The sequence below is a fragment of the Papaver somniferum genome, chromosome 4, assembly GCF_003573695.1.
Source record: "Papaver somniferum cultivar HN1 chromosome 4, ASM357369v1, whole genome shotgun sequence".
In the NCBI taxonomy this organism is placed as follows: Eukaryota; Viridiplantae; Streptophyta; class Magnoliopsida; order Ranunculales; family Papaveraceae; genus Papaver; species Papaver somniferum.
In genome coordinates, this window is record NC_039361.1 from 43,511,565 (window position 1) to 43,583,653 (window position 72,089).

At 37.4% G+C, this 72,089-nt stretch overlaps 4 protein-coding genes, 2 long non-coding RNA genes and 1 pseudogene across 7 annotated transcripts; 6 read left to right on the plus strand and 1 right to left on the minus strand.

Moving 5' to 3' along the window:
- Nucleotides 1-25,959: 25,959 nt before the first annotated feature.
- On the plus strand, nucleotides 25,960-26,499 carry LOC113272426. Its single transcript, XM_026522261.1, has one exon. The coding sequence runs from the start codon at nucleotides 25,960-25,962 to the stop codon at nucleotides 26,497-26,499; it is 540 nt and encodes a 179-aa protein (XP_026378046.1).
- LOC113272427 lies at nucleotides 26,499-27,440 on the plus strand. The gene is made up of 2 exons (XM_026522262.1): nucleotides 26,499-26,792; nucleotides 26,880-27,440. Exons 1-2 carry the CDS (start codon nucleotides 26,499-26,501, stop codon nucleotides 27,438-27,440), a joined length of 855 nt encoding a protein of 284 aa, XP_026378047.1.
- A 5,612-nt stretch (nucleotides 27,441-33,052) lies between these two features.
- On the plus strand, nucleotides 33,053-34,899 carry LOC113275288 (pentatricopeptide repeat-containing protein At5g43790-like). Its single transcript, XM_026524772.1, has one exon. It carries the CDS (start codon nucleotides 33,098-33,100, stop codon nucleotides 34,886-34,888), a length of 1,791 nt encoding a protein of 596 aa, XP_026380557.1. The 5' UTR covers nucleotides 33,053-33,097; the 3' UTR covers nucleotides 34,889-34,899.
- Nucleotides 34,900-35,108: 209 nt separating this feature from the next.
- On the plus strand, nucleotides 35,109-35,890 carry LOC113275289 (annotated as a pseudogene).
- Nucleotides 35,891-36,453: 563 nt separating this feature from the next.
- On the plus strand, nucleotides 36,454-39,980 carry LOC113275290 (titin homolog). Of its 2 annotated transcripts, XM_026524774.1 has the most exons (9): nucleotides 36,454-36,707; nucleotides 36,818-36,907; nucleotides 37,122-37,181; nucleotides 37,277-37,316; nucleotides 37,435-37,528; nucleotides 38,333-38,392; nucleotides 38,493-38,584; nucleotides 38,676-38,812; nucleotides 39,643-39,980. In XM_026524774.1, the coding sequence occupies exons 1-8, from the start codon at nucleotides 36,592-36,594 to the stop codon at nucleotides 38,766-38,768; spliced, it is 645 nt and encodes a 214-aa protein (XP_026380559.1). In that variant the 5' UTR covers nucleotides 36,454-36,591; the 3' UTR covers nucleotides 38,769-38,812; nucleotides 39,643-39,980. The 2 variants fall into 2 exon arrangements, with proteins under 2 accessions (XP_026380559.1, XP_026380558.1); XM_026524773.1 differs by lacking the exon at nucleotides 39,643-39,980 and having other exon boundaries at nucleotides 38,676-38,980.
- Nucleotides 39,981-46,745: 6,765 nt separating this feature from the next.
- Nucleotides 46,746-50,078, plus strand: LOC113275291. Its single transcript, XR_003323523.1, has 3 exons — nucleotides 46,746-47,039; nucleotides 47,516-47,907; nucleotides 49,176-50,078. It is a non-coding gene; the product is annotated as an uncharacterized LOC113275291 (long non-coding RNA).
- Nucleotides 50,079-54,714: 4,636 nt separating this feature from the next.
- LOC113273799 lies at nucleotides 54,715-55,987 on the minus strand. The gene is made up of 3 exons (XR_003322614.1): nucleotides 55,853-55,987; nucleotides 55,497-55,700; nucleotides 54,715-55,230 (listed from the first exon to the last, which is right to left on the minus strand). It is a non-coding gene; the product is annotated as an uncharacterized LOC113273799 (long non-coding RNA).
- Nucleotides 55,988-72,089: the final 16,102 nt, after the last annotated feature.

Below are 72,089 nucleotides of genomic sequence, written 5' to 3' on the forward strand. Positions count from 1 at the left end.
ATAAGGTCTTTAAATGTGTTTGTCTGCTCTGATACCAATTGAAAAAGTGGGGGTCTAACAACCTCACCCAATATTTCGTTTAGCAATCTGTATGGACTAACTCCAATATACTTTTAAAAAGAATCAACTAGATAGTTAGACTCAATCTTAATAAAAAGTATGTCAAGGAGTTATATCTCAATTTCTCAGTTCAATACTTACTCAAAAAAATATCAATCTGCGAGTCTAATTGAATACAAGAGAAATTAACATGAACGGTACCAAAGACCAATGTTCAAGTATCAATCAATTTCAACCAACAACCAAAGGTTGGATTTACCAATTGATCGATTCAACGCACAACTTGTGATATTTCAATTATATAAAAACATATAATGCGGAAAAGAAATAACACAGACACCAGAAGTTTTGTTAACGAGGAAATCGCAAATGCAGAAAAACCCCGGTACCTAGTCCAGATTGAACGCACACTATATTAAGCCGCTACAGACACTAACCTACTACAAACTAACTTTGATCTGGACTGTAGTTGAACCCCAATCAATCTCACACTGATCCAAGGTACAGTTGATCTCTTTACATCTCTGATCCCAGCAGGATACTACGCACTTGATTCCCTTAGCTGATCTCACCCACAACTAAGAGTTGCTACGACCCAAAGTCGAAGACTTTAATAAACAAATATGTATCATACTGAAAAGTCTATAGGAATAGATAAATCTGTCTCCCACAGAAATACCTACGAGTTCTTTTTCGTATTTTGCTAAATCAAGGTGAACATGAACCAATCGACAACCCGGACTTATATTCCCGAAGAACAGCCTAGAATTATCAATCACCTCACAATAATCTTCATCGACTAGCGAAACAAGATATTGCGGAATCACAAACTATGATACAAAGATGTTTGTGACTACTTTTCTATCTTGCCTATCAGGGAAATTAATCTCGATCCGATTTTACAATTGTACTCAATACGATAGAAACAGCAAGATCAGATCACGCAACTACGGAGAAAATAATTGGGTCTGGCTTCACAATCCCAATGAAGTCTTCAGGTCGTTAACCTACAGGGTCTCGATAGAAACCTAAGGTTAAAGGAGAATCGACTCTAGGTTATACAACTAGTATTACACAAGAGGTGTGGGGATTAGGTTTCCCAGTTGCTAGAGTTCTCCTTTATATAGTCTTCAAATCAGGGTTTGTAATCAATGCTACCTTGGTAACAAAGCATTCAATATTCATCGTTAGATAAAAACCTAATTAGATTCAAGCTAATATCTTTCAACCGTTAGATCGAATCTTATCTTGTTATACGCAAATGAAATGCGCGTTCATTTAGGTTTGTGTAACCGTACCTAAACGTGTACGCCTAGTTGGTTCAACAGTAGTTAACCAAATGGTTAGCTATACGAGCACTTTCATATCAACCATATTCATCTTCACCATAACTAGTTCAAATGACTCAAAATAACTAGTTAGAGAGTTGTTCAATTTCTTAGATCTTATAGAAGTATACAAGACACAATCGAAGCAAAATCGGTTTTGATTCACTCGAATCGATTCATGAACATTATAGCCACGGTTTCCAAATTACATTTCTTATTATATAAATGTTTTAGTTCATGAATAAACCAATTGTAGAAAGCCACACACTTAAGTATGCGTACTTAAGTAACCGGATTTGAGTTTGTTTTGGTTTTCAAACTCAGCAAAAATTCACGGACGTGAACGTTCCTCCATTATGTGTACCGGTACGCATACTTAGGTAACCGGATTGAGTTGGTTTTGATTTCCAAACTCAGCAGAAATTCACGGTCGTGAACTTCCGCCAGTATGCGTACGGGTACGCATACTTACCCAGTCTCCATCAACCATTATTACACACACAAGTATGCATATATTTGGTTCCCGGTTTTGGACTTATGCACTAATTTGCGAACACACTATATGCTTATATCCAAATATGGTTACATATTCTAAACTTTCATTCAATCTTTGAAACATTCTTAGAGGATGTTAAATAGAGGTTATTCACACACTATTTTTCATCAAAGCAATTTTCAAGATATTGAAATAATCAACATGACTTTCGTTACTTGTAAAGATGAACTTGCCAAAGCGAAAGCTTACCAACACATATTTCGAGAAATAGATACGTGAGATAAACTGGGCTCGAAATAGCAAATGTGTATGATTGAATTTCATATAACAATACGACTTTTGTCTCAATATAGGAGATAGAGTATATAGACTTTTGAGTGATAGATAAGTTCAAGTCTCCATATACCTTTTAGTCGATGAATTTCCACCAGTTCCTTGAGTAGTTCTTCGTCTTTGTATGATGAACGCCGTCGAGTCCAGAGCTCAACTACACTTTCCATCCTAGTCCGAGACTTAGCTATAAGTAGACTAGAAATCAAGAATTATAATTTTGGCAACTAAACTTGACAAACAAGCTTGAGGTAGCAACGCTTGCTAGTTCGACCGAGCAGTGATCTAACACCTTTTCAACATGACTTCTACTTAAGACACGCTCCTCAAATTGATAAAGGGTAACACCAAAAAAAAAACATAAAAGAAAAATCTTACTTTTATTAGACAAAGAAACAACTAACAACAAAAAGAAACAACTCAACATTAGTAAGAAGAGATAGGGAAGATGTGGGAGCTTCATCAACAAAAAGACCCAACAAATTACAGACCCTTGGTAAAGAGATCAATCACTTGTACATCAGACCTGATATTAAGTATTTTAAGAAAAATATTGTCCATAAGTTTCCGTATGATATGAAAATGCATTTACACCGTATTTGTCATGGCATGATAAACAAGGTTAGAAGCAAGACTAATAGAAATTGTGTTATTATAAAATAACTTAATAGAATGCTTCACAACAATATTGGACTCAGTAGAAAATGCACTGAAGTTCTGAAGCTGTAGAAGACGGACACTTGAATTCAACTTCACAAGAAGACCTAGACACAATTAGTTGTTTCTTGGAAGACTAAGAGATTAGACCACAGCTCATAAACACAACATAACCATAAGTAGGCCTTCTTGTATCATGGAAACCATCCCAATCAGAATATGAATAAGCTTCTACAGAATGAATACCACCACCACTTAAAGTAATACATGAACTAATTATACCCTTCAAGTATATCAGAATGGCCTCTTAACTAAAAGAAAATGCACATGAGTTGGTGCACGCATAAATTTTGAAACATAGTTCACACCGTAACACAAATTAAGTCTTTTAAGAATCAAATATTCAAACCACGGACTAACGTATAATCTTCTGGATTTGGAGGTAAAGTACCATTATGAATAGAAGCTCCTGATCAGTTTTAACTGCCGATGTATCACAGGTCTTACATTCCAGCATATTAGCATTAACAAGTAACTTAAAACATATATTTTCTGGGTCAAGACCAGAGAATCAGATTTCCTAACTTCTTTTATACCCAAGAAGTAATGAAGATCACATAAAATCTTCATTGCAAATTCAGAACTTAAAGTATGAATAAGTGTAGTCAGCAAATAATCAGAACTACTGATTAGGATGATGTCATCCATATAACAACAACAAGACATCTCAAAGTTAGTAGTGTAAGTAAAATTAGAACAATCTCATGATGATCCATGACAAATCCAAAAGAGAGAAGAAATTCTCTTATAGAAAACCAGGCTCTAGGAGCCTGTTTTAAAACATACAAATTCATCTTCAAGTGACAAACATGATTAGGAACCGCAAAACTAACAAACCCTTGAGGTTGTGACATATAAATATTTTAGGGTGTTAGCAGTTTGAAGTTTGAATTAAATCTAAACCTAATAGTCTTTAGGGAATCTACAATTTATATTTTAAATGTGAGTTATTCATATAGTTAGGGTATTTATTTTTTGTAAGCCAACATAAAAGCCGTTTAGTTACTAATAAAATAATGAAAAAAAATCTTAAGCATTATTCTCACAAGTACTTTTTTTTCTTACAGTGATGATTTGAATTTGTTGACCAACTTATATTTATTTGAAAAACATGCAAAATGGTGTAAAACCACCTTGCAATTATACGACTAAAGAACACCATTGTTATGTTTTTAGCATATGATATAAACTTTTCTGTTATTTTGCAAGCTTTCCAGGATAATATTAACCTCAACAATTATCAAGTTTAACAAGTATTGAATTACCAAGAGGAATGATGCCGAGTATGTATTTTTGGGTGCTTTAATCAAATATAATAAATTATAATCACCTTGTAAGTATTTGAAAACTTATAAACTGATTATGAGATGTTATATTATTTTGAGTAATTTGATTAGGGAACATTAAACATGTTATCCTTCTGGAGAAGTTATTCTTCCATATTGTTACCATAACCCATTGCCTTGTTCATTACCAGGTTTTGAGAAATGTGGAAATGTAATAGCAATAACTGGACGATCTTGTTAAACACATGTTGTGCATCAAGTACGAAGATCAAGAAAATTTTATTTTGGTAGTGATGAAGGTAATTTATCGTATGATGTCAAAGGATAATGAAAATGGCGGCGTTTATCAATGAAATCAAGCGCGTATATGAAAAATAAACACAAAGTTAATGAAGATGATATATATGATTATCAAGAATGGTATCAAGAAGATATGAAAGGTGCAACAAAGCATGTGAATTGAATGATGAGATGTCAAAATTTATTAAATTATATTCAACCTTTAGTTATATTGTGTTATGTAACCAGTTTTTTTTTAGTTTCATATCACTATTGTAATCTTGCAAAAAAAATAGAAAAATGTATATACTTAGATTTTCACAAGTATTTCAAACTTGATAATTATGTCCTCGTAATCTCCTTTTGTTGTCGGAGATGTTTATAACAAAACAAGATTTTGATATTTCTTAATCAACTCATGAAAACTTAGTTGATTTGTTACAGAAACAACAAATAAGATGTTCGATATCACCATTATAACCATCAATACTAATAATGTAATATCGTGAACAAGGCCAACAATCACACTAATGGACGAAGTGCTGAAAAGTGTCGTTTTACATACACATTTTTAATTAGTAAGTTCTTGCTATTTAATCGTATCCATAAATTTTGTTATTTTTTTTCAAAAAAATCTCACATGTATGAGATTTGGGCGCAGTCTGGTCAGCGCATCTGTTTTGTGTACAGAGGGACATAGTTCGAATCCTGTCACCTTGACTGTAGATCCTCTCCTTTCAGTAGAGTTATGATAAACCTTCTAAAAAATTTAAAAAACTTTAATAATCTCTGAAGAATTCATTGATTCTTCATCCAGTTTTTTGCGTTTTCTGTTATTTTCACATACTTGTATTATGTGTTTAATCAGGTCTTGTTCATCAATATCCTCTTCTACATTATTTCCTTCTTAAAAGTAAAACTTCAAAGTGTCATCGGATTTGGATTTGAGTCTTTTACCTTTTAATAACATATTAAGGGTTTATTCATCACGTAATACTTTTCTTTTTTTGTTTGTTTTCGAGTGGAGGCATAAATAATCTTGATGATGATTTTCTGAGTAATAAAGTGTTTAGAAAAGGAGTTTTTAGTAGGTTGAAAAGACCCACAAACATTGTTCAGATGTTGAATTCTGCTCAGTTGGGGACTCGACGAGTATTTCCCACCCGCAGTAACTATCATGTGCATGGTGCAATTTTTCGAGAAAATGAAGATGCGGATGACGATGAAAACATGCGTGTTGAGGCGTACAAACCTATCTTGGACATTACAGTGGATAATTGTTCTAGTGAGCCAGATAAATCACTGCCTCATAAATCGTTGATGTTGATGTTCATCGACTACAAACAAGTTCGAATCAAGGATGTTACAGATATCAGCATTAGTGCGGGAGTTGGGAAAGTTAATCTCGGTAAGTAAATGAACCCAATTTTGATAGTATCATGGTAATTCATCGTAGGAAAAGTCAACCAATGGCGATGACTATTAGCTCCTACTGGTAAAACTTCGCAAATCGTCTTATCTACTGTGATAACCTTTATGAACCTTTTAAATAAATAAAAAAAATTAAATCTAAGGACTATTCATTTGCTTGAGAATCTTCAGTTAGTCGGTAACTTAGTATTATTAGATGTTAGAGTTGAGTTTATAATATCATGCAAACCTTGTACTACAATCCATTAAATGATGAATCTTTGATTATTAATGACAGTCAAACACATGACACATCATGATACAAGGAAATTAGGATACATGTAGCTTTATCCGTGCATCATCATATAATAATTTCTGGGTTTCGACTAACAATGATTGACTTTCCATGGAGAACCATTGAAGGTATGGGTGGCTAGAGAAACTGTACTACCATTGATCAATTAGAGGTAACGGGAGCTGAGGTGACTTTTTAGTGGGAAATTGAAATGTGTAGCTACCATATCATCGTCCAAAACGATTTGTATCCCACTCTCATGATGATAATAGGAGTATATGTCAAAGCTAGAGAAAGAGGATCCCAACAAAGCTCTTACTTTCAGAATAATTCGTAGTTTGATATCAATTTTAAAGTTATGGATTTTGTATTACCAACTAGATAGAATATCATTCGGGAAGAAAACCTATCGGTTTTTTGTAGTAGATTTTCTATCCAGATTAACTGGAGATAGGAGAGTCTGCTAGCCATAACAAACTGCCTAAACATAGAAAACTAGAATGTTACAAGTTACAAACACAAACGACTTCATTGGAAGGCGTTTGTTATGTCTTTATGCTTGAGGTTTCATCCTATTTTATGGAAAAAAATATTTGCTGATATTTTTCACACCTAAAAAACACTATATTCTAATTTGGGTAACAAAATTTTCTTTTGAAAATAGTGAGTCACGCTTTATGTCACTTATTATTTGATGAGGGAGGATCCCCTCAAACTCCTATTTTCACAATATCTCACACTCTGGACACTAATTTGTTTTTATAAAAACTAAACATTAGCAGTGTATTTGAAGCTAATGTTTTTGAAGATATGTTTGTTTTACAAATCTCTACATACCCACAAAAAATTAGCATATCCCGATAACTCCACCATCCACTACTTTGAAAATCAACCATCGAAAATCAATGACTTTTCAACCGTTAAAATTAAGATTGAATGGTGAAATTTGGTATTTAGTAATATCCTCATTTTTTGGGAGTGTGTAAAGCAATATAAGAAGAGAATATCCCCAAGTTATTAGCTTCAAATACGCTACCGTTTAAGTTTTATTAAAAAAAAATGTCTCCCAATATAAGATAGTGTGAGGGATAATCCCTCTTATTTGCGCCATATCACCGAAACTTAGAACGTTTTTGGGAACCTGAATAACCCAACCTACGTTGAGTTATCCTTATAAATACGGTTATTTTGTGTTTGTTTCCTACATATTCCAACCGTGGACTGGGATATCAAAACCTTCTGTGATTTTCGAACTCTAAGAAAAAAAATGTTATGGTATTCTCTTATAAACTTGTTCTCCCCATTTTCCAACCAGGATTAGTGCAATAGACTCCACTACTAAACCCACAAAGGTTTTATAAATACGTTCCTTTCTACATACTTCTTCAAGCTTCATATTTCTTTCTCCGTAGAAATCTCATGTACCAAAATTAAAATATAGATTGTTATGATTAATAAGCTTTTCACCCATAACCACTTTCACATGGATTGTATAAATGATTTGTTTCTTGATGATGGAAGTGTTGTAATCGTACAAGAAACCGATCATGATATACCGGAAGACAGTAACAAAGGTTTTAGACTCGCGAGAAATAGAGAGCGATATTTAGCTTCATAATTTCATACTCCAATGGATAAGACAATGTGGAATAATTTACATCGTCACTGTACCATCTAGCTTTTTTTTTATTAATTTTATCGAACTCTTATTTTGATATTTATTTATCGATTTCTTATTTGATATTTCGTTTTTAAGATTTTTTTTGTCATTTTAATATTTTTTATTTTACATTGTCTGACGTTGGTGTATACGTATTGCATATTAAACTTTTATTTTTCTTTTTTGTAAGTTAGATTTGATTAGAAAACTAAGAAGAGGCCGGAGCCGTGATTACATCTGAAGTAGAGCCATCTAATATTAGGATATTCACACTCTCGATATTTTATTTATCTTCTTGGAGTTTAAGATTAATACATAAGGGGGAATTAATCTCACTCAATAATATTTTCAGAATGCTTTGCTTCTTTAGTTAGAGTATCTGCTACTGCATTTTCGGATTTAGGAACAAAATAAAAATCTAGAAAATTTGCACAATTAGAAGTTTTTTTATTTGCTTCCTCCAAAATAGCCTTGTTGGTATAAGAGATGCCTGTTGAACAGCCATTTAAACTTCTGATTAAAACTTTGCAGTCACTTTTGATGTTGAAATCTGATAGATGTTCTCTTCTGCCCAAGCTGCTGCCTGCAAAAGTCCCACTGCTTCTGCATCTTGTTGATCTGAACAAGCTGATGGTCTGCTCTTCCTCCTTCAAAAGTTCATGTATCACCTCTTAAGATTAAAGCAAAACTGGATGGAATAATTTCAGATATCCAAGAAGCATCCACATTAATCTTTTTTGTATTTTTATCTGGGGGAGTCCATGGGATGTTATTTTTCTTATTCTTCTTTCCGTTTAAGATACTTGTAGGTCTCTCCTTTCTTGTCCAGAAGTCTACATGTCTTTGAATTTCTTTTGCTAATTGTTGAGAGGTCTATGTATTTCTTTGGAAAGTTTTATTGCATGTTGCTTTCCAAATAAACCATATTTTCATAGACAACAGTTTTACGGGTATCACTAAATTGGGTGTTTGAAACAAATCATTACAGATGTCAATTATTTTCGTAGAAGCATTAAAGTTTATATGGAACAACGTTTGGTTCTCACTCCCAAACTTCCTTTGCAAAAGGACAATACAACAAAATGTGTTCTATAGTCTCTTCCTGTTCACCGCAAAAATTGCATTTGGGTTAATGTCTCTAATGATACCTTTTATTTTTGAGTTTGTTGACATAGCATTATGTAAACATTTCCACAAAAAAAGCTAGATTCTAGTTGAAACTCCTAATTAAGTTCCATAGAGCTTTATAGAAAGGGAAAATTAGGCGCAAGCCCAAAAAAAATAATATTCTCATTGTCAGGCCCACAATTAATTTTAGGTACCGTGACACCCATAATTATTTTCGTGACACCCATAATTATATGAAATTATTAAAAATGTCTGCATGACGGATTATGCATCAGGGGTATAATTGGCAACGCAACTTGGATATAACATATCCAAAAATCCGCGCCTTGGAATTTTACAAATTTTATATCGTTGGAAATCTTTTTAAGAGAGCTACGCAACGAGTACAAACAAGAATATCAAATTTTTGTTTTTCATGAAAAAATAGGAGGTGATCATCATTTTAGGCAAAATTTTCCAAAACTTGATACATAACTATTATGCAGCCACCAAAAAAGATGCATAACACATTCTACAGACGCATAAAGAATTATGCAACCATTTTCTCCACTGCATAACAAATTATGCATTTGGATAACAAAGTTATGCATCAATAACAAGTTATGTAACCACTGTTTTGGTTGACTTTAGTGCGTACATAAAAAAATTGATGCATAATGCACTATGCATCCATATTTACGGATGCATATCAGGTTATGCATCTATTTTCTCGATGCATAAAAGATTGTGCAACAATTTTCTCGATGCATTATGCAGTCATATTTTCGGATGCATAACATGTTATGCATCCATTTTCACGACTGCATAACATGTTATGTAGATATTATTGTAGGTGCATGACAAGTTATGCAGCCTTATTTTTTGTTGGTTTCAATACTAAGAAAAAAGTAGCTGCATAACGTGTTATGCAACCGTTTTCTGGACTGCATAACGAGTTATGCAACAAAAAAAAGCTGCAGAACGTGTTATGCAACCAATTTCACTGCTTTCTCATCCAAACCAGATTAGATTTTTAACACTCCTTGTATGCAGTCGAATACATCTGAAACACCCACCAGATATCATGGCTAACCATCAGTAATGAAGCCTAAATCTCTTATGTTCATCTGCAACATCGATGGAAATAACGGACTTGTCTAGCTGAATTCAAGCCTAAGAAACTTGTACAAAACTGTGACCAACTCGAACCCCTGACTCATTTCCTTCCTGCATTCGAAATTCTTTCTTGACCCTTCGCAAATACCCATCAGTACCATGGATAGAACCTAGGTAGCGCAAAGATAGGTGATGTGAATTGATTGGTACAAGACAGACCTGTGGTTCAAGCATTTCGTCAAATAGTTGTAGTGCGTCTGGAAAACTGGTAATGGTTGGATAACGGCTGCACTGTGGAAGCCGCACAAATCAGTTCTTCCCTGCAATTTCATTCAGATTCGCACAAAACCCATTGCTCTACACATACACACACACAAACATTTTCAATCTTCAACAATTTACTACCAAAATCAATGGCAGTTCATCAACCCATCTTCTCTGTATTTCCTCGGTAAAAGCCTAACTCTTATGACAAACAACGATCCTTACTATCCAAAATCATTTAACATAACCTAAAATATTGAATTTATTGATGATGGCTGAGAAGGAGAAAGAGATGGTGGAGGTGGATGTGGGACCGAGGAACCATAGATTGAGAAAAAGGATATACTTCATATCTTAAATTACAACTTGGTCTAAAAACCTTCCGCCTTGTTTCCCACTACAATAATTGGGTAATTTAGAGATAGCTCCATTGGAGACATCGATTGCAACTGCTTGAAGATATATCAACACTGCATTGTGCTAACCCATATACTCTTTGGAAATCATTAAAACTCATATCCCCAGTAGCAAAATTTAAAGAACGCTTCGTTGAATCACCTAAAGTTGGATTAACCTAACCTCCCTAATACCACAAAAACTCCAAATCACATTGAATCTTCTCGAAAAATCACAGTATGATCCTCGAATGTTCTCCTTGTTCTCTCGGGAAAAGGAAATCAGAAAAGAAAAAAAAAAAAAAGAAAAAAAAAACGAATACGAATACAAAGGAAGAACAGGAAGCGAAAACTAATTTTTATAAATATGGGTTTGTGGAAAAAATTTCCCCAAATAATGGGTGTGCGCGTGAAGTTTTCCGACCGTGGGTTAACCCAAGATATGATAGGGTGGAAAAAAATGAAAAATGGGCGTGGCAGTAGTTTTCACTTATAGAAATTGTCATGTTAAAGGATTTTATACAATTCTCACTTGGGAGTTTGAAACAAACATCATTTATATTAACTTTCAGTTGGATAGCATGTCGAACAAACACAATTTGAGTTAACCCAAGATATGATAGAATTTCAGACAAACATCACTAAAGTTATCATAAATAAATTTAATTAAGATAACCTATCTTAGGATACGTTATCTCGAATTATGAGCTACAACAATTCAAAAAATCGGTTTCTCAAATCAAACTTTTTCCGCCATTCTAATGATCTAATCGTTCTCTGGTTTAGTTATTTTAATCTTTATGCTTGATATTTTGTTAATATTTTTCAATATTTTCTAATCTTTTTATATACTCATAGAGATTACCAATATTTTCTTTTGGTTTTATTTTTCTCAGAATCATATTTTCTCATCTATCATCTATCTAAAAAAAAATCATAGATTTTAAATCTTGTTGCAGGTGTCCTGACATAGCGACTGTGAGGTATCCAGTGGTTGCATTCAGAATGTTACATGCTTCTGGATATAGAACAGTGGTGTTACAGATGTAACCATCTTTATATTTATGATGGTCCATATAGTAGATTAACAGTAGAATTTCCATCCATTATGAATCTTCCTCGGCGGGAAAGATTATATTGCTATTACATAAAGATCCAACATAAACTTCATGATCATCAAAACCCTAAACTTAGATCCAATCAGAAATTTAAATTTCAAATTCCTTGCCTCCTAAACTGATGTAGTTTACAAGCCGTGCTAATAGCCTAGTCTTCAGTTATATGCATTTTTCAAACTTGTCTGGTACTTCTCAAAAGATTATCTTTCCTTTTCAACCTCTGACCAAAAATATCTCTCTGGTATGTGTACTCTAGTTTTAAGGAAAGACGGTTAAAGATATATATTTTATTTTATACTACTCGGCTAAACCCTAATAGTCCAAACCTTTATATTCTTGGTTTAAGTTGTTTGCAAACACAAGAGAAACAATCTTTGTTATCAAGTTCTAGCTCTAGCATCATGGCATCATACTCAGAAAACTGAATCAATCAACTTTGAAGACAACTAAGGAATGTTGTGCTTGACATTCCTACAAATTATAGAAGAGCAGTAGAAACTGCTCAGACTATCAATCAAGCTTCCTAAGAGTGGTCTCACGGATTGTTGGGTAAACTTATGGTGAAAGGAAAAATAAAAATGAGTCAAATCAGAGAAGACATCAACTCTTTATGGGGGAAATACAGAAACAAGGAGATTTGCATAATGGGTCACAATCTCATGTTAGTAAAACTGAATAGTGAAGAAGAACGGAATTAAGTAATCAAGGATGAACCATGGATTGTTGGTGGAGCTCTGTTCGTTGTGCAGAAATACTACTCAAACATCCCTTTAAAGGATTATGTTTTTTCTTACCAGGAGTTCACACTCTTTTTTAAGTATTTGAAGCTTGAGCACATCAATGCAGTAGTTGTGAGTGAAGCCATTCAGTTTATGGGGAAGAAATTTTTTACAGAACCTAAAAAGTGTAGACCCGAAATATAGAAATATTGTAAAAGCAAGGATTGAAATAGATCTGAAGAAACCTTTGCATCTTGGAGGATGGTGGAAGACAATATCTGGAGATGACGTGTGGATCATATATAATTGGGGATTACAACCAAAACACATATGTGACAAATGCTTTTTTATTGATCACAATGATGAGACTTTCTTGTACACGTCACATCTCTTGTATTTTGATAGCTTGTCTCATGCAGAGTATGAGGCATATATGAGATAAGAAGTCGATGTTAATGAAGGAAATGATGAAAGAAGCTTGAGTAATTCTATTATAGAGGAAATGGAAGATGAAGATATTGTTGGGGATATAAGAAATAATAAGAGAATGAGAAATTCGCTCTTAACCAAGAACCAGCTATGAACCTGCATAACATCCATTTCAGACACCTAATACCCATGGAAATTTTGGTTCTACTAGTGTGGAAATGCATACTAATGCAAGGATGAACTTAAGTGCATCAGAAGCAAGCATTTATAACTCCGCAATCGTTTGTCATGGAGATCCTGCTCAAGTATATTTCAAATCTCTTCTTTTAAATTATTTGTCTTTCGGGTTTCGAATACTGTTGATGGGGCAAAACGATTTTCTAGTTTTTTAGGAAAGTGAAGAGACCACCGTGCGGACGGGGACTCCTCGATCGAGAAAATTGCTTAAACCTTCTGCTAACAGATGCATCGCACGAGAGTTCTTTGAGTTCGAGAGATCAATCTGTAGGACTCCGGCCTAAACCAAGACAATGGTCGTTCCAGAGTCAATTCGGTCACAAAGAGGGAAGAGGGTTGATCTGTAGGAGAGCAGCTGAGAAGTGTGTATGAGATCAATGATGATCAAGGATTGTGAATGTATGATGATTTCTGCAAGTTTTCAGTGAACTGTTGAGTTCGACTAAGTTCTGGTTGATTGATTGAATTCTTGAGAGTCATTGCTCGGATATTGTTGTTTAATCGTGGATTCAGAAACTTATTTATATTACAAGAATAGTAGACACATTGATCCCAGTAAGTGTGACGGTTGCTCGAGTGAAAGAGTGGGAAAGTGGGAAATTGCGGTCAAACCAATTCCATGTCGTGCAGAGACTTGGTTGATTTTCCATCCACTACTTTGCTAAATTCCTCAACCGCTTGCACGACTTACTTACATTTCTCATCGTGGGTGAATACACGTGAGTAGGCTGCCAGACCAAAACCCTAGTTATTATCCCCCCATGTGACATGATTGGTGTCTCATGACTGTGGAGTCTACAATGAAGACGTGTATTTAATTAGTCAGTTGTTGACTTGACTAGACAATGAGTCTTAGCCTTGATGAGTCGACCATAATGAACAAATGTGGTATGCTCTGGGACTCACGGATTGAGCGTGAGATGTTTGCTGAGACATACTCAGACATTGAGTCTCGATGAATTATGATATATCATTTTACCAGTCGATATAATAATGATGTTTGGGAATTTGGATGATCGTCCGATGAGGTTGCTCGATCAAGGACTTATTTTGATGTTCGATAGGAAATAAAGATATTGTTGAATTGTGCAGAATGCTCATTTCTGAGCTAATATATCATGAATGATCGAATGACATATTGGGAATCAGAAATATATTAGATGGTCGTCCGTTAGAACCATGTTGCTCAGTCGAGCAAAAATGTTGGTAGCAGGACCCAACATTAAATTAGAATATTGATTGCTGGATCAATGGACTCTCGAATGTTGATATTTGAATCAACATGAGGACTATTGCTCGGTCGAGCAGTTGATAGTTGAATCAATGAGTTCTGAATCAGAGCAAAATAAATATTGCGAGTTTAAGCAAATATTGCTCGATTCATGAATTATTGGTAGCGGAATCAAAATAAAATATTAATTAAAATATGGTAGCTGGACCGAATATTATTAATTAAAATGTTGATTACTAGATCAACATAAAATTATTAGGGTTTGAACGTGGTCAAAATTATGTTTTGCGGAGCATTTGATTTGAAACCCAAATTTTGGTCGATTGTTGATCAATTGACGATTTGCTGAAAATAAACCAATGAGCGAGAGAGGGACCGGCTACATGGGATGACAGCCGACCATGTAGCCCAAGTGATTGAATGAGCGTTCGCCAAATTCATTTGTAGACCAGTTGGTGAAAGAAGATTAAATGCTCGTTTAATCATTATTAAAATAGTGCTCGTCTGAGCATTAGGTGATAAAATATAATTATGGAGAGATGAGGACCGGCCAAGGGGTATGAGACCGTCCCTTAGTGGTTGTGGGACCGTCTGGTGGTCAATTGATCAAGTTCCAAGTTAGTTGGAAAGAGTTTGAACCCAATATCAACTATAAAAGATTAATTAGGTCAAAATCGTTAATAGGATGTGGGACTGGCTTATGCAAGCCTAAGGGCTGACCTTGGTCGGTCAAGGTTACATGCCCGTGTCACCACATTGTCCGTGACACAATCCTGAGAATTTTGGTATTTTCTGGTGCGCGCTTGAGCAATATTTTGGATTTTCAGAAGAGTTTGATCTTGACTGAAACTCTCGATTTTGCTTGAGTGAGCAAGAAAAATTTTCCCGCACGACCAATATTTTAAGTATATTAAAATAAATGAAATTTTAATATTTTTCATGGAAAGCCTGGAAGGACATAGGAGATAGATAAAAAAAATGGGATTGGTTCTTTGGTGGATTGAAATTTCTTGAATCGGTGGACTAAAACTTCACAAACTGGTGGACTATGTCATTTTTTTCTTTGGGATTTAAAGGTAGATGCACTATCATGTTCTGATTTTGGCGGGAAAAGAGGGGGCTAGAGCCAGGTCTATCCCACCTTTGGCTTCGCCACTGATTAAGAGAGAATGTAATAAGCCTGCAGATAGATTAGCAAGGCACTCAAAAAAAAATTAGGTTTCGAAATGGTGGATTAACATCTCCAAGTTTTATTGCTACTCCAGTATCGGGGGAGGCAAACATTGTCGGTTGTTTGCTTGAGTAATACTACCTCCGTTTCTGAAAAAGATGTACTTTCATTTTTTCATTTTAGCCTAAAAATACGCAAATTGAAAAAGTAAAAATAACTCTTTTCCAGAAACGGAGGGAGTATTATGCTTTCTTAGCATAAAAAAATAAAATTAAAAATGTTATCCTATTTCCCGGTTCCCAAACGGACCCTAGTGCTGACTGCCACCCATTTCCCACTGGCCCGACTGATTTGTAGCGGTTGCACTTGGATTACCTAAGTACCTAACCCCTCTAGGGGGAATAGATGTGGATGGAGCTGTTAAATCTGAATGGAATCTCCATTTTTTATTAGGCTAGTCACTCTCTATTGATATACTGTCTCTGTCCTCTTTCCAAGCTCCAGTGATAATCTGAGGCGGCAAATTACCTGCCGCCCTAGGATTATTGCTTTTTGATTGCATCGTGACAGACTAGGCACGAGCCTCTGGGTGTGGTTGTCAAATATTAATACCGAAATTCTCGTTAGGTTCTACCCGTACTAGTGTACCAAGATGACCTCACTTTTCTTAGAATAGTATGCGAGAGAGTTATCCTTCTATTGTACCTTGTCCTTCTTTTTATAGACTTTCCAACAGCCCCTTCCCTTTACGACATCGTGCCATGTGTCCTAAACTTCTTTAATTGCTATTTATGGCATTCCTTCTCTAATAAAACCTTCTTCTTTCTTGTTAATTTCTCCACTATCCCTTCCACCTTGTGGATACTTTTTTAGTGGACTTGGGCCTTAGTCCCCATAACCCATATGTGACCTTTCCCTTCTTTAGGGCTCCTTGACCTAGTTAAGGGGAGTTTATTTTTCATGTATCCACATTAGTCCCCTGACTATGAGATTAGTCGTAAGACAACCTTATAGTCATTATCCGAACTTTCGCGCCCTTTTCGTCAGTTGGGAGACGCTACGACTTCTTATAGCAGAGCTTCTTCAGTTTTCCTTTTGGTAATCGTGTCCACTTGTATAACTACCGCCTTTTGTTCCCAGATTTCCTATATATACGAGTCTCCTAATTTACCTTTCCTTTTCACTTCTTTAACCGTCTCTTTATTTTCACACATTACCCTCATACACGCGTCATTTCTAGTGGTTCTTCTGATGATCATTCTTCTAGTGGTTCGGACGAGTCAAAGGAAACAATGAGCAACGGCTCGGAGGAGAGTAAATACTCGGGAGAGCCAGAGCTCCATCTACCTCCCCCTGACGACGGTAAATCTTATAGACTTGCGGAGTTCACCAGGACTCCTGTGTTGAAGCGCGGGATACGGATGAAAGGGTTTTGAAGGGGGAGATGTGTGATGCCCCTTGATGATAATCTCGTCTCCCGTTTCCTGAACCCTCTCATATTGCCTTACCCGAATTCCCCTGGGTGGCTTATGTACCCCAACCGGATGACATGGCTACTTATCCGTTCAAAAGAGTTCCCTGTATGGCCATCCATCGTGGTGATTATGAGCTCCCTGATATCGACACCTGTTCTGTGTCGAAAACCCCCACTATATGGTCGTATTGGGTGACTTACATTCGTGATAATCCCGACCACGCGGACATATTGTGTAAAGCCGGGATCAATGAGGTCATAGACTCTTCCCTCCATCGGGAGGTAGAGAGATGCAGACGCGACGCGACGCGACTATTCTGCCGTTGGATTCCCCCTGTCCATACTCTACTTACGGCCTGGGTCGAGTCCACCGTTTATGAAGCGTTGACCCCTGACGATAGGACATTGAAGGCTTACCTGTTAGACTGCAAGGACACTTCTCGTATTGAATTAGTGCGGAGGGATAATTAAGCGGCCGCAAAAGATGAAACGCGGAAAGTCGTCACCGCCGGGGGAAAGACTATTAGCAACAACAAAGAAAAGTCCTCGGGTGTTGTTAAAGGGAAGGCTAAGCTTATTGAGGATAAAAAGATAAAGAAAACTCCGGCTCCCTCGAGGGAACGCCTCCTTAGTAGTTCTATCCGTGCTTACGAGTCGATTTGTGGTCCCAATTTCTCGGCTGTTGATGCTGACTCTGAATGGCTTCACAAGGATCATAAACGCGCGAAGTTTCCTCTTTGGCTTCGATTTTGGGCTCCACGACTCGTGGAGGGAAAGGTGCTTCCCCCGGAGCGGCGGGAGACGAACACCCGGGCAGAATTAGATGCCTTCATTATGCTTTGGGTCTGTCGCAACATGTTTGAGTACAGTCCGCAGGATACAATAAAGAATGAGCTAATTCCTATGGCGGTACTACTATCCCGCGGGGTCTCCTTTCCTCTTGCCCCTATGTTCCTCGGTGGATTATACCGTCATTTGGACTTGTTCTGCCAAGATATACATATGGTGGGGTTGACGCATAAAACTAAGACCTTTATCCCCGCCTCTTTCATGCTTGCGTGGTCTTGGGAACACATTCTCCATACGCCCCTGATCCCCATGTCTTGGAGGTTCGCCGTGAAGAGGACGTTACTCAGGCCAATGGTTCGGTGAAGAAGGTCCCCTTCGAGTATAGTAATCCTCGCATGGCCCTCTAGCGCAAGAAAGGGAAGGTGCCGAAAAGAGACATAGCAAAGTTCTTAGACGTGACAAAGGATTTCAAGCCATGACCCTATCACGATGGCCGGTCTGGTCCGTCCCACTATGATTTCTCAGTGCCTTTCGACGCGGACTTAGACTCGACGCAGCTCCTGTCTGAATCGGATTTTGACGCAGTGATGGCGGTATTGCGTGGCTATCTTCCTGGCTTTCATGCGGGTAAATTTATAGCCATGTCTTACAAACCTGATCGTGCGGCTCGCCAAGTCGGTTTTGACCAAGGGGTCTCCATTAGATTTCCTCCCCCAGAAAGTTTAGATACCTTGGACATTATTGCTAGTTTTAATTGTTTCGTTTTTAAAGGTCCAGTGCGCTTGGCTGATCAAGGAGTTAATTTTTTGTTTAAACATCCCCTTGCGGGTCGGCCTTCGGCGGTTACCGAAGGTGCTCATAACTATCAGCTCTTGACACGGTGCTGCGCCTTGAATTTCTTCTTACGGGATCCGGCCCCTGCCCGAGATTTGTCGCACGCGGATCTAAAGGCATTTCATGCTTCTGGGAGGGTCAAACTTGATGATGCCATAGCCATGGAACACCGTCTCTCCTCAGATACCAAAGGTTGTCCTTTAGAACCAATTGTGACTTCGTGGGACCCTCCCGAGGGTTGTGATCCCATCCGTCCGAAGAAGGAGACTAAGTTTTCCGGTCGCAAGTCCCCTCGTTTGAACGTTCCTTACTCATCTCCAAGCCCTTTGATAGTTTAGGTAGTCATATATATACATATATATATATTTACGTGTGTTATATCATTAACATATATTTTTTTTCTACTCCTGCGTCCTCTCTTGCTTTTCCCCTCTTTTTTTTTGAAACCAAACCGATCGCCATTGGCTCAACTGTCTCAGGGTGCTCCGTCTTCCACTTTTGTGGGGTGTAAGGCCCCTTCTTATGTAATTGAGGAGTATTTAAACATGCCTGAGCGCGACTGGACCGAGAAGAGTCTTGCTAAAAAGGCTAAACGTGAAGCGGCCAAGTTCTCAGATCTACCTATGCGCCCTTATTCCTCCGTTGGCGTTTTTCCTTTACGATTTGGGCAGTCTCATCAGGGAGGCGTATCGCGGTCTCTCCATGGTGGCGCCGAAAATTCGACTCCTTCTTTTGCCGACCAAATACATAATCTCGGAGTAAGTTTGTTCGAGGGTGGTAGATGGGTTTCTTCGCGTCTGAAGGTATTGTCAGTCGACCCTCCTCGGGCGCAGACTATTCGTGTTCGAGGTGAAGTGACTATATCTCTGAATGTTGTCCTGGAGTCAATGAGCCCTTCTGGGTCCAACCGGTCAGTGGTTGGTGGGTCCTCAACCCACGTGGCGTTTCCTACTGGGAGTTATCAAGGTAACCAATTGTTTTTTCTTGTGTTTATGGATGTTTCTCCCTCTCTCTCTTCCCCTTATTTTGTTATAAATTACCCAGTTTTGTTTATCGAGTTACTCACTTTTGGATTCTCAGGCGCATCTGGCGGTGTTATCTCATCATCTAGTTCCTCAACATCCCGTGACAAAGATATCAATACATCGCAACATCAAGCCGAGTCTAAGGTTAGATAGGATTAATAGTCTCTTTAATTTTCATGAACCCTCGTCTATACATATAACTGGTTTTTTTCTTTTCTTTATTAGACTATGGGTAGTAATCGCAAAGGAGGGGACAAACCCGACATTCCTGGAATTTACGGCGGCCGGCGCGTGATCGCGAATGGGGATAACGTCTCCAAACATCCCCGTAAATATGGCGGTGGATCTCGAGCGGACGTGCAACTACCTGATGTTCAAACAGAAGTCCCTCACGCCGACGTGGGTGTAAAACTCCAATTTCCCCTGGTGGTGGAGGCCGCTGCGGCTGGGGTTGATCCTTCAACTCATACGCAGGTTTATGGGTTTTGGGTACCATCCACTTTTGCTGCCGCATACAAAGATATTGTCGAGTGCACCGGTAGCCATATGGTTAGCGTCGGATTGTTGGATATGAGGACGATGTGCTACATGACCAAGAATCTATTGGAGGTTGCCGACGAGCTTACTAAAGTGGGAAATGGTCCCATCTCTGCGGCTAAGATCAGTGACTGGGAGGCGTCTGTGCAGACAGCTATCAACCTGAAGTTCTTGATAGATTGGCTGGAGGCTTTGTTAGGGCAGGTGAATAATCGTAAAGACCCCCGTGTTCAACTTACCGCTCGGGTAACCAAGCTCAAGGAAGAATTGGATAAGTGCTCTGGGGTGACTAAACAAAGGAAGGAGATGTTGGACCAGCTTCTTGCCAAGGTGGGAGCGGCGAGCGATGAGCTACTTCGTGCAGAAACTGCAGAGAAGGTTTCCCGAGATACTCTTGAGCAGGCGCAGAAGGAGTTGTCCTCCCTTTAATCGATTTGATGCACTTTCTTTATCTTCTATCTCATAAACGATTCATGTTTTACTGGCTAAACTATTTTTAAGACGGGTTGTTGTTGTATTATTGCTTTTGACGTTTGTTTAAGTTGATGGTGGTTGAATCTTTTAATTACGCGTGTTTCCTTTCTGCTATAGTGTTCTTTATTTTGAGGACCTCGTGCTTTCTTATCAACACTAAGGGTTGCTTATAGTATAAGGTGGACATGCGCCCCCATTGGATGTTTTAGCACTTGGGTGGGCGATCCGTAAGATGAAGGTGCCTACTCCCCCTTGAATTTATTGAAAACCTTGAGGTGTGGTTGGGCGGGGCATAGGGGAACGCGCCTACTCCTCCCTTGAATTTATTTAACATTTTGAGGTATGGTAGGACGGGGCGTACGATGAACGCGCATACTCCTCCCTTGAATTTATTTAAAAGTTTGAGGTATGGGTGGGCGGGACATACGACGAACGCGCCTACTCCCCCCTTGAATATATTGAACATCTTGATGTGTGGGTGGGAGGGGCGTACGATGAACGCGCCTACTTCTCCTTTTAATTTATTTAACAGTTTGAGGTATGGGTGGGCGGGGCATATGATGAACGCGCCTACTCCCCCTTGAATTTATGTAACACCTTGGAGTATGGGTTGGCGGGGCGTATGAGGAACGTGCCTACTCCCCCCTTAAATATATTGAACACCTTGAGGTATGGTTGGGTGGGGCGTAGCAGGAACGCGCCTACTCCTCCCTTGAATTTATTGAACACTTTGAGGTATGGACAGAAATCATTAACGTTCCGCAGCCTTTTGTCAATCAATCGGGCGCCATTGGCTTTCTGGCGACCTTTTGTCAGTCGATCGAACGTCATTAACCTTTCGTAACCTTTTTTCAGTCGATCGGATGTCATTAACATTCCACAACCTTTTTGTCAGTCGATCGGGCGCCATTGGCTTTTCCGCAACCTTTTGTCAGTCGATCGGACGTCATTAACGTTCCGCAACCTTTTGTCAGTAGATCGGGCAACATTGGCTTTCCCGCAACCTTTTTTCAGTCGATCGGACGTCATTAACGTTCCGCAACCTTTTGTCAGTCGATCGGACGTCATTAACGTTCCGCAACTTTTTGACAGTCGATCGGGCGCCATTGGCTTTTCCCGTAACCTTTTGTCAGTCGATCGGACGTCATTAACGTTCCGTGACCTTTTCTTTTTTAATCAAATCTAGAAAACTGGTTTTGAATTTATTTATAATGGAAAGACATTACATATTATATTTTTTATTTACCCGTTTGTTCGCTATCGCGCTCATACACTTAGCTCATCAATTTCCTTTGTTCTTAATGACGCGGGAAAGGGTCTTTCTCAATCATTTGTCTTGTTGCTTCGAGCCCTCCAGAGTCGCGCTTTCTTTCAGATATACTTCTTATCACGAGGCACTCCACTGTTGGGTGTCCCATCCTCCTATGATAATAGAAATATCTTGCAGCGTCCTTATTCATTTTGTTAACGTCTACCACCATCGGTGGCAATTGAACCGTACCCTCAGACATCCATTGGTTGAGGAGCCGGACAGTCTGCTCTCTTCTAATCCATTTGTTTTTTATTTGGATGAGGTCCCCCTATTGTTGTCTGCTGCCGCTTCCCTCTTGGTTATTAGGCTTGTAGGGGACTACAGACGTAGTACTTACAGTATGACGCCAGTTAACATCTGCGGGTAGATCTTCCATGCAGTCAGCGATTCTTCCAGCAACTTCCTCTAGCTCAATGAAGATTTAGAACCTGAAGTTGATCAAACTTCATTTGAAGGACTGGATCATTCCCCGTACGCATATTTCCACGAGCGCTTCTTCATTAATATGTTCATGACAATCTAGTGTCGCCCGTCGGAACCTTTCTATATATGTCCCTATTTCCTCACATGTCATTTGTCCGCTTCTGCTCAGATTTATGGATATAACTTTCCGCTTGGCTGAATAGAACTTTCCCATAAACATCGAGTACATAATGGGACAAGATTCTACACTCTCTTCTTTTAGGTTATTGTACCAAGTAAAGGTTGTTCCTGTCAATGATTTGGGGAATACTCTCAAACAAAGCTTCTCGTCGGAGAACCTATCGTTCATGGCTGAAAGGAAACGACTGATATGTTCTCGCGCGTTTCCTTGTCCATCGTAAGTCTTAGACTTGGGGAACACATAGTCCTCGGGGTATTGATATTCCCGGATACTTAATGGATATGGGTTGTTTGTTTGCTGGTGGTTGTCTTGCTTCCTGACATGATACCTGCGCTCCAAGTTTTTCGCCATTTCCTCCTGTGTGATTACTGCGCCCTTGGTATTTTGATGATTTTCCGCTTTGGTTGCTTGCCCAGGGGAATTTTGGCCTGCGATCACCGCTTGTGCTATCCATTCTTCAAATGCTCGCCTCTTTTGCACTGGCTCTTCAGTTTAGAATAAATATATTTCATCTTCAGTTTAGAATAAACTTCTTTTTTCTTATTTTGATAATAGAAGACTAAAGTAGAGCAAACTACATATCTCACACCATTTTTTCTGATCGATGACATATCTCACACCAAATTGAAAGTTAAAGAAAAAAGTAATTGTTAAAGTCTGCGGGCATCCAACTCAAAACCAATTGGCAATGAGTGGAGCGGCCCTTCCATATTATATTTCAAGTTCATTATGCGGAAACTAGTGATGTGGGACTATTGTACTTTCATACCCTCCCTCACGTGTAAGGCCAGTCATTCGGCCTAACACGTGGACCTACGCACGTGTGGGTCATGGGTGTGCAGGTGACATTCGGTCACGGTCCACCCCACGTGCAGGTCATACGAGTGACCAGTCATTCGGTCACGGGTGCACATGTGACAAATTCGGTCACGGCCAAAATCGGGCCTGCACCCCGTCTACGGGCCTAACTATGATACCATGTTAAAGTATGCGAGCATCCAACTCCAAACCAATTGGTAATGAGTGGAGCAGCCCTTCCATATTACATTTTAAATTCATTATGCGGAAACTAGTGATGTGGGACTATTGTCCTTTCACAGTAATCTTCAAGATTAATCACGAACATAAACCAGCAGCGAAGAAATCTAGCAAAACTAAACTGTCAATAGAGAAAACAAAGAGGAATGCCCCAACACGAGCAGGCAATGGAGAAAGAAAGAGCATACAAATGAAAAAACAGCTTCTGGAACGAATGATGCAATGGCAAAAAATAAATAAATTCCAAATCCAAACCAATGACTGCAGGTATGTATACTTAATCATTATAAGGAGTATCCATATTTTTTGGGTTTTGTTTCGGTTTTACTATGTCTATTAAGATTCTTATGTAGGACTAAAGCACTAAGAACGTCCACAGTGGTGCGAGTATAATCAAAGACCAAAGACTAAAAAAAAAGATCAAATTTGAGTTTAGTCCGTCATGTGGCGTAGTGGGAAAAGAGTATATTTGGTCACGCGTTGATAAACATTACGCCTGGGATCAGGCGTTGGTAAAGATAACGCCCGAGTGGGGCGTTGGTAAAGATAACGCGCGAGTGGGGCGTTGGTATAGTATACGCTTCAGGGAAAAAAAAAATGGGGCGGAGGTATAAAGCCCGCCCCATGCAAGTTTCATAAATTGTGAAAGTGGGGCGTTAAGTATATGAACGCTCCATTTCGCGCGTTATCTTTACCAACGCCCCATCGGGCGTACATTATATCAACGCCATGTTTCAGGCGTACATTATATCAACGCCCCTTGTGTAGCGGACATTATATCAACGCCCGATAAATGGCGGAGATTATATCAACGCCCGATGTGTAGCGGAGATTATATCAACGCCCGACTATATTTGGATTTGGTCTTGATCGCAGACCAAATTTGGTCTGGATTTTACTCTTTGATCAAATTTTGATCGATGGTCTGTCCCACTACGCCAGTCCACTCGACTGAAAATTTGGGTTTACTCGTCCATTGCAGTTGCTCTAAGGGGACATATAGAAGAAGATGTAGTAGAAGTATCCCCTTTAGATACAGATGTGGAAAAAGTGTTTCACTTCTATTCAGATGTCAAAGCAGTAACCCTTTCCGGTGCCACTACACCATCAAATGCTTTGGAGGTTAATAGTTATGGCATTTACGCTGGAAGGTGAAAAAACCCACACTGTAGTCGAAAGTATCTAGTCTGATCAGGCAAAATGTATAGTAGAACTTTCGGTGATGGGGGATGCTTTGCTGGACTATATGTCTTTCCCTTGTCTTTTTTTCCTTCAATAAAAGTATTGGCATACAATGAAGAATGAAAGATTACTGCAATGGTTGAATACCTTAAGTTGGAGTATAGTTTATGACCTGAAATGTAAGTGTACTTCAGAAGCAAGAAAGTTTTGTATGAATTTAATACTGTTTTCCTTTGCGAACAAGAACGGATGTGGTCATCGATTTTTTACTTTAGTTATCCTTGGTATTCATCTTCATTTTTACCCTAGTTGCCACCATACATTTATATGGCTCTAGCTTGAGATGTTCACAAATACATAGAGTTGGTTCATTTGGATTTTGGAATTATTGGAATGTATATGCACTGATGCACACTCAAGAAATCAATGAACCCTGAACCACACACATCCAACCCCTTATTAGTAGTTCCAGAAGTTCATAAGAATTTCTTTTTGAAATGGAGAAATATGGTGGTTAAATATGGCAAAACAGTTGTGAAGCTAAATTGTTCGTTTCTCACTCTTATTCTGAAGAAAGAAGACTCGTGTACTCCAAAAGACTTTAGACCGCTAAGTCTAGTTGGAAGTGTGTACAAAATCTTATCTAAGATTCATGCTGAAAGGTTGAAGAACGTAATGCCAAAGCTTATTTCTGATTTCCAAGGGGCTTTTATTCATGAAAAACAAATTTTGGATGGAGTTTTAATTGCTAATGAATGTGTCGACAGTCGACTAAAATCTAAGAAGCCTGGAATTCTTTGCAAAATTGATATGGAGAAGGCTTTTGACAACATTAATTGGAATTCTCTTCTTCGTATTCTTCAGAAGCTAGTTTTGGTGATAATTGGATCTCTTGGATAAAGTGTGTGTTACATCTTCACACCTCTCTGTGTTGGTGAATGGAGGCTTCACAGAGAGATTCAAACCATCTAAGGGATTAAGACAAGGTGACTCCCTATCACCATATCTTTTTCTTCTAGTGGTTGAAATTTTGGGGAAGTTAATGAATGATGTTGTTCAAAGGGGTCAGATTACCGGTTTCAAAGTCGCCGAAACTGGGAGTATGATATCTCATCTCCAACTTGCGGATGATACTCTCATTTTTATTGATGCTAATTCAAATGAGGTAACTAGACTCTTTATTATCTTGGCTATGTTTGAGTCTCTAACGGGTATGAAGCTTAATTTGGACAAAAGTACCGTGATAAGCGTTGGTGCGAACGCGATTATTGAAAAATTAGCAAAGGAACTAGGCTGTAAAACAGAGACTTTGCTTATTAAATATCCTGGCATGCCAATTGGTGCAACTTCGAGATGTACTTCCATTTGGGATTCGGTTTTAGAGAAGATGACGCAAAAGCTCGCATCTTGGAAGAAGAAATTCTTGAATAAAGAAGGACCACTAGTGCTTATCAAGAGTTGTCTCGCTAGCTTACCAGTTTATTTTTTATCTCTCTTCCATTTGCCAGTTTGCGTGGAGAAGAAAATGATAAAATTGATGAGAAACTTCCTTTGGGGTGATGAGAAACTTCCTTTGGGGTGATGGCTTGGGTTAACTGGCAGATAATTAATTTGACAAAGGAGCAAGGTGGTTTGGGCGTGAAGAATTTCAGGATTGCTAACAAGACACTTCTTGCTAAATGGATATGGCGGTACACAAAGCAAAAGCAGTCTTTACGGAGAAATATTGTTCAACAGAAGACTATGGCAACCGCGGATATAATTTTGCCTGTTGAAGACAATTCAACTCAGGGTAGGAGCTTATGGCGTAATGTGACGAAGTTGGTGCCGGAAATTCATAGTTTATTTACTTTTAAAATTAGAAATGGCAGGGGTGTGAGATTTTGGATGGACAGATGATTATCGATCGGTTGTCTTAAAGACATTTTTCCGGTTATTTATAGAGCTTGTACTCATAAACAGGCTTCAATTGCCCAGATGATTAGAGACGGTCGGTGGTGTGGTAACTTTAGGCATCAGTTAAATGCCAACGAACAGATGGAATGGGACCTGTTGTGTCGAGATATTGGTCTGGTACCTACTCTAGTGTACAGAGATGATGAAGTTGATTTCACTGCCAACTACAGTAACAAATTATGCTACGATACTCTTGCTGGAAATGTCCCCGAGTGTTGCTTCTCAAAGTTTCTTTGGAAAAATTACATACCCCCGAAGGTCAATTTTCTTCTTTGGGCTATTTTTCATAACTCTCTCCCTACAAGAGTTATGCTTAGTCATAGAAGGGTTGAACTGGACAGTACGGATTTCCCTTTGTGCAATAATGCGTTGGAGTCGGCTGATCATCTGTTGTTGCACTGTTCTTATTCTTTTAAATTGTGGGATTATTTCATTAAGTCTTTGATAATCTCTTGGCCGATGTCTGGAAAGGTGTTACAGCTTTTTGAAGCTTGGGAGTGTAACGTTTTGGCCGGAAGATGTATGGAACATTTTGCGCTATGCCGTTATATGGAATGTTTGGAATGAAAGGAATCACAGGGTCTTTGGTGGGAGGCCTAAAGATATGGAAGAAGTCATTGTTCTGATTAAGGAAACGTTGGTTTTTTGGAGTTGTGATATGAATACGTTTAAGTTTCTAGATAGCAGCCAACTTATTCATAATTGGGAGCTATCTCTGCACACCTAAGCTTTTTCAGTTTTGTTTTAGTGGTCTAAGTTGTCTTTTGTTTGAGAAGCTTCTGTTGTGTCACTGCATTCTCAGTTTGTATTGGCTTCGGCTTTTCTTTTCTCTTTAATATAAATTTTTCTTTTCGAAAAAAACGTTGTGAGAATTTATATTGATTGTGCATGTTTTCGATGAAATATCCATCTTGATTAAGAACGAAGGAAGAATAGGTTTCCGAAAAATAATATGATAAAAAGAACGAGGTATGCTAAAAACTGTTAGACAGTAATATATGGCAGCTAAAAATTGGAAGCTTATTTAAAATACGGATGAATGTGTTCATGTATAGTATAGCTGAGGTTAAAGAATGGGTTAGCTGACATCATTAATGGACACATGCTTGGGCTTGGTGCTACTGGATCAAAAAAAAATTCCTTACATAAGTACCTAACGGTCCTAACCCCTCTAGGGGAATAGAGAATCATAATTTTGGGCATACCAAAATCTTTCCTCTAGGGGAATAGAGAATCATAATTTTGGGCATACCAAAATCTTTCAAGGCATACTGAATGAAGACAAAAAAGATTGTTGAATAACAAAATCAGATAACCCCTTAACCCAAATTTTTTTTAATGGCAAATCTGCCCTTTACGTATTAGTGTTAATAATCTTGATTAGTGATTAAATATTTTGTTTAGAGATTAAGATAATTTTCAGAATTATAAGAGTTGTTTAGATGAAAAATATGAGGAAAAAAAAATCAAAGTTTTGGTTTGGTTAAGAAGGAGAGAAAGAGAAGGAGAAAGTGAGAAAATTATAATTCTTGATTCAATGGAGGATGAGGAGGGTCATATATCATCTAAAAAACCTAGGAAAATACACATCAACTACACCAATGATTCCCAAATGGCTGATTTCTTAGATTATGAATCATGGTTCGGCGAAACAGGTTGAGGTTCGGCTCACATCTATGAGCCGAATCTACCAATTGATGAACGGTTCGGCTTACTGAATCTGTTTACTGCATGCGCCGAACCTATAATTTCCAATTCCCACCCTTTTGCTAGACACTAATTCGGCTTATATGAAAGTTTCATAGTAAGCCGAACAACATCCTGAATAGCCCGGAATAGAATCATTACTAATTCGGCTTACATATCCAAATTCGTATGTGCCGAACATAATTTTTTAATTTCTGGGTTGAAATATTGTTACTGGTTCGGCACATATGGAGAATATCGTATCAGCCGAAACCTCTTATGTTCAAGGTTCGGCACATAATATGATTATCGTCTGAGCCGAACATGAATTTTTTAATTTTTGGGTTAAAATATTGTTCGCGGTTCGGCACATATTGAGGATATCGTACAAGCCGAAACCTGTAAATGTTCATAGTTCGGCACATAATGTGATTATCGAATGCGCCGAACCTGAAGGACAAATGATTCGGCGTGTAACTAACATTAGAGGATAAGCCGAACTCTGTAAATTCGGCACATAACTGTTAAGCTATTCATTAAAACATGAAATTGACGGTGTCCATAACCCAATCCCAGCACCATTAAAAACAAAGTTCAGCACCTTAAAGCAAAGGTGTTTGCAACACCATAAAAGTGTACTTAAAACTTAAGAAAAAGTGTACCATAAAAGTATACATAAAAGGGCATTTAACCACGACCCCTCTTCTTAGTTCCACGACCACCTCTTCTTTCACCTTGGTCTTCATCTTCCGACGCATCATTACCGGGTTGGACGGTAGCACCAACTTGGCTTGTACCTTCACCAACTTGTCGAGACCTCTTAGTGGTAGGCCTTTGTTCGGGTTCCTCGGGTCCTTGTCCTTTGTTGATGATTGCATCCCACTTGTCGATGAGGTATTTTTGTTCTTCCACGGTCATTGTTGTTTTGCAACCAAGTTTGGCCTTCATTTTCTTCAACATCTCCCTACCCGCGGCAACCTATTTTTCATTTGAGAACAACTTATAACCATGAGGTTGAAGACATTTTTACCATAACTAATATATGAAAACAGTATAAAGTGAAGTCATTCTTACCATAACCTTGAAAGCCTTGACTACATCTTCGGAAGTAGACTTGTTGGTGATCTTGATTGGCCTCGCCTTCCCCTTATCAGATATCTTTTGACTTTTCTTATTGATAATGAAGGGATGAGAAATTTGGTTATACCAATCCATATAGCCCGGATCCTCTTCACATGGATCATCAAGTAAAGGTGTTAACTTGGACGCATCTAATGTGTGATTGTCTAAATTATTCCAACAACGGTGGGATCAGGATCATACTTTGGTTCCCAAGATGAAGTGGTGCTTTTAGTTCCCTTACCACTCTTTGGTAACAACCTGAATTTCTCGTCAAACAAAGGAACCTTTTGGACACATCCTAATTGACGGAGTACTCGCCTAGGATCGTATATAACACCCGGATACCACAATGGCCCATGATACATACCTACCGGCATATCCTCATCTTCAACAACTTCATCTTCCTCATCTTCATTCTCATATGGTTGAAAAGCGACATCATCAACACCAAGACAGACTAACGTCTCTCTCAAACTTGCCACCAACTTATTTTTGTTCCTTTTCTTGGAGTCCTCGTACGCGTACCGTGCTGCAGCTGGCTCAGTATCAACATAATCGACATCTTTCTCAAATACTTTGGCCAAGTTCAAAATTGGGAAATGGTCATATATCCACACCTGCATCGAAAGAACCACATTAAAAAATCAAAGGAATTGAATTGATAGAAACAAGTTTTACTTGGAAACATCAAATTAAGGCTAAAGTTTGCAAACTCAGAGAACTGTTCGGCTTATATGGATCAAGTATTATAAGACGAACCAAGTAAGAAAAAACTTCGGCTTAAAAGGTTTTATGGTTATAAGCCGAACCATACTCTGAACTCCCAAAATTTACCTGGAGCAAAGTGAAGTTCCCTCCGATGTTTGTACTTGTCAACCTAGACGCGATGGCAAGTTGGTCCAGCAGGTAAGCGAGCGTAGTCGTTCCCCAAGCAAACTTGTTACAAGTTTCAAGATTCTTTACCAATTGGAGATAATTAGCATTTACCTTGTTTCCGGTAGTGTCGGGAAAGATGTCTCTACCAAGAGTATAAAGCAAGTAGGCAGTTCCGGTTTGCTTCACTTTGACGGGATCCATTATCAACAAACCTTGTGTGCCTCTTTCCTTTGTGTTCTCAAACTCCCTTTTCAAGTTAGTCAACTTGATCTTCTTATTCTTCTTATTTCTGCCACCTGGTATGAAAACGGTATCGACATCTTTAACTGATCGACAAAACTCCAACTCAGTTTTCATTGAACCCCAACCAAGGCATTCCAGGTACAAATTGTATAGCTCATCCCAACTCATGTCATAAAAACCAGCATCCACACTTACACCCCTTGCTTTAAGACCTGTAATCTTACTAGACTCATCAGGAGTGATTGACATCTCTCCAAAAGGTAATTGAAATGTGTAAGTTTCTGGACAAAAGCGCTTGGTAAATGCAGAGGCCGACACAGGAATGTGGCAAACCATTCCGGAAGACCATGAGGCAAACCATCTGATCGAGGTGTAATTACGTCATCTTCATCAGGAATGTGTAAACCAGTGATCCGTCGATCATCATCGTTCTTCTCTTTCTCGGGTTCTGCCACCTTCTTACCTTTCTTGTCTTTCTTGGGTTTTCCTTGGGGTTGTGTTTCTTGATGAACTTCTTGATTATCATAAACTTCTTCATCTTCAGCTATTCCTTCTTCTTGTCTTTCAATTCTTACTTCTTCTAAAGTTCCTCCTCTACCTCCCGCTCCCAATTTTTTCTTACCTCCTCCTCTAGGATCGGGAGTTTTAGAAGTAGAAGGTGTTACCTCCATCTTCTTCCTCTTTGTAGCTGCATTGGTCCTGACACAAGTATGAAAGTTATAAGACTAATTCGAACAACAAAGAGATTTGGAAAGCCAAAAACTTGTAAGAAAATAAGAAGGCTCGGCTTACCCGAAATAACACATATGAGCCGAATCATGTCTTGAAATTTTTATTAGCTTACACAGAGAGTGGATCGGCTCATACCACAAAACAATTATAAGCCGATCCCATATATTCGGCTCACAACCGATACCGTCGAATAAGCCGAATCTATGATTATGAACTCAAACATGTATTCGGCGCAAAACTAATACAACCATACAAGCCGATCCTAAGCACATGCAAAAATTCTGAAATTCAAACAACAATTATTCGGTACAAAACTAATACTACCATACAAGCCGATCCTACGCACATGCAAAATTATTAGCCGATCCTATATATTCGGCTCACAACCGATACCGTCGAATAAGCCGAATCTATGATTATGAACTCAAACATGTATTCGGCGCAACATGATATCATATAAATAAGCCGATCCTACACACTAGTAAAATTTATGAAATTTTAACAATGATATTCGGCGCAACCCTAATACTATCGAATAAGCCGAATCTAGACTTATGAATTCAAACATTTATTCGGCACAAAACTAGTACTACCATATGAGCCGATCCTATACACATGCAAAAATTCTGAAATTCAAACAACAATTATTCGGCACAAAACTAATACTACCATACAAGCCGATCCTACGCACATGCAAAATTTCTGAAATTCACAAAACATATTCGGCACAAAACTAACACCGTCAAATAAGTCGATCCTAAATATAAGTCTCTGTGTCACCAAGTTCGGCTCAAAACGGATTTCAGATATACGCCGAGCCGTTCAAATGCACTTTCAGGGTTCAATTTCAAGAACAGCTCGGCGCACATCTAAGATTTGTTTTGCGCCGAACCATACCCTGTAACCGCCGCAGAAACATGATTTTGACGAATTAAATCAATCAAACCAATCAAAAACATCAAATACGAGATAGGTTTGTAAAACTAACCTTCTTATTCTCATTTGTGGAGTTGGTTTTTCTTCAATCTCTTCTTCCGGTTGATTTTGTGGTTGATTTTGAGTTTCTTCTTCACTCTCTAAATCTTCTTCTTCTTCAATGGGTTGTTCAATCGCTCGATTAGAACGAGATATTGGCTTACGGCGAACCATTATGTAGATGAGTTTAATCGTCGACTAAATTTTCACGAATCGACGATTAAATTTCCGCGATGATACGATGAAAAAAAAAAGAAGAAGAAGGGTTCGGCTGTTGTGGAGGAGGAAGAAGAAGGGGTTAGGGATATGAAACTGATTTTGGTTTATTGATTATAGGTTTTTGTATTAGGGATAGGGATAGATTAGTAGTAATTTAGAGAATTTAAGGGCATATAGGTAATTGAACCACCCCAGAGGTACCCCTTATAAGATCACCCAAGTTAGGACTAGTCCTTTGTATGCCTTGAAAGTTTTAGGCATTCCCGGATGGAGCTGTTAAATCTGAATAGAATCTCCAATTCTTATTAGGCTGGTCACTCACTACTGATATACTGTCTCTGTCCTCTTTCCAAGCTCCAGTGATAATCCCCATGAAACCTGAGCATCTCATCAATCATCCAACTCTAATATTATTAGGAAAATGCAAATCCTTAACCACACTGAAAAAAATCCATGCTCAAATGATCACAACAGGTCTAATACTTCATACATTCCCTCTTAGTAGAATCCTTCTCTATTCATCGACTCTTTCATTAACTTACTCTCTCACAATCTTCAACCAAATTATAAAGCCATCAATCTTCTTATTCAATACTCTTATATCTTCATTTGCTTCTAATAAAAATCCCCAAATTTCTTTCTCTCTATACTCTCAAATTCTATCTCATAAAACTCTAAAACCAAATAATTTCACTTACCCATCTCTGTTTAAAGCTTGTGGTTCTCATCCATCATGGCTTCATCATGGTAGAGCTATTCATACTCATGTCTTGAAATTTCTTGAACCCAATACAGTTGATAATTTTGTTCAAGCTTCTTTGGTTAATTTTTACTCTAAGTTTGGTAATTTGGGTTTGTCTAGATGTTTGTTTAATCAAATTAAGAAACCAGATTTAGCTACTTGGAATTCTATCTTATCTGCTTATGCTAATCCAACTACTACAACTTCTGTTGATGAACAGGATACGACTAGTTTATCAATTGAAGTTTTGTGTTTGTTCAATGAAATGTTGTTAGCACAGTGTAGGCCTAATGAAGTCACATTCGTTGCTGTAATTACTGCTTGTGCTAAGTTAGGAGCTTTTACTCAAGGCTCATGGGCTTATTCTTACATATTGAGGAACAATCTTAAGCTAAATCGTTTCGTTGTTACCTCATTGATTGATATGTTTGCGAAATGTGGGTGTCTTGATTTTGCGAAGCAACTGTTCGATCAAATTCCTGAGAAGGATGTATTATGTTATAATGCGATGATTCGGGGATTCGCAGTGCATGGATATGGTCACCAAGCACTTAACCTGTTCAATAAAATGAAAGTCGACAAGGTACAACCGGATGAGGTAACATTTGTAGTTGCGCTGTGTGCTTGTGCACATGTTGGATTGGTTGAGGATGGTTATAATTGTTTTAATTCCATGAAAGATGTTTATGGGATCGAACCAAAACTTGAGCATTACGCGTGCCTAGTGGACCTCTTGGCTCGTGGTGGGCGTCTTGATGAGGCTCACAGAACGATTTCACTGATGCCAATGAAGCCTAATGTGGTTCTATGGAGGTCTTTACTAGGAGCATCAAGGGTTCATGAAAATTTGGGGTTAGGGGAACTGGCACTGAGAAACTTGATAGAATTAGAACCAAGAACTAGCGGGAACTATGTGCTCTTATCAAATATGTATGCAAAGATAAATAGATGGGATAGTGTAAAGGAAGTGAGAAAGGCGATGAAGAATTTGGGTGTAAGTAAATTGCCTGGTTCTAGTTTGATTGAGATTGATGGAGTCTTGCATGAGTTTTTGATGGGAGATAAAACACACCCAAATTCAAAGGAAATTTATGTGAAGCTTGAAGAGATTAGTAAGAGATTAAATGCATATGGGCATAAGTCAATTATAAACGAAGTTTTGTTTGACATCGAAGAAGAGGAGAAGGAAGGTGCTCTTAGTTATCATAGTGAAAGGCTTGCAATTGCTTTTGCACTTATACAGGCACCTAGTAATTCAAGTGTACCGATTAGAATTATAAAAAATCTTCGGGTTTGTAGCGATTTTCATGAAAGTACTAAGCTTATATCGAAAATATATGGGAGAGGGATAATTGTTAGAGACAGAAATCGGTTTCACCATTTTAAAGACGGGACTTGTTCTTGCTTGGATTACTGGTGAAACTAATTTGTTTAAATGATATTTTATATCAGTAGGTTGTGTTGCGGATAACAGTGATGAGCATGAGTACCGCGACGAAGATGAAACTGGGAGGCCAACACGGATAACAGTGAAACTGGTACTGTTGATAAAAATACAGAAATGATGAAACCTCTCAGGTTTCTGATACGTTAAAAGTCCAGCTCCATGGGGGTGTTAATAATGGTGGAGAACATATAGAATGACTGCAAAGTTCTCATGGATATTTGTGGACAGTTTCATGATCTTGCAGAACTTCTCCGAATTGGAGGAAAGTGTCCAGATACCAGTTACTTGTTTATGGGTGATTATGTGGATCGAGGGTATTATTCTATTAGCGAATTACCATTCTTCGAGGAAACCATGAAAGTCGAAAGATAACACAGGTTTATGGGTTTTACGAGAAATGCCTATGGAGGTATGGCAATGCTAATGTGTGGATAAACCTTCATGGATCTCTTCAACTTGTTTTCATTGACAGCTTCGGTTGAATTGGAAATATTATGTTTGCACTGTGGACTGTCTCCGTCAATACAGACCCTTGAAACATACAGAATTTGTACAGTGTTCGAGAAGTTCCTCACCTGAAGGGCCTATGTGTGACCTCCTATGGTCTGACCCTGATGACTGAAGTGGATGGGGTATTTCACCCCTTGGAGATGGATATACTTTCAGCCAAGACCTATCTGAGCAATTTAACCATGCCAACAATTTAAAGCTGGTTGCAAGAGTGCACAACTTGTCCTGGAGGACTCAACTGGGGACACGAACCAAAAGTGGCTACCAAAATTTAGTGCACCTAACTATTGCTGCCGTTGCGGAATATGGCATATATCTTGGAAGCTAATGACTGCAGAGGCCAGAGGGCACAAATCCATTAAGTTTGAGCCAGCTCTAAGGAGAGGAGAACCAAATGCGACTTAGAGAACTCTTGACTACTTTACTTCAACTAGGCACAAGTTTATTGCTGATCTTGCTTGTTGACCCATTGACCTCAAAATGAGGTGGCTCCATTCCCCATTCTTGTTTAGAGGTCTCTGTATTTTTACCTCCTATGCCTTTGCTCTGGAACTAGTACTAGTTTACTATTGTAATGGGTATCCTTGCGAACAGTGGCAGTGGAGCTGGCAATTCTGCGGCAGCATGTAACATTTTGCAGCAAAAATGAAGCAATCAAGGACAAAGAGGTGCAACTATCCCAGTTTGCCCAACTAACTTCTACAGGTTATTTATACATATTTTTGCACAAAATCACTTACCCATGCCTTTTATTCATATTTTGCCCCACACACATGGTGAGATACCTTCAATCCTGGCCAGGAATTTTTGCAGTCAACACACCACTGTTCTATTGGATTTCTTGGGCTTCCAATCTACTGGAGCCAATGTGACAAACCCGATAAAACGCTTCGTATCCAAACTGGTTCCGTAATTGAACTGACCAAGGAGAACTCTAGTACAACAGGTGTCATAAATATGAGACAGACCGTACACCGAAGTTACAGTATATCACTCCCATTTCTGGCCAAAATAGCGCGAACCCTTAAAAAGTTGAAAATCTCATTTCAAATTTCAAATCTCATTTGAAAACCAAAAATTTTCTTTTCCTTTCTGCTTCTTGAGAGAAAGAGAGAGAGAGTAAAAAGCTAGGGTTTCAGTGAAGAGGTCGATTTCGAGAAATTTCAATGGCAGAAGTTATTAAAGGGAGTAGTAGAAAACGAAGGGGAAAGACAACAACTGAAGCTTTAAGTACAGATAAAAGAAAGAGAGAAGAGGATGATCTAGATCTTAATCTTTCTAGGTAGTACTCTTTCTCTCTTTCAGTAATTTCAATTCTCGGATCTGTTTATGAAAGATCTATTGAATAATATTTTGTTTTATGATTTTATTTTATTTTTGATTTTTTTTCAGTGATATTCAAGGAATTATTGCAGCACTGCAAAATATTAGAGAAAAAGCTCATAAAGATGATAAGAAGAAGAGTGAAGAAACGATTGCTAGGTAACATCTCTTTTTGTTTTAATGATTTTCAGATCTGAAAATTGCGACAAAGGGAAAACCGGTTTCGGATTTGATTTTATTTGAAGAATTTAGGGATTTGATGTGTTATAATTTCCTCTTAAGCTTCCAATTCGGTTTGATTTTGTTTATATCTGATTTTTATTGAAGAAATTGTGGTGTGATTTTCATGGTTTGAACTTATTTTCTGAATCAGTGTGTCTTCAGAAGTCAAGACAATACTAACTGATGCAAAATCAAAACTCGAGAAAGAACGGTGAGACCTTGAACAATTTTATGTTCTTTAGATCTGATTGTGTATTTGGTTTCGTCACTCTCTCGTAAGTTGTCTTATGATGTTTTCAACTACAGGCAGACTTTTGTGAAGGCACTTTCAAAGAGTTCTAAAGAGGTATAAACAGATAAAATTCTGTTAATGTTTTGGGTTTATAGACAGTTAAATTATGAGTAGAGATCTTGAGTATGCTGGTTCTGGTGGATTATATTTATATGGTTTGCTTGAATTGCAGTGTGAGAACTCTCTCAAGGATGAGTTTGCCAAGTTCCAGTCAGTTTATGAGAAATTTTCTAAGGAGAAAGCAGCACATTTGCAGGCGTTTGAAGGTAACTGTCTTTAAGAATAGGAGATTTCATTTGCTGGTAGATTGTTGTTTGAACTTTGGTAATGTCAAAATTAACATTACAGTAGCAAATGTTTCGCTGGGAAAAAATTATCTTACCAGGAAATCATTGCTGTTCATCTCAAAATGTTAGCCTAACTGGTTCGAAAAATGAGATTCATTAATAACTATGCCACTCATTTTGGAAATCACACTGAATCTTTAACTAGCGGAGTGTACTCGTTGCTTCTGACCAATGTAGTCATCCATTTCAATAAATCTCTTTAGGTAACTAGGTTTGTTCTCAGAACAAGATGACTGATATTCTCGATATAGCTGTAATTGGTATTCTTGAAAGGGTCAAATTAACAGGAAAAGCAAAGTTGCTAAAATGAGTCTCGCACTTTTATGACTATCGACTATTTGATTGGCTTGTGATGAATTTAAACACTTACTCATCAGCTTAACTGTAGACCAGATTTTCTGTTGTTGTCTACCAGTTTACTGGCATTTTTCTTTGCTTAGCTAATTTAAGCATTTTGGTTGCTATAATTACCTCTTTGATAGAAGTGATAGAAAACCAGAATCAATGTGACCTAGGTATAATTGCAAAGAAATCCACTGCTGCAGTGTTTGTGCTACAACCCCACTAGTGCCTTGCATAAAGTGGCTCGAAATGGGAGCACTGATTGTGTATACTTGTACCTACAGAATGATATGCTCTCTAATTGAGAACAAAAACCTGAAACCATTTACTCCACTCTCTAAGTTGGAGACAAGAAGTTGAATTATGATTGTCTTTTTACAGATATATTCTCCAAATTTGACAATGAAAAGGAAAAGCTGTACCTTCGTTATGAACAACAGAGTGAGTGACATAATCTTTCTCAATAACTTTAACTCTTTGTTCTGTCTGAACTTTATTCTACATGTTGATTTAGGAAATTTATTATTTATCTATGTTGCAGGGAAGAAAGAAAAGAGTATGTTATCTGAAATGGAGAAAACCTGTGCTGATAAAATCACAGCAGCTGAAGAATCTCTAAAGAAGAAAAAGAAGGTAACTGAGCATACCACAGAAGCAAATTCTAATGCAAATCTATGTAGAGATCATAGCAGAATTAAATCTTTCATATATTTTCGAAAAGCAGGACGACAAATCTTTCAGCATTTTACGCAAATCTCTCGGCTCATTCCTGGATGGTGCCTCAGATGATGATTTCCCGGCTGATGAATGTATATGAGTTCTGAAAACATCCTGAAAATTCCTCATCCCTAGTTACTTTCAGTAAGTATTAGGTTCTAACTTCTAAATACTCTGGTTTCTTATAGTTCTATTAAAATGTTATAGGACTCCGCTTTTACCATTTTTACATCCCCAAGCTTTAAAAGGTCACTACTCATTTACATGTTATATCTGTAAGACTGTAACTATCTACAAGTATAAGTATTATTACGTACTGAATATGCAACAGTTTAAGTTTCGGTGCATTATGGTATATTGATCCGATTAAAGAGATTTGATATTATGGAGAATAGGAAAACTTAGTAAGATCTTCTCAACAGGTTTGTTAGTGTTTATGAATTCTTCTGAACCTTGGAACTTGGTAGAGCGCCCTCTCTAGCTTCTATTTAATCATTTACCTTACAATCACAGAAGTTATAGTCTATCTGGAACAACCAGCTCACAAACACACATAATTTCCCAGCTAGCCTTCCAAATGCACAGAAAGAGACATGAACCGAAGCTGAACTTAGATGAATGGACAATGGAGATGCAATTACGAACCCCGCTTTAAAGCGCAATTAACAAAGGGAACATAAATCAAATAAGTTAATTAACCCTCTCAATATCATCACGAGTACAGAGGTAACAAACCTTGTCAATTCCTGTTCCCCCAACTGACCAAGTGGCCGCCACTCTTAGGATTCCTCTTGTAGCACCCATTGGCAGCGTTTTTGTTTTTGCCAAGGGTTTTTTTTATCTTTTCATCTCATCACTAGTAGTAGTCTTTAAGTGAAGTGTCATTAAGTGCCAATGCTGGTAATCATTTGTACTGCGTCAAAATCTCTAAAAATATCTTTATATTACTAATACTAATGTTGTGTCTGTACCAGGGACGGACCCAGGAAAGATAAATTTCCTTTGCAAAAAAAAAAAAAAAACTTGGTTGTGGACTGGGAAGCCTACCCAGGCTAAAGCCCCCTTTAGCCCAGCTGTTGGTCCGTCATTGGACTCTGTACTAGGGGAACGAAAATTGGTTTCCTGATGCTTCAATTGTCCTGCAGATACCATTTGGGAAAATCTTAACAACTAAGATGATCGTGTCCTGATTTTTCTTTTGGTATTGTTATGTGCTGGTATTATGGACGATTTCGAAAAGCCGTACTCTTGATTTTGCTCTCGAGGACAAGAACAAATTTTAGGGGCGGAGAATTGTTTTGTGCTAATAAGTAGAAGCCGAGCCTTTTCAAATGTTATGTCCACAGATAGATGGAATGTCTCTCCCACTCGCATATATTTTCTCGCATCCGATAGAATTACATCTATGGTAGAGAGCCCTTTGCCCGCTCATTAGCAAACCTTGAACCTGTTTGACGGGTTGGAGTGGAGCCGGCTCAAAGTAAAACTCTTATCCTAATTACTCCACCTAAAAGTGATCCGATATTTAACCACGGGATAAAAGTCAAAGTAAATAACACCTGCACATGAATCTTGAAAAACCCTAATTCCCATGAGAAGAAACAATAATGCCAAGCATTCCTCGAGAGATAGAAAAAGAAATTTTATTAAGGATACGAGTGAAATCCATCTTACGTTTCAAGTCCGTATGCAAGAATTGGTATAAGTCAATTTGTAGTCCTGAATTTGTCGAGGATCATCTTATTATTGCCAACAAAGACCCTAAACTCATGATCAGATCAAATGTCCGAAGCCATAGTTGCTTTCACTCCTTAGATTTTGATGCAATCTTATCAGCGTCAGCATCATCATCGTGGTGCAAGTGCGGCGGAGTGATTCCAATGGATGATCCAGTGAAAGAATTAAAAGGAGTTACTTTCAGTACAGTTTTGGGATCTTGTAATGGCTTGCTTTGAGACAGAATGGATAAATGGTGAATATCTTCCACAAAACTTGTGGAGATGAAACACTTCTATTTATATTAGAGATAAGTACATTATGAAACTGAAAATTGTTATGATCCTAGTAAATAGCAAAGACCTGACTAGATTACTTGGACTCAGTAACAATTGTAGTAGCTGGCAAAGTATCTTGCGGAAGACCTGGGCTAACACCCTCCCTCAAGTTGAACCGGAGTTGACGAATGTTCAACTTGTCTCGGATTAGTTGGAACCTTGGTGAAGACAGTCCTTTGGTGAAGATATCTGCCAGCTGATCCTTGATGCTGATAAAACGCACATGTAGTTGTTTACGAGATACTCTTTCCCTCACAAAGTGATAGTCTATTTCTATGTGCTTTGTGCGTGCATGGAATATAGGGTTAGCTGTGAGATATGTTTCCCCTAGATTGTCACACCACAAAGTAGGTGGAGGACACCTAACCCCCAACTCTAGCAGCAACGACTGAATCCATATAAGTTCTGAAGTAGCAATGGCTACACCACGATACTCTGCCTTTGTGCTCGATTTTGAAACGGTTTTCTGTTTCCTTGCACTCCAGGAAATGAGATTGCCTCCAAAGAAGATACAATAACCACTTGTGGATCGCCGATCATCAAGACTGCCTGCCCAGTATGCATCGGAATAAGCATGCAGTGTATAATCCTGACTAGGTTTAATGAAGACACTAAAGTCTATTATATGCTTCAAATACCGTAGGATTCTCTTAACTAGCTCCCAGTGTTCCACATACGGCTCATGCATATACTGACAGGCTTTGTTGACAGCCACAGATATGTCAAGCCGTGTGATATGCAAATACTGCAGCGCCCCGACAACACTTCTATACAGAGTGGAATCCTCAAACCTTGTAGAACCCACTTTGTGCAGCTTTGCATTAGCAGCCATAGGAGTGATAACTGGCTTGATGCCATCCAACTTTGTGCGTCGTAATAAGTCTGAGATATACTTTCTTTGGGAAAGCACCAGAGACCGTCCTTGCTGCAAAACTTCAACACCCAATAAGTAAGACAACACCCCCATATCTTTGATAGCAAACTCATGACCTAGATCAGTAATTAAGTTTGCAACTAGGTGTGAGTCAGAACCAGTTACAATGATGTCGTCCACATAAACCAGTACATACGTTACTGAGATGCCTTTGATTTGAACAAATAACGAAGAGTCTGCAATGGAGGCTGTGAATCCTAGCTTCAACAGATGATTACTTAGACGAGAGAACCAAGCACGTGGAGCCTGTTTAAGGCCATAAAGCGATTTGTGTAATTTGCATACATGCGTAGGATAGTTAGGATCTATATAACCAGCAGGCTGCTTCATGTAGACCTCTTCCTCTAAGATATCTTGAAGAAAAGCGTTTTCTACATCGAGCTGTCTTAGAGTCCATCCTCTCATTACTGCTAGGGAAAGTACTAGCCTGATTGTACATGGCTTAATGACAGGAGAAAAGGTTTCCTCGTAATCTATACCTTGTTGCTGGTTGAAACCCTTTGCTACTAACCGCGCTTTGTAACGCTGTATTGAGCCATCTGGATTTCTTTTAATTCGAAAAACCCACTTGGATCCAACGATATTCATCCCTTCTTTATATTCAACCAAGGTGCAGGTGCCATTTTGAATTAAAGCATTTATCTGCACGTCCATAGCATCACGCCATTCTGGAATTTGACAAGCTTTAGAGTAACAAGTAGGTTCCATGAAGTCCTGATCAAGAAGTGGATGCTTAGTGGCAATCAGACAGAGCTTTTGTATTGGTTTTGAAATCCCATCTTTGGCTCTAGTGATCACTGTATGTACTGGAGCATCTAAACCATGAGCCGGCCCGTTGCCACCCTAGTCTTGTGATGTTTGATGTGATGGTAACACTGGTGATGAAGCCAGAGACTGCTGAGGGGTGACACCCTGTAGAATCGTCGGTAAGTGTTGATGTGCATCAGTAGGCAGTACATTTTGGTCAGGCTGCACTAACAATGTTCGATGTTGTGTGAAAATGGAAGACCCAAAAATATCAGTACTTGTTTCTTGAATATCAGAACTTACCTCGGGAGAACGCTGTTGGGAATGAGAGAATGGGAATATGTGTTCTTCAAAACGAACATGTCTCGATATATATTGCCGATTTGTTGGTAGATGAAGGCAAATGTAACCCTTATGAGCCGAACTATATCCTAGAAAAATACAGGGGAGAGATCTAGGTTCTAGTTTGTTGGCATTATATGGTCTAAGACATGGATATGCCAAGCAACCAAAAACACGCAGAAATAAATAGTCTGGTTGTTTGCCAAAGAGTAACTCAAGTGGTGTTTTTTGACTAGATGACAGATTTGGTGTCTTGTTAATGAGATAACAGGCCGTGGTAAAAGCCTCTGACCAAAAATCTTTTGGAAGATGTGCATGAAATAATAAAGCTAGACCACTTTCTGTGATGTGTTTGATCCTTCTTTCTGCTAGACCGTTTTGAGCTGAAGTATGAGGACAGGAGAAACGATGCACTATGCCTGAGTTGTTTAGATAAGAAGACAGTTTCTTGTATTCTAATGCATTATCAGACTGGAATACTTTTATTTTATGACCCGTGAGATTTTCTACTTGTTTATGAAACTGACAGAAGATATTAAAAACAGCAGATCTTTGCACTAAAGGATAAATCCATGTATAATGAGAGTAAGCATCCATGAATACCAGAAAATAACGAAATCCATTACGAGAAGTTTTTGGGGATACCCAAATATCAGAAACAATAAGACTCAAAGGAGTATCATAAATGGTAGTACTAGGAGTAAATGGAAGACGCCTACTCTTGCTTACATGACAAGAGTGACAGAAGCCAAAACTCTTATTTTGAACTGGAAGGGAAAACTGCTTGACAACTCTAGAAACCGTGCTCAACATTGGATGTCCAAGCCGCTGATGCCATACTGGAATACTTGCAGAGAGAAAAGTTGAGGGAGATAGTGATGGTTTCATGCCACTTAAAGTATCCAGCACATATAGTCCATTCTCATTCCTTCCTGATAGCAGCGTTGCTCCCGTGATTTTGTCCTTCACAACAAACAGATTAGTGTGAAACTCAAAATATACATTATTATCCCTGCAAAACTGATGAACAGATAGCAGATTCTTTTTGATTTGTGGCACATGATAGACATTATTCAATGCAAACTTTCGATTACTAGAATTGAACTCAGTGTTACCAATGTGTGCTATTTGGAGAGCATTACCATTACCAACTCTCACTTGGTCAGGTCCATCATATTCATGAGGAATACACAAATTCTGAGCATCAGCAGTCATATGATTTGTCGCACCCGTATCTGTGACCCACTGAGCATTAGTGGCATCAGGAAAAGCAACATAAGCTTCAGCAGGCCTTTGCTGATTGTCAGTGCTTCTATCATAGCGGAACCAGCAACGATCTGCTGTGTGATTCCTCTTCTTGCAAATTTGACAGTACACATCCCCTTGAGAAGGACCACGTTGCTGGTAAGGAGGACGACGATTGTTGTTGTTTGGTGGCTGTCGTCTAGGTTGATTGTTGTGCATCCTAGGTGGATCTCTGCTGGATGATGCTGAATTAGAAGTTACAAGATTTGGAATGGGTTGTGATTCCTGTGATAGTTGATTTTCTTGACGCATCTCATAAGTAAGAAGATGAGACTTAAACGTCTGGATATCCATATTATCAGCAGTACCCAACACAGTAACTATTGGATCATAAGACTGGTTTAACCCATTACAAATGGATTATTTCATCTCATTAGTAGGAACTGTGTAACCAGTTGCTGCAAGTTCATCAAACAATCGTTTAGCTTCATTTAAATAAGCTTTCAAAGACTTATTACCTTTGGATAAGTTATGCAGTTTCTTTTTGAGATTCATCTGGTGAGCAAACGTCTTAGGTGCAAACTCAGTTTCCAGCGCATCCCATATTGCTTTCGAAGTATCCAGCTTTGCAACAACACTTAGAACTTCTGGTGTAAGGGTTGAGTTAAGCCAACCAATGATTAATGCATCTTGTGCTTCATAGGCAGTGAAGGCAGGATTGATCTCATCACTGTCTGGTAGAGTGCGATCTGGCACTTCTTTGGATCCATCAATGAATCCAGTTATCCCATGCCCCTTTAAGATAGGTTTGAATTGAGATTTCCATAATATGTGATTGGTTTCTGTGTGTTTTAGAGTTACTAAATGATGTATTTGAACTTGTCGAAGATTGATTGTTGTATCTGCCATATCTGACGCTGTGAGTAGATTGTTGGTTCTTCACTTTTTTTTTGTTATTTGATATTTGCGGAAGGTGAACTTGGATCAAGATCCTGATACCAAGACAGAATGGATAAATGGTGAATATCTTCCACAGAACTTGTGGAGATGAAACACTTCTATTTATATTAGAAATAAGTACATTATGAAACTGAAAATTGTTATGATCCTAGTAAATAGAAAAGACCTGACTAGATTACTTGGACTCAGTGACAACTGTAGTAGCTGGAAAAGTATCTTGCGGAAGACCTGGGCTAACAGTTTAGGTACCATCGGCAGTAATCCACTAATTCTTTGGAACCCATCAACTAGAGAATATAAGGTAATTATACCACCATATTACCATATGTTGCTTTCCTATGGGTTTGGTTATGATAGCAAAAATAACGATTACAAGTTGGTATGCATAGATTCGATTTATTTTCATGCATTCACGTTAAAAACAGGTTCATGGAGAAAAGTCAACACCTTCCCCTGTGTGAATCTTGGGGAACGAGTAGGTTTGCTTCTAAATGGTGCTCTTCATTTTACACAACCTACTAAGAGCCTCGGCGAATTCTCCAAAGCCATAGTTGCTTTTCATATTAGCAGTGAGAAGTTCATGAAATTGCCTTTCCCAAAAGAATTTATCATAAGCCAAACTGATAGCACTTTTAATCTCAGAGTGTTGGGAGACTCTCTTTGTTTATTAATTTGTGGTGTCTATACTCGTCGAGTTGATGTATGGGTCATGCAAAATTACGGAGTGATGGAGTCTTGGACTAAGAAATTCACCACAACCAAAGAAATAATTACTACATATCCATATCCACGGATGTTAAAGTTACGTCGGTATGCTGATATTATTCTTATAATGGTTGGGTCTCGTTTTGGTTTATACGATCAAAAAAAAATGACAAAGTTAGATATCTGGCTATCGATGGTACCGATGATTGTTATTTTTACTTGGAGACTTACGTGGAAAGCTTAGTTTCACTAAATTCAGGTACTTATACGGCAAAATGATTCCAGATAAGCTAGGAAGAAGTTCAAGAAAAAGGTAACTGGATGAACGCACCTTGATTTATGCATTTGGCTTGGATGAACGCACCTTGATTTAATTTTGAGCACCTCTTTGGTGTACGCATATCTTCTCAAGGGTAGTATGGGGTTGCAAATGTTCATGAGGACTACAAGTCCCTTTTATCTAGTTCCAACATCTTTGTAAGCGGCCTATAAGCTTTAGGTCGTGTTTGGTATCCTGGATATCCCATCCTAGGTTGGGTTATCCAGTAAAAAATTGTTAAAATGTGTTTGTCTCACTGCAATTTCAATCCTGGATAAGGATTACTAAACTTTGCTTGATTTTAGGAAGCTAGAAAAGTGAGTTTAAGGTATTTTTCTAAATACTTGGGATACATGTATCCTTAAACAATTATTTTCCTTTAAAATAAGTATTTGGCTAAGAAATAATTATTCATATTAACCTATTTCTGTAGTCAAACAAATACAAGTTAACCTAGTCCGAGATATGATAGAATTTTAGACAAACACCATTAAAACAAACCATTAACAAGGTTATCATAAATTAAATTAAGATAAACTTTTTCAGGATATATTATCCCGTTTCCAAGCTCCCAAACAGACCCTTACTATGTGGACGAGCGTTTTTTGTTTGTTGTAATGGTTGAAAACAGGACGGGCCAAATTGATATTGCTGTCCTATGGACGTGCTCATTCATATTTCCTAACTAAGGACTTCTCTACCGAAAAGGGTAGAGAAACAAATATAAATCTCACACTCAGTCCTTTGTTGTATATCCCTTATATAGATTTTTAGCGGTACTGTTTCTCTTTTGGCAGAGGAAAGAGAAGGCAGCGGGAAACGATGGATGCGCAAGGTCATCAGCATCGCGAGTGTGAGTATTACTGGTTGTTCTTCGTTTCATCTCCATGGATAATGGATGTACAGAGTTATCAACATCGTGACTGTGGGAAGAAAGTATAAAAACGATGAGAAGAAGCCTGATTTCATCAACTGCAGTAAAAGAAGAGATGAAACCCTAACCTCTATATTCAAAATAGGTTACTGCTGTACATCAATTTTTCATCTGGATTCTACTGATATAGGGTTTGTATTTCTTGAAACCCTCTTTTTTCAATCCATCTGGGTTTTGTTGATATAGGGCTGTACATATCCGGAGATTTTGTGCAGATTTCGAATTGATTTTGGCTTGTTGTTTAGTTCTCAGTAAAAATTTCCACTTATGCTTCTATTTGTTCACATATATGTTTAATGTAGTTGATGTTTGGTTTTTTTTTTTTTTTTTTTTGTTGATTAAATTCTTGAACGATTAGGTATTTTAGTAATGGAATTGATTCAAATTTTATTCTTTTTCATGGGTTTTGTTTGTTTTTCTGTCAGTAATCTGGATATTAGCTGTATTGAAAATGAATTATGCTTATTTTTACATCTTAGTATGATTGATCTATTCTTTTTATACGGATTTTATTCAATATGATTCAGATTTGATTTGATTTGATTGATTCAAAAGGGGGATGTTCCATGTGTGGTGTCATTGATGTTGTGTTCTTTTACTGTGTCAGAGGCATTGGCCATGATTGCTGTCGCTAGAATGGATGCTAAATCTTATGTTGGAAGATGGATTTCTAAAGAGATGGGTGGTCACTATCACTGAGTAGTTTGAAATGATTTTCTTATGTTTGGGTGGATTCAGATTTTGGTTTCAAAACCAGGGAATTTGGAGTACCGTGTGAAGTTACGTGTGCCAGAGATTGAAATTAAGGTTGAAAATTTGGGGTTCTGGGAATGTAGCATGTTCTTTACCAATAATAGTCTTATCTCAGTGCAATAATAGGCTTATCTCAGTGAAATAACTTTTTTACTTGGATTTTCAGGCTTATCTCAGTGCAATAATAGTCTAACTGTATGCAGATGACTTCGAGCAATCAGAAACATGCTATAACGTTTGTTCTCAGTAAGTTTGTCTTCTCTGGATTATCCTAGGGTTAGGTCCATTTCAGAACGGGTGTGCTAGCAAACTTCTATCTGCTTATGAAGAAGGTGATGTTGAAGAAATTAAGCGTGTTGCGCACTGTTACACATCTGGACCATATGGCAACTTACACATCTTTACCTAAAACCATTAACTCGATAAGTGTAGGAAATATAAGACGTCAATTTTAGAGTTTCTGTTTGTGTTATGTACGACAAATAGCAGGGTCAAGATTGCGGCAAGGCTAACACTGGTAGGGCTAATGTCCAGCTCATGCCCTCCCTCCCTCCCCCGCACCCGCCACCACCCCACCACACACGCACAGCTAGGGGTGTAAATTCGGGCAGACCGGGCCGCCCGACCCAAAAACTAAGACAGGTCGAGCAGGCCAGGCTTAATATTTGTGAGCCCGTAAACAAATTCAGGCCGGACAGGCCGGGCACAAGTAGATAATTTGCTACCCAAAGATCGTCCAAAGCCCGTTTTTTATACGGGCAGGTCAGATCGGGCCGGACAGGCCACTATTTTGAATTTTTTTTTTTTAAGTTTAAATTTTCAAATGAACGGTATTAAATACAATATCCTTTCCTTTCCAACATCGCATATCGTAAGTGATAGTATTATTTTATATTTAAATTACACTGACAAATTTTTAATTTTCGCCTATAATAAATAATTAATTAGAATATAATAAACTTTCTAATAAGAAAATATATTACCATTAATGTTTTGAAAAGGTTAATTATAAGTAAAAAAACAATTATATATTTTATTTTTCTTGACACAAAATTGACAATTATAAAATTGTAACTTTTAAGTCTTTTTAAGAGGATATTAAATGATTAATGGCATATAGAAGGCTTTCAGGCCGGGCATCAGGCCGGGTATCAGGCCGGGCATCATAATTAATCGCAAAGCCCGAGACCGCCCAATAAATTAATCCAGGCCAGGCCGGGTGGTCCATGACGGGCCATAACAGGCTTTAGACTACTTCGGGTACATGCGGGCTCGGACGGATACAGGCAGGCCAAGTATTTTCGGGTATTATTTACACCCCTACGCACAGCCTTATAGATGTTGGTTTATATCATTTTGGTCATTGTTGTTTCCCTCATTTTTGATCGAGCAGCTGATAGATTAGAATCACTAGCTAACATGTCTGTTGATTTGTGTAGGTATTGTCTTGGATTTCCCTTATTCGTGGTGGTTTGTTGATGGTGGTTTTGAGCTGAGTATAGGTGCAATTGCAGGTGGAATCTGGTGTGGTTTTGAGTACAAGCTGAAGCAGATGGAGAAGAGAGTTATGAGCTCAGCCTTGAACCGGAGTTGGAGATGGAATTGTCGAGTTGCTGTTCAGAATTGGTGGTGGTCTCTGTTGTTGGGAGATGGTGTTGTCTTGGTTAGAGTTTGAGCTGAGCAAGAGATGCAGCTGCAGTTGGAGTTGCTGCTGTTGGTGGTAAAGGAGAGCTGATGAACACAGAAGGAGGGGTTTCTGTTGTGTGCATTGCCGAGAAGAAGGCAGTTTCTGGTGGTGGTTATGGTGACTAAGAAGAGTAAGTGATGATATATAATTGGAGCTGTAGATGAATTTCAAGGGTTTGTGCTGCTAGGAATCAATGATGCTGTTGCAGTTGAAATGGGTTTTTGCAGGATGAGATTGAATTGGTAGTCTGTGGTCTAGTTGTGCATTGCAGGGAAAGCTGAAATGGAGTATTGCAGATGAGAGTGTTTCCATGGGACTGTAGCTGCAGTTTCTGGTGGTGCTGTTGCTTTATAGCTGCAAGAATGGAGTCAGTGTGTGGTTGCAAAGGAACTGCAGGAGATAGTGCTGAACTGCAGGAGATGGTGCTGCAAGAACGGAGTCAGTGTGTGGATGCTTGGTTGCATTTCATTACTTGACTTGATTTTGATTTTTGCTTGTAGGAAAACACTATTATCTACTGGAGAAAATTTGTTGCGGAGTATTTTGCTCCACGTGCTACGAGAAGGTGGTGTTTGTCAATGTATGATAATGTTGGAGTTCATGCATTGGGTGTTTGTCAATCTAAACAGTTCTTAAGCTCAAAACTTTCCAAAACCTACAAGATTTATTGTTGAGAATTCGTATCGTGAAATATAGATTACAAGACTCGTTCTTGTTGGAATTTATTTTATATTTTGAGATTGTCCGAGTAAATTTGTTTACATATCAGGTACAATCACTCATATGTTGATTTATACTACTGATTATGACTAGTTTGTCCATACAAGTTCCTGAACGAAAAAGTTGGTGGTGTACTTGTTACCTTCTCATTTTCAATTGGTATTAGAGCAGGTAAACACCTAAAAGGCCTAATAATTTTTTGTTTGTAGCTATCTATGGACAAGAGTTATATCTTTATTACCATACCACTAGCCTTCGATGAAACGAATTATTTATGGTGGAAAATAGTCATGCATTCCTTCTTAGAAGTTGATCGTGATTTCAGTGCATGTGTGAAGGTTTTCAAAGTGTACACTTGTCCAATAATTAATGTATATGGTGTAACCTATGTCGAGGATATAAGTGAATATGATGTCGTGAAATCAGTGTTGCAAAGCAAAATTCTGACGAATTTAATGCTATTATATATGCCATAAACCAAGATCTTCAACACCATGTGCCTACATGTGAAACGTCAACTTGGGATATCTTAGAAACTGTAATCGAAGGAAATTCTTCAGATAAAAAAGCACAGCTTCAAAACCTAATTTTGATTGGAAAAGCTTTCGTATGACTATTGAAGATTCATTCGAGGAATTTAATCATAAATTTTATGTAATAGTGAATGTCTCCCATGCATTAGGAAAAACTATTTCAGAAAAGGATATTTGGGCTAAAAATTTTGAGATCTTTACCAGTTCGATATGAGTCTAAAATATATGCATTACATAGGGGAACAATCTTTCAACTCCTACAAGAACTGGTCTTGTTGGAAAATTGAAGATCTTTGTTCATGAACATCACACTAAAACCCAAAAGAGGCATTTCCTTTAAAGTGACTAAAACACTAGTAATCCTGAAAAGGGTAAACATGGTTATGTGACTGAGAAATATTGAAAAAGTGATAACAAAGATTCCGTAAAAGATCTTGACATATTTGTGTCTCTTATCACTCGACAGCTTAGAAATCTTCTAAGAAAGAAAAATAAACAATTCATTAAAAGAACCTTAATATTCATCAAATCGTTCGTACAATCATGTCCCTCGTGGAAACATAAACAATACTGATAGTGATGATGAAGATATGCCTCAGTGCACAAGTGTAGAGGTTTTGGTCACTTGGCTATGAATGTCCTAACCTAAGAAAATACGCTCATGGTAAAGTTCTTGCAGAACCTTTTGATGAAGTATCTGACTGATATGATTCATAAAATAAAGAAATTGTACATGTTGCTCTTGTAGAAGAAAACGTCGACCTTGATGAATATAGCAATACATACTACAATCTTGATGATCTCTCTGATTTACATGATAAACACATCAACCACTCATGAAAACTATTTTTATTTTGCAGGATCCCCCCAATTTTCTTTGTTTGCAGAAACTAGTAACATAATTTTGTAGTAAAACAGACAATTCCAAATAAGATTTGCACTTTTTGTACTTTGAAAAGGAGATGATTTGAAACATTTGTTTCAAGTACAAAAAGAAAGTAGATTTGTCAGCAAACCTCAAAGAAGAGCAACTAGACTAACAAATGTGCTTCAATTCTTTCAAGAGTTTAATCAATGAAAGGTTAATAATACTAAAATTTATTATTCATCAAGTTTGAAAAATGAATCTAAACATAAGAGAACTTTTCAATGGATAAAGAGAACAATTTCCAAGCATACTAAAACTCAAGAGATTGATGAATCCGAGCAGAAATCTAGCGGTGAGCTAAAAACTAGTCACCTCAACACACCTAATTGTGTGCATCTCGTCCATGTGCCCATTAAAATATAAGGAATTTTCATAAGGGTTGTTTAACGTTTGATACCCAGCAAATGTCCAGCACCTAGATTTGGTATCCAATATTTGAAATATTAAGCGTTGGTACCTTGACCAGATGTTGACTGTTAGAGACTAGGTTAGACATAATACTTTTTCTTTTTTCATTTATACTAATTTAATTATCATTAAGAATTGGTTTCCACTATTGCCCTTAAATTCCATTTTTTCTTCACTCTTCTCAAATGAAAATTACGAGCATGTAATTCTTAAATCCAAATTCCCAATTCCACCATTACCCATTCTTAATTCCAACATTACCATTCACTTTGTAACCCGTTTCAAAAAAGCACAATTGAATCAGACTATTTAATCCTTGGAACGAATAAATGGAAATCCATATACTCTTCCACAAAACTCGATCAGTTTTTCATAAAGACTTTGCTTGAATCAGTGAGAAAATGAAAAAGAAAATTAACGAAACTTCATCTCATCAACTGCACCTCCATGAAACTAACCAACATTTGTCTGACGGTCTTCCTTTTCTCTAGTGTTCATCTATCTGGCAAGTTTAGTCACCACTTATTATCATTCAAACTAACATATATACCTCCCAATTAGATTTCATCTTTTCATCATCAGAACCCTTACTTTTTTTTTTCTTTCTGTTCTCAATAAATCCATCAAAACCCTTAGAAACTTCGATTGGGTTTTTATCAAAATGATTTGATTCTCGTTTTGTGTTTAATACCAAATGATTTGACTGCGTATCAATTTGTTGCCATATCTGCTCAGCATCAATTCATTTAACAAGTAATTTTTGAAAGAAAAATTAGGGAAAAAGGGGATCTAGAATTGGAGATGGTGGTAAAAAAAAACGGAGATCATTCTGTTGATTTTGATTTTTTAGAGAATTCTTAGATCACAATATCAAATGCTTCATCAGAAGTTCCCTCATATATTATTCGGGTAGATGGATTTGAGGGTTGTGATTGATTGAAATAATTGGGGTTTTGGGTCACAGTTATAAAGCTTTAATTATGATGGAGGAAGAAGTTCTCGGTATTGGAAAAACAACCAATACGTACTCTGTAATCCTACATTTGCAAAGTGTAACTAGTTAAGCTAGGATCTTTTGTTATTTTTTCTTTTATCTCGGACAGTGGTAGAAAGATGGAGCCGTGAGAAGGGTAAATATGGAAAATTAATATTTTTAATATTAAAAATATATTTATTAAAAGAAAATAATAAATAATCAGGTCCTAGCATGTTGGTTGACAGTCAACATCTGGTCAGGGTACCAACCCTTAATATTTTAAATATTAGGTACCAAAACTAGGTGTTGGACATTTGTTGGGTACTAAATGTTAAATAATCCTTTTCATAATAAGGGTTTATACAAAGCGTGTTTAGTTTGTATCTTAGTTGTATAACATAAATCGTTTCTTTTGTTACTTGAGTGATTTGGTGAGGCTATGGTATGTTTTGACAATTTCTTTTTGTCAACTGTAGTTGATTTTTCAGAAAAGGAGATAATTATTCACATATCTTAATTAATGTAATTAATGTTGAGACATTGATCCCTATATATGAAACCGTGTAAATAGGTTAATGACCTTCTTGTAATAACGACATCTTGACTATAAAAAATACCTTTGTGGTTGTCAAAAAATTATCTCTAAATACCTTAAATGAGTTATTCTTACTCAAGGTAGTGCCACGTCATTTGGGAGTCCAATAAATAACTCGATACAAGTGTCAACTTATCTTATGATGTTTGTACGATATCCTCCTTGCATATTTGATTCCTAAACAAAAGACGAGAACTCGATTCATGGGAATTTCTATATAACAAACTAAGATAGTTACATTCTCTTAGAAAAACCTAATCATATTGTTGGGATTTAAACTTGATCTTTGGCAACATGTTAAAACAATTTCTCATATATTTTGGGACACATCTATCATCTCAAATCAACATTTTCATTATTCCTTGATTAGTACAATGTTTTTAAGAGGGAATAACATTCTTCCAAAAATTGGTTTTTGGAAAGACTACTTATATGTGATTTGTGAAATTCAAAATCACATATGTCTGTAAATTTCCTCCTGGAGAATCCAAAACCAATCTCTTATGGTGAAAACTATATCTCTACGGTTGTTGATAACTCTATAACTATCAAGGATAGTGTGAAAATCATTCAAAAGAAGAAGAACATGAAAAAGCCAAGAAAAAATTGTTCAAACCATCAGAGGTTTACATCTTTACTTCAACAATGTAAATGTAGTAAATTGGAAGTTAAAACTCTAGGAGATGTGTTTCTGATAACTCTAAAAGTTTAAGAAGCACTGGTCAAGCAAAATGAACATCTCATAGAGGGACTCAAAGCCAACCATCATGAATCTTATGTTTTGATGCCTTTGTTTGACAAAGAATTTAGAGATGATGAAGAAGTTTTCAAAAATCTTGGTGATTAGTTGACCCCGGAAATTAATTATTCCTATTGTTTTAAGAAGAAAAGACTAATATTTGGAAGTAGGTTATTAATGTTTTCAGTACATTACCACTTCTTATCATCCATCAATTATTGAAGTTTATTTGGTTAGATTTTATTTTGATAATGAGGCTTGCAATGCTTGATTTTTATTAATTATTTTATGTGTATTGCTTATTTTTCATGAGAGTGCACGTGCGTTGCACGTCATAAGCTGAGTTTCTAATACCCGCGCTCCTAGCTTAAACTTTGATTCTTTTTCTTGTGTACAACGAAGTAGTACACCTTATGTGCCTGCCACTTTAATTTATGGACTTTGAAGAACTAAATACTCACCTAACATCATGAAAGTGTAATAAGGATCTGACACAAAATTACAGTTCTTATTAGTTCTCATTACAAATAGGAAGGAGAGTTTCTTCATCTCGCTGCTACTTACAAATCCAATCTCCCTCCCAATCGCCACAAACATGTTAGAACTGCATTACCCTAATAAGAAACACACAAAGAGTTAAAATGGTTATTTATCTAGCCTTGCTCTTCCATGATAGCCTCACTATTAATCCATCGTACCTGTCCAAAAATCAGCGAGTAGTTTTAGTCATAAACACGGAATCCAACCCTCTAATCCATATGTATAACACAAATAAAGACATGTATGTTCCGCATTTTTCTGCCTAGCTCTATATTGATTTCTCCTACATTCATTTTGAAGCAATATCTCCTCATCTGCATGTTTTCTCGGCCATTTCTACCGCGAATGTTAGACCTTTCTGGTTCAGTAGCTCGTTGTTCTTCGGTCATCATGCTTCTTCGAGTGGCATAACGACTTTGGGATGTATCCATCTTTGGATTCACCTTGTACAACAGTAACAAACCAATTCAATCCAAATTCAAATTCAAACCATTGTTTGTATCATGTAATAACAGTAAGAAAAAAACTTCCAGAGGAATTTCATCAAACATATTTTGTGCATATAAATTTGTCACAATCAGCCATTCTTAACATACAAAGTTCAGACTTTTTGAGTGACATGAGAAAACTATGTCAACATTGAAAGAGCAAAATCCAGTAAATAAGAAAAAAAGTAAAGCAATCTAACATTTCAATTCCGAACACTAACCTGGTGATTATGGTGATGAATTGATGAGACGAGCTAAAATTGAACTCGATTTAGAAGATGATGAAATCATCAACTCTTTCCTTCTTTCCCTAGAAGAAATTTGGGGGAGAAATGAAACCAATCGGAATTCGCTTTTGGGGACGGTATAAAATCAATCTAAATTCTTGTTGCATGAATCAAAGATATGAAATCATCATTCTTGCCCTAAAAATAAATGTTGACGATGCTATCATTAAATCATAAACCCTTCAAAATCATTTATAAACATAAATCAATTAAAACCCCTAAAACTGATAGAACCCTAGAATTTTCCAGAAATCATTCAAAACGATTTTAATTTTTGGAAATGTAAATACCTATTCGAAGAAGCGAAAAACAATCGAGTGAAATCTTCATGTCCATCTGCAGGGATAGGGTTATCTCAGAAATATGTTAATGAGTAACTTTCGTGTATTTTTGGTATGAGATAGAGTTGTGGGAGAAGAAGAAAGACGAAATAACATAAGAGATGTTTAAGTATATGGGTAACTTTCGTATATTTTCCTAGGATCGGACGGATGTAGTTTGATATGGACATAATCTAACGGAGAGTAGTAAGAAAACGGATTAGATGAATAATATGTGCGACGTACCAAAAATACGTGCGCAGACGAAAAGTACGGTGACAACGAAAAAAGGTTAGAGTTTTCAATTTAGCCAGGGCTATTGGCATTAAAGAGGGGGAGATGTAAGATTAGAACATATTCTCATGAATTTCTCTTATAAGTTACGCTTTTTTACTTTTTTTGTTCGTAATTGGATAAAAGAGGAATAAACATTCAAGAACAAAACTGCAATATTCAAATATTCATGATTATACTTTGAATACATTTCAGGGAATTCATAAGATAATTCTTAGTCATCGGTTTATTTTCTTGTACGTGATTGGCGGAAAATAAAGTTGTGACTTTAAAATCTACGTACATAACTGGCTACAACTGAATAAAATCTTACGAATCATATAAAAAAAAGTTACATTCTTTACTCTTTGTTTAAAACCAAGTAGAGCAAATTTTTGATTAACGTGTAATTTTTCTCATAAAAGGATAACGTTTTTGGATTCATCTAAAATATAAGACCATTATTTTTGAAATTCTTTGCTCATAACTGTGTAGAAGTGAGAAAATATTGGATACAAATTTACTTGTATAAAGTAAGGTCGTTCTTGTTGTTCTCTTTGGGAATTACATAAATATGAGAGTATTCAACTGGAACTGTGCTTAAATGCTATATCTTTGTGTGGAGTGCGGGTACGGAATTTTTAAGGAGATGACAATACCTTTAAAAATCTCTCATAGGTGAATTTGCTAAGTTGCGAAACTTAATGTGGTCATCAAAAAAGCTAATATGTTATCTTTAGTCTTGATAATTTCTTAAGGCGTAGCTCATTATGATCCTTATTTGAAAACTTTCTCAATTTTTTATGAGAATGAGGGGGAGAATTACTTAGTAGAAATCTACTAAGAAATATGGCTTTACCGAGCTTTGTCTAAGGGGGGGTGAATTACAATGTCGAAGGTAAACTTGCAATCTACTAAAAAGATATAAGTATAGACTGGGGGGTGGGGGGATATCACCGTAGTATTACTTTCAAGGTATGATATAATGGACTTTGAAGTACATAATAATACTATGCACTGGAATAACAACCACTAAGTAATTTATTTATTCTTTCGAAATGCCCTAACTTGAGTATTCTCATATGTTGTTCTACGTTAAGAATCTTTAACAACAATGTGTTGAACGAGCACACACATACCATATAAAAGAACTTGTAGAACGAAGAATTCAAGAATGTTGAAGATTCATTAACTCAAGAGGTATCATGGAGATTCAACTGAAGGTTTATTTGTTTTTAAATTATATGTAATTGATAATTTTTCGTTAAATTGTCAATGGGGAGAATGTTAGCGCACGGTCAAACTCACAAGTTTTTAAATGTCAAGCTTGTTGTCAAATTTAGTTGATCAAAATTGCATATTGATTTATAATCTACTAAGGTCAGTCTCATACCTGGATTAAAGCATGGTAATTGAGTATCAAAATTCACCGTTGAAGATTGGAGGCTAAAGAACAACAAAGATGTCTACATCAACAAAGATATGTGAAGACTGACTATCATATTTACTCATATTATCTACCATCCATCTACTGAGATATGTTGTATTACTTTAGTATCATGATGACCATTGCAAAGAAGAATTTAAGCAATTCAAAACTTGGTGCTTAATAGATTGAAAACAATTTATTGATTAAAATATTATAATTGCATAATAAGTGGTCAAGTTAGTTTTTATTTTCTGTTTTGCTCAGTTCGTGAACTTTAACTTATAAATATAAGACTTGATGAATTAAATCTCAATTAAATCTCATGCACGAACTGATTTGATCAGTTTGCAATCTAGTCGATTTTGAGATGTTCCTGAATGCTTTTTAATTCTCCAGTACACTAACTGATCTGTGAAGTTCACTAATTGGTTGATTTTAATATGTTGTGGAATACTTTTATTGTTTGAGTACACGAACTAATATGGATTGTTTGAGAACTTATAAAAACAAATAGTTTATGAACTCAGAAGACAAATATACATGGACCGTTTTGATTTTGTGAGTTATTATACTCCAACTTATGCTTGTCGGTTCCAAAACAACCTAACTATTGGATAACCACTCAGTGCATAACATATGTTTTGACTAACATATAGTTACACATTTCTTCTGTATGATTCAGGGAAAATTTTTCACATGCTTACATGAACATCTATATGGAGATGTTAAGCTTGCATGGTAACAAAGTAATTCGTCAATATGAAAACTAGTTCGCAAACTCAATTTTGTTTCTAAGCAACCAATTAATCCATGTTTATCAATATAAATATAGGAATCCCTGCATATTATAATCTTAATTAAGACACTTCTATTTTCTAGTTGCGGCTAGAGTCGGGTTACGAATTTTAAAGTCTTCACTAAGGGATTTGTGAAGCCCGATCAATTATCTTTTTACCTGATAGATCTTTGTTATACGGATCGTATTCTTACTGATTGTTATAGTTTTCGAACTATAGATTATGAACAAGATAGATATAAATCACAAAATACTCATAGATACAGACTTTGTAACTCCACAAGATAGATATCTAAAGGGATATTTTGCGTTTCCTCTCCTCCCAAGATCGCTAATTAGCGTTTCCTCCCTAAATAGATCAAAATTAGTGTTCCTCACATCGTTAGTTTTTCCATCCATGATCCAGTTATCTGAGTCAGCAGAAACGTTCATGTGGAAAAACCAAACATGTGTTACACGAAATACCTAAAATATCCTCCTATTTTTTTATATTTTCCTATTGTATTCCTCTCACTCCATCATCTTCTTCCCTTTAATTACCTGCTCTTGTATAAAAACCGTAGAACAATAAACTAAAAGAAAAACTCCTATGGAGAAAAAACATGGATTGGTAAGTTAAAACCTGGATTCTCCCGATGAGGTTAATGACGTGCTCAAATCACAATCAGATCCTAATATTTCTTTAGATATTCAAGTGGAGTGCTTTACAATAACTACAAACACAATCCGATTCCTTATCTTACCATGAAACAAATTGTAGCTTCAGGAAAACAATTTAAACACACGAAAACTCTTATTGATGAAGTAGTATTAAGATGGAGTTTGTTGCCTGTTATAGTATTTCGATTGCGGTAAATAAGAGTTCGTTGCTCGGACTTGTAAAGATTAAAAACATAAAAATATATACAAACATTTGTCACTGGATCAAGAGATACTGGGACTCAGGATGCCACCAATTCTTATATTCATGCGATTCAATTATTAATTCTAGAGAATTAAAGCTTATATTGATAACAAATATCGACTCTTACTTTGCCAAAAATAGATTTTGTAAAGTATTATATGTAAATCATAAGCATGATGCATCAAGAATCTCATGGATTAAGCATACATCATCAGACAAAATCACAAATAATCAATAAAAATCATAATTCCATTCATAATAGTGCAAATAGTCATAAAAGAATTAAATAAAAATTACTCATGCATAAAGAATGGTTTCTTCCATCATCCCAGTATTGGCGTTTAGCTATTCATATTAATCATACACTCAAAATATTAATTCAAAGATCAAAGTATGATCAAAAGAGTCAAAAGTTATAAAACAGTGGTTCTGTGACCCACAAAATACGTCCAGAAGGAAACGATGTCAGGGAACTGCAGTAAAACAACGACACTCCGTTGCTGCTGTTGACGCTGCGGAAAATAAGACTGCTCTGTGCAGTCTGTTCTTTGTGTTCTTCAAGGTCCTCTAATGGCAGCAGCAGCAGCAGGTGGGAATTGTTGTTAATCCTTCTTCTTCGCTCCTCTGCGTCCCAAACCTTCCCCAAACTCTTGATAACCCCTATATGACTCGAAACAATCTATATATACTTAAACAAGTCCACTAAATCTTCCCCAAAATTCTCCTTTTCTCTCCACAACAAGTTACGTATATTTCCTCTCTTTCTTCTTTTTACGCGTCCACTAAGCTATTCCCTTGCCACAAAACTCTCCAATGACTTGAAGAAGACCAAGTGCAAGTATAGTTAACGTGAAAATCTCCCAGAAATTCCTCACAAAATCTTTGAACTCAATCAGCAGCGCACGTGTCCTGTTGAACTTCGATTCAATTTTTCCGGCATTCCGGCCCAATTGTTTGCGTCCAATAGATTGTACTAGGCATGTTTAGTCATGAGAAATCCAGCCCAATGGTTTCCAGCGTTTTAATATCCTTAAAATTCCCAAAGAATCAAACTCTAAATCTGCCAGTGAAACTTCATTTTTTTTCGCCAAAATTCTAAGTTTGAAATGTGAAGAAGAAAGGGGGCGCCCCTATCCAGAGTGGGGGTGCCTTTAGCATCTGACTTGGGTCCCCTGGGGTGGCCCTTATCCAAAACGCGGGTGTTAAAATCGCTTTCTCCGGGATGTTTTCAACACTTTTTCGGGGTTCCTCCGGGGTATTTCTGGGGGATTTCCGGTACGTTTCTGGGGCGCTTCCGTCATACTGTCTACGGAGGTCCAAACGCCACATTTTTAGTCACTTTCGCCGCAAAACCTTATTTTTCCAAAAACACTTACAAATAAATAAAACACCATAATAAGTACAAAAATGGGTACTAACACTATATACAATTGGGCTATATTAGACACATAAATGCGTCTATCAAATACCCCCAAACTTATTATTTGCTAGTCCCGAGCAAATTAAAACTACAAAATAAAATCCTAACTCACATTCGCAGGCATCGTCGATTGCATTTAGCGTATGCAATAAGCCTTTATACCCCTAGGTGGCCCTAGGGGCCGAGTTATAGTCTCGGGAGGGCTTACAAGAGATATACCCACAAAACCTGTACTCCAAACCTTAGCTATCTACGCAGAACCTTGGAAGGCACTAAAGAATCTCCTTGGTTGGCATACTTATTGGCTACAGGAAGAAGTACCTTGATGCGAAATTCCAATTGATGTACACGAGTTTGCACTCAAGCATACTAAAATTCATATAAAGTGACAGAGCTCTACTAAGATAGTCGCACTATGGACACCAATATCCGGAGTCAAAACTAATCACATGGATATATCAAGAAGATGGATATAGAAAAACATAGATGGTTTTGATGTTTACTAAGTGAACGGTGTTTCCCATATCTGTCTGAAGGCCTCCGCCAAAATGAACCTATCCTAATGGATTGAGATACTAGTCTGACTAATATCAACACACTGGCATATACAAGGGTACCAGTGGTCGACTTTATTGAATTTATTCCTTTTGGTCAAATGGTCTGGTCTCAACACTTGGTCCTGCACTTTGTTGAGCGGCTTGTTCAACACTTGGTCGCACCCCTTATTCACTGCCTTGTTGTTCAACAGTTGGTTGCACTCCTTGTTGACTGCTTTGTTCTTGTTCGCTTTGTTGAGCACCTGAATTATCTTTGGCACTCCTTTCCCTCATAGCACTAGTTGTCACTTTCTTCCTCCCTTCTCGACTTTGTCTAAACAACAAATAAAGGAACAATATTTACAAACTATACAATCGGAAGACAAAGTATGGAAATATAACCCGAATGTACACATTCTGACGTAAGAAGACACATATTGTTCCCGAATACAAAACAATCGGAAGCTAACTAAACATATTTGCAACCGAATATACATCAATTAGAGTTCAGAAGCTGTAAATTTTTCATCCTACACAATCATAAGAAAAAGTGCACCTCTATAACCCGAATGTACAAATTCGGAAGTAAGAAGACACATATTTTTTCCGAATGAAAAACAATCGGAACATAACTAAACACGTTTACAACCGAATATTCATCAACTGGAGTTCAGAAACTCTAAAATTTTATCCTACACAATCGGAGGTATAAAACATTATATTGTCTTCTGAATAAATACTGGCCCCAAAATGGGATTTTTCCTATATCATAAATTTTGAGATTTTTTCAATATATACATTCGGTAGTGAGTGTTCTTCCGAATACTTTGTGTCTACTTAAATATATTCGGTAGCCAAAAAATTCATTAAACTACCGATTATTAGCAGTTTGTATCCAGGAAGATATGGCCACCAATATTCGGCAGATAATCATCAAATCTTTCTCCCGAATACTGTCGATGTTCTTGAAAAATGAAGAACACGACTATATTCGAAAGTAAATGAGCATGCATATCGTCCGAATCTGGATAAATAACCGAAAACCCTAGAAATTTTTTTTCTCGATTCGACGAATTAAAGCGAAATAAACCCCAAAAATGATAGATTCTTACCTAATTGAGGCCATTTGAAGTTGACGAAGTGTTTGAGTCTCGGAATCGCCACCACCGACTACATTGCCGGGTACTTGTTCTTCGCGTTCTTCTTCATTTGCAGCAAGAATTTCTTTATTTCTTGCTAAAATTCCAATGTTTGGATCGATACCCCGAGCAACATTTTTGGTTCTAGGTCTGTGGGTTTCATTTCTCTTATCCATTGTTTTATAATCAAATCGACGATGTTTTGATTTTACGATTCGCAGCGATGTTTCGGTTGAACGAGGAATTTTTTTTTTCTTCCACAATCGGAAGATAATATGAAACTGGAAGAAGAAGAGTTGAAATGAGTAGAATTGTTTTTGATTTGGTTTTTATACAGTTTTACCAGAAGGGTTTGCACTCAAGCATACTAAAATTCCAATTCCTTGGTTGGCATACTTATTGGCTACAGGAAGAAGTACCCTGATGCGAAATTCCAATTGATGTACACGAGTTTGCACTCAAGCATACTAAAATTCATATAAAGTGACAGAGCTCTACTAAGATAGTCGCACTATGGACACCAATATCCGGAGTCAAAACTAATCACATGGATAGATCAAGAAGATGGATATAGAAAAACATAGATGGTTTTGATGTTTACTAAGTGAACGGTGTTTCCCATATCTGTCTGAAGGCCTCCGCCAAAATGAACCTATCCTAATGGATTGAGATACTAGTCTGACTAATATAAACACACTGGCATATACAAGGGTACCAGTGGTCGACTTTATTGAATTTATTCCTTTTGGTCAAATGGTCTGGTCTCAATTTCTTTTCTTTTCTTTTTTTTTTCTTTTTTCTTTTTTTCTTTTTTTTTCATGTCTTTTTTAATATTCAACTTTTTTTTTTTTGATATCTCAATCACTCTAATGCACCCTAGCATTGATAACAACTTGATTCGTGAGCCCCACCTAATCACTTAGAGTAACATAGTTTAAAAACAAAATAAAAATAGAAGTGAAAAGGACTCAACGAGATATGGTGAAACTATCATGTTATTTCTAACACCTGAGCTCTGTGCTTTTATGAATATACTCTTTAGATGTTTCCATCTAATCAGATTGGTTCCTCAACTCCTACAACCAAAATGCTTCCATCCACTTAGATTAGTTAGTGCAATCCTTAATAGGCATAAATTTCTAGGCTCTGGAGTTTATTTATTATGCAACTAAAAAGTTTCTCCCATACCCCCAAACTTAAATCTAACATTGTCCTCAATGTTCTAAAGATGAAATTAAAAGCATGAACAAGGAGAAACTGTTACCAATGAAGCAAAAGAGATAAGGAAAGATATTACCGTGTCGCTTGAGCATGGGATACCTCCCAAGAAGTGCTAAGTTTAAAGTCTTCAGCCAGACTTAGGAAAGGATTAGTCAACTCGAACCATAAAGTAACAATCGAAATAACTGTGGGTCTTCAAAACTAAATAGAGCTGACCAAAGGAAATTGCAATGAACCAAGAAAGTGAACAAGACTAGCATGCCCTTACTTAGTTTCCTGATTAAGAAATTTATATCTAATTGTGGTTCAGGTTCAGGTTCTATGAAAGGGTCTAAATAGAAAATTTTCATTGGTTGCGTTTCTTCATAGGTGGGATCCGAATCATTAGGTCCTAGAGTCTGGAAAAACTCAAATATGATCTTAGAAGCGCACAATAATAACCTAAACAACTGAGGATCCTCTAAGTAAATAATATTTGACTTACGTAATTGACCACAATGAGAGTAGTGGTCATTCTTAAGCAAATGTGTCGATTCTAATTTCCTAAAGCATTTAGGTTTAGTCTCACAACTTAATATTCAACACATTTGGAATATAAACGTTCCCACAGTTGGAAGAAAACTATTTGGTGGGAAAACAAAGTCAATCTGGGGATCATAGCCTGGGCAAACCACATCAACCAGAGGATGGGTTTCTAACGACTGAACTTCTTCCTGGACATCATTAGGTTCGGGAAAACGAGTATGAAGGTAATCTTGTAAAATTGTCGAGGCAGAGATATCAAGTCCTAAGTGAAGGGACTTTCTGAGAGTTAAAGGTAAGGCACTAGTAAGGTGATAATCACCCCCAAACTTAGAGTTTTCAGTGTCTCTAGATAGACTAGTTACAATCTCCCTAATTTCTGGATCATCAGATTCTTGAAAATGGTCAATTGATTCTTCTAATTTATTATCAGGTAGTGCATCTTTACTCATCTCTACGGGTATATCTTCTTCATCTAATACTATTGTTTTTAAGTCGCTAGACTCTAAAACAACATTTTCGGAATAAACCCGTTCCTCTAAACCACTATCGGCTTCGTAATCAAAAGGAAAAACTACATCGTCTAAAACGGTGGTATCCCTAATCAAATACTCGTCCTTTTGAATAGGTGAATAATCATAAAAATTATTTGGATTTGAACTAGAAATAATATAATCATTATAAAGCTCAATTGGATTAATAGATTCCTGATCACTATGCCTACATATTTCAGATTCTTTATTACTACTATCCTCATCATCATAATAGTACAAAGATGATTGAACCTTATCCAAATAAGTAGTGTCTTTTATTATAGCCTCGTCCTCTAAATTAGGCAAATATTCACTATTGATATCAAGGGTAGAATTAAAAACCCTATTTTGGAAATTTAGATTATTTCGAGCAGCATTAGCCAACTGTTCATTTTCTGCCTCTAGACGTGCCTGAATTTCACTGAGCATAACACTTATACGTTCACCACTCTCGTTTATCATCTCAGAATATCGTGTACACTCTTCCTTTGAACTATTCCTTGCAACTAAACGTTTATATGTCCTTTCAATCCGTTGTTGGGTCTTTTTTAGAGATGGAACAGGTTCAGAAATATCATAATCAGGACTAGTTTCCAAAAACGAGTAACCAATACTACAATGTTCCTGATTTTCTTGCTCGTAAGACCAATTCGCGTGTGGATAGTAATTGGGCTCACCATGGTATGAACCATAACCTTGAAAAGGTTGGCGTTCCCAACTACTATTCCCACCATGGTCATAAAAATGATGATGTCCATATTCAAATTCAGATCGATACTCATTGTATTGGCTTCTGTCATACTAGTTCGACATTCTTAATTGCAAGGGAATTCTACACAATCACAAACAAGGCTGACTCGATGGTGGGCCCGGAAACGTGTATAAAAATGATGCGATATGAAAACGCGGGCCTACAGTAATACCGCAAGTGCACGGTCGTCAGTTGTAGCTCGTGCAAGTACGGGTCGATCCACAGAGATCGGGTGTGTTTCGGAAGTGTTTTAGCTAAATGGGTTCCTAGATTTGCTTTGGGCTTAGAAACCCTTTGGAAGTGTTGGGCTTAATGTACTATTGGGTTTGTTCTCAATAAAAGGAACTGAGCTTGGGCTCAGTATGTTCTTTGAAGTGCAAATGGGCTTAGGACTTAAACTTAAGCTTTTGATTAAGCCCACAGTGGAATTGGATTGGGTCTTAACCTTAACCTAAACTGGGCTTTGAGCCTTAGTGAAATGGGCCTTAGTGAACTAAACCTTGGGCTTTTGTTTCAGTCAAGAATCTGGGCCTTTGGGTTCAGTTGGCTTGGTTTAGCTAGGCCTTTGGGCTTCACTAGATTGAATTTGGGTTCAGTTGAACTTTGGACTTGGGCTGAACTGTGGACTTGGCTTGGCAGGCAGCAGCAGTAGTAGTGGTTTGATGCAGGAACTGCAGCTTTGGCAGCAGCCTTGGCAGGAGAAATATCAAATAAGGCAGCAACAGTGCAGCAGATGAAAGTGCACAGCAAGGCAAGTGCACTACAAGAAAAGAAGTAGCAGCACAAGCAGCAGGAGAAGCAGCAGACAGTACTGCAGGTCTGAACAGCAGCTGCACAAGCAGTGCAAGTAGCAGCAGCAGTCTGCAAGGCCAAGAGAAAAAGCAGTACTGCAGCAGCAGCACAAGGATGAGGCAGCAAGAATAACAAGTAACAGCAGCACAAGGCCAAGAGAAAAAGAAAAGGGAGCAATTAACAGGAAGAGAAATAGCAGCAGGGGAAACAAACAATGAAAATGCAAAACAGAAAATGCAGGAAAACCAAACAAATGAAAGAAAACAATACTAACAGTTGAAGATGGATGGCAAACTAGGGCATTGATTCCACCTCTTAACCTAGACTAAGTTGGATATTCCAATTGCAACCAAAATGTCCTCCCAAGGTACTAGTTATCTGATTAAAGCATAACTAGTCTGAGGTTTGGACCATAAGCAATTCACATGGGTTGCTGCACTTTCAGTCACAGGGGGATCCTAACTACACTATATGCATGACATACAATGTGAGAGCAATGTGATGAGAGGCCAGAATTGTAGTCTCCTACACAGTGGCATTAAGGTTTCATCTTCACCCTAGTGGTGAATTTAGAACATTAAACTAACAAACATCAAACAGATACACACAACAACATCATACACAGCACAATAAAAACATATGCAAATGGTTAACAGTGCAATGTAACAGGAGCAAGATAATAACAGTAACAATTGAAATTAAGCTAACCCAAATTGGGTGGAAACTTGGCTAGTCCAAGAACAAGTTTTAACATCAACACTTCCCTTTATAGTTTACAAAAACCTAATTTTTCGAAACCCTAAATTGAAATTAGGGTTTTCTCAAATTCCCAAAATTACTCACTGATTTCGTTGTCCCCTCTGCCTTTTGTCGACAACCCATGCTCCCAATTGCTCTGCCACTCGTCTCCATCGTGTATGAAAGCCATCTGCTACTCGTACTCAAACCCTAGTTCTCTTAGATTTATCTCATAGGGTGAATGAGATAGAGGTGAGAGAAGTAGAGTGATGAGTGATGTTTATGGGGGAAGGGTAGAGGGGTTGTGTGGTTGGAGAGGCTCGAGATGGTGAAGTGGTACAGGAGTTCGAGAAGGAGAAATTGCAGGGGTCTGCAACTGTCGGGGGAAGAAGGGTTTTTGGGTGAAAACGAATGTTTGGCTCGACTGGTGTAGGTGATGGGATATTTGATGATACGGTGTTGAGCGGAATCATCTGAAGTTGATGCGCAGCGAGTGGATGATGATGGTTCGTCACAACTGGGCTGAATCGAACGACTACGATAGAACGTGCTCTGACTGACCGTTGGATTGTGTAGCACAACAAAACTGATGGATCCAGATGGAGTTAGGTGCTGTAGTATGTGTCGAGAGCAGCAAGTTTGATGTCCAACGAATACGAAACCGTAGGATGCGTAGATGATGGATCAGATCGGACGGATGAGAGCTGAGGCGGGCTTTTGGGCTTGGTCTTGGACTTAGGTTTAGAATTTGAGCTTGGGCCTTAATTTTTCTTAGCCCACTTCTTCTCTTAAGAGTAATTTCTTCCTCTTCAAGCCCACCTCTAGTTGATCCGGCTCTTGCGAACATCATTCTTCGATGCCTTTCTGCGGGGAGCCTTTGCCGTTTCTTTGCTCTTTTTGCTCCGTGAGTTAACCAGGCTTTATTTGGTACCTAAAAATGCAAAATTAATTAATAAAAGTAATTATTCTTGAAAACAACGAAAACACAGAATATGGGATAAAATGGAGCGTTAGTGCACAAAAGATGAGTTAAATGCCAACAAAAAGGGATAAATATATAATATTTGGCACTCATCAAATACCCCCAAACCTGAATTTTACTTGTCCTCAAGTAAAACAAAACTAAGGAAATCCTAACTATACCACTGTCGCTGGTCTCTCGAATGCATTTAGCGTATGCACTAAGCCTTTTAAACCACTAAGTGTCCCTAGTGGACGAGTTGAAGTCTCGTGAAGGTTTACCAGAGGTGTGCCTACAAAACCTAAGGACAAAATATAAGCTCATATTCCGTCAAATGTGACATGTGCAAAACAGTTTAAGCTCACAGCAAAATGGAGATGTCAATCTAGCTATCAAGGCACAATCCTAGCACTGATAACAAATAAGGACATGTGATAAGAGTGTAAAGTGTATCTACACATGTGTAAAGAAAGATCTGAAGTCATGACTACTAATCACCAAGAGATAGTTTCTCAGGCTAAGAACTGAGGTCGAAATCTAGCTAGCTGTCCGGACTTTACGAGAATTGTGAATGAGTTGGAGGTATTTCACAATTACTCGCGTTGTACATCAATGGCATACACCCTCCTTGCTTATTACAGAAACAACAAAATGACTATTTACATGACTCTTATTTACATTGACAAATCTCTTTTATTTTTGGAACAAGAGATGATGGAATTGATAAATACTTGATTTTTTTTTTTTTTTTTTTTTTTTTTTTTTTTTTTTTTTTTTGATATTTTTTCTGAATATATACATCGTTTTTTTTTTTTTTTTTTTTTTTTTTTTTTTTTTTTTTTTTTTTTTTTTTTTTTTTTGAACTGGAAACACTTTTGATATATACAAAAGGAAACAAAAATTACATGACACTTTGCAAGAGGTAGCCCTTTTTGATGCACCCAGTTAAATTCGATGGTTGTCTTTCTTAATGTAACCTCCACCTTCTATCCCAACCAACCAAAGAACAAGCTAGTCAAGTTTCGTTCAGTATTCTAAAGTGATTGGCAATCGTAACTTCCTATCCAACACCTTGAAGATCGAGGCCATACATGTATTGGTAGATCGTGCGCGTGCAAATTTCTTATCACTATGTGAATTGTGCTAGAATCAGGGTGCCTAAATATCTAGACTAAGACTCCTAATAAAAATACATATTTGCACAAGAGTCAACATTTCAAGGTAAATGAGCTCCATTTTTTATATGATTTTTCTAATTTTTTAATTTTTTTTGAATTTTTCAATTTTTTCAAAAAGAAGGAGTTTTGTTTTCAATTAGCAAATTATCATGGTATCTACTCTATACCCCCAAACCTAAACTAAACATTGTCCTCAATGTTTCAAAATATGGAAAGAATTAAAATGCAACATATGGAAAGGGACATGCTGAGTAGAGTAAAAGGAGAGAGAATACCCGATTTCGGCGAAAGCAGAATTAAAACTCCGTTATTCAAGGCAAAAATCCAACATATTTCAGCCGAGATCATATTGGATTAGAAAATATATACAAAAGGAACAAAAGGGTTTTTAAAATTTTATCTACTGGATTATATACAAAAAATTCACCATACACTAACAATCTAAAGAGTTGAGGATCAACCCAAAAGACGAAGTGTAGACATTTCAACAGCTTCACACAATAATAACAGGAAAGAAACGCAAGTGAAACTGTGAAACAAAATGAGCTACCCCCAAACCTGGATTTTACAGAAGATATAATTTTGAAAACAAAATCGCGCAGTTTTGGGGGTTCATCATGCAAGGTCTAGCTCAAATGAACTGTGCTAGGGACGGGCAAACATGCTAATTCCAACTGTGGTTCCTCAAAGTATTATATTAGAAGCAAAATAGTCCAAGAGGACTTGGGAAGCACACAGTTCCAAACCTAGGTTAGGAATTCAGAAAAATTGGTTTTACAATATTGGCACAAACCAAATCTAGGTTGGGTGGAAGGCCATCAGATTGTGACTTAGGTAGAAGAATAGGCATATCATTATCAATCAAATCAAAATCTTCTAACTCATCTACACATGTCACATCATGCTCACAATCATCACTCACATTGGCAAGTTCACACTTAGAATCATCAACATCATCAACAGATTCATTCTCATGCATCGGCAAATCAGGAGAAATATCACAATGTGACCTAGGTAGAGAATCAGACACATCAAATATATTTTCATGCATATTAGTGTCTACAGAAGATTCAACTATTCCTATGTCATGCTCATCTTCACAGAATAATTGTACGAATCCCATGTCAATATCAAAATCATATGAATTACAATGAGTATTAGAAAAAACAACATTCATGAAGGTCGAGGGCGAGAAGCCATATGTTATTGAACCAACAGGTTCCACAATATTTTCATGTTCTTCTAACACATCATCATAATCATCATAATCATCATCATGGTAGCATGCATATTGGTCCTCATTAAAAGTGGTGGTGTCGTTAGTCGATTCATGTTCCTCTAAATTAGGTTCATATTCAACATTATTTATATGAATGGGACTAGACACTTCATTAGGGACAACATACATTTCCTCATGAATTTCCTCCTTTTGTAGGTGAAGCAAAATCTGATCTAAATATGCCTGAATTCGTGATGTAGATCTATCGAAGTTTTGCTCACTAGTCTGAAAGCTTCTGTGGTGGAGTCTAAATTCATGGGAGTACAAAATTCTTCATGTTCAAATTGTGGTGAATGGTACATGTATGCATGGTCATTAGGGTTTACAAATATTGATCGCAACCCTCAAAGGATTGATTATGGTCCCAATGACTACCATTCTCACAATTTATGGGCATTTCATACCTTGGATTTTCTCTAGATTGCCTAAAATTATGCAAAATATGACAATGCTCAACAGGGTGGTCTAAACTACCACATGCGGGACATGCATAGATTTCAGGTTGCCTAAGAAAATTAGATGTGACAGATTCCTCATGTGATTGCATTTCTAAAGCTGTGATTCGAGCTTCTATTGATCCATAAGTGATGATTGGTGAGTGAGGCACTAGCAAAGTGTTCATTTTCACGTTGTGGCGAATGATGCATGTGTGAATAGTCATTAGGGTTCATGTATTGCGGCTCGGGACTTTGAAAATGTCCATAATAATTCCTATGACTATTGACATCATGGTCTGTGGAAGGTTCATAACGTGAAGTTTGTCCACACGCAAGTTCTCTAAGGGATTTGTTGTATTCCCCAACTGTAGAAAAAGATCTATACATGATTGGGCTCAAAAGCTAAGTAACTATGTTACAAAGCCCAAAATTTGGTTTTTAAAGGGTTTGGATTTTTGGGAAAAATTTGGTTTTGGTGGGAGACATTTTTTTGGCAAGTTTGGTTTTAATGGGATATTTTAGAAAAAATTTGGTTGTTAAAATGGGAGCAAGTAAAATTTGGTTTTTTGAAGGGGAGAAAAGTTTTGGTTTTTGAAATTAGGAGCAAAATTTTGGTGTTTTTTTTTTTTTTTTTTTTTTTTTTTTTTTTTTTTTTTTTTAAGAAAATAAAATTTGGTTTGTTGAATGGGAGCAAGCCCACTGTTTGTTTTGTATCTGCTTTGGCTCCGCTTGGTTGAAAACTTTTGGTGGAACTGAGTCCAAAATCTCGGCCTAGAATTTGGGTACTCGGCCCACTAACGAGTTCAACTAGCGTGATCGGTTACAAGCTCAGCTGGGTTTAAACCCAGAGTCCAAAATACAAGTCCAATGGAAAAATTTAAACAAGCCCACACAAAATAAATATAAGCCCACAAATTAAACAACAAGCCCACAAATAAATTATTACAAACCCAAAATAGAAAAATAAAAAGCCCAAAAAAATTGGGTTAATTATTACAAGCCCACAATAAAAAATTGGAAGCCCACAGGTTGGGTTCTCTCAATGGAATGGGTTTAGGCTTACCTTTTTAGCACAGCCCAGCTGCTCTGATATTGTTGCAAAAACCCAGTTGGGTTTTGGTTCTTTTCCTTGGTGGCGTCCCAGCAGAGGAAAAAACAGGTTCAGAACGGCAGGTCCAATAGCAAATGAAGTGAAGCAGATGCAGATGCAAATGCTATGCAGTGAAATGCAAAAATAGCTAAGAAAAACACAGATAAAACACAGCACCAATCCCCGGCAGCGGCGCCAAAAACTTGGT

Coding starts and splice junctions, on each gene's coding strand:
- LOC113272426 (XM_026522261.1), top strand. CDS start 25,960: ATGAATGATGTTGTTCAAAGGGGTCAGATTACCGGTTTCAAAGTCGCC.
- LOC113272427 (XM_026522262.1), top strand. CDS start 26,499: ATGGCTTGGGTTAACTGGCAGATAATTAATTTGACAAAGGAGCAAGGT. Junction 26,793..26,879: donor AAATTAGAAATGGCAGGGGT/GTGAGATTTTGG, acceptor ACTCATAAACAG/GCTTCAATTGCCCAGATGAT.
- LOC113275288 (XM_026524772.1), top strand. CDS start 33,098: ATGAAACCTGAGCATCTCATCAATCATCCAACTCTAATATTATTAGGA.
- LOC113275290 (XM_026524774.1), top strand. CDS start 36,592: ATGGCAGAAGTTATTAAAGGGAGTAGTAGAAAACGAAGGGGAAAGACA. Junction 36,708..36,817: donor CTAGATCTTAATCTTTCTAG/GTAGTACTCTTT, acceptor ATTTTTTTTCAG/TGATATTCAAGGAATTATTG. Junction 37,529..38,332: donor ACATTTGCAGGCGTTTGAAG/GTAACTGTCTTT, acceptor GTCTTTTTACAG/ATATATTCTCCAAATTTGAC.